This window comes from Melospiza melodia, chromosome 14, assembly GCF_035770615.1.
Source record: "Melospiza melodia melodia isolate bMelMel2 chromosome 14, bMelMel2.pri, whole genome shotgun sequence".
Classification (NCBI taxonomy): domain Eukaryota; kingdom Metazoa; phylum Chordata; class Aves; order Passeriformes; family Passerellidae; genus Melospiza; species Melospiza melodia.
This window is the reverse complement of record NC_086207.1, coordinates 18,355,916-18,426,207: the sequence shown is the minus strand read 5'-3', so window position 1 is coordinate 18,426,207 and position 70,292 is coordinate 18,355,916. Positions and strand designations below refer to the sequence as shown.

General features: G+C 49.4%; 1 protein-coding gene across 1 annotated transcript; it reads right to left on the bottom strand.

The window, feature by feature from the left end:
- Positions 1–25,171: 25,171 nt before the first annotated feature.
- On the bottom strand, positions 25,172–30,374 carry BOD1 (biorientation of chromosomes in cell division 1). The gene is made up of 4 exons (XM_063169037.1): positions 30,183–30,374; positions 29,034–29,158; positions 27,118–27,318; positions 25,172–25,985 (listed from the first exon to the last, which is right to left on the bottom strand). Exons 1-3 carry the CDS (start codon positions 30,372–30,374, stop codon positions 27,120–27,122), a joined length of 516 nt encoding a protein of 171 aa, XP_063025107.1. The 3' UTR covers positions 25,172–25,985; positions 27,118–27,119.
- Between the last annotated feature and the right edge of the window lie 39,918 nt (positions 30,375–70,292).

Sequence of the window (70,292 nt, the reverse complement as noted above, 5' to 3'; positions counted from 1 at the left end):
TTTTTTATTTTTTTAAAGGCATTGCAAATGCCCTGTTGTGTAGCAAACGTGGCATCCAACGTGGCTTGCCCAGCTGTCACAGAGAGGTTCTGCCACGCTAAGCCAGCTCAGCAATGGGAGGCAACCTCCCAAAAATGCTGTGCTGATGGTGGTGTGCAGGGTTTGGGGAGGCAGCCTCCCAAAAATGCTGTGCTGATGGTGCTGTGCAGGGTTTGGGGATGCATTTGCAAGGTGTCTGTTCTCACAGGCCTCAGAGTGACTTTGCACTGCACTGTTACAGAGCTGCATCTTTAAAGCTGGGCTTGCAAGGCTAAACTGAAAACATCCATCATAAAACAGAGCCTTGCTCTGTAGAGCATCTTCCTGCAGGGTTAAAAGCACTTGTAATGAAGAAATTCAGTTGTGATTTCAGTCTGACTGTGTAGCAGGGTCTAAAGGTAACTTCTCAGGCAGCAGCTCCCCTCTGACCCCAGCAAGGGCTGTGCTGATGGCTGTCCCTGCAGGAAAGGCTGACCCCAGTGCCAGGGAACAGAAAAACCCAATGTTCCTGCAAACCAGCCAGGCTGGGCAGCCTGCACCTCCCTGCGTGTGGTTTGTGGCCAGACTGGCACTGTTTGTCTGTGGGCGCTCCCTGGGATGGAGCTGAGGGTTTCTCTGTTTTTGGATGCCATGGCAGTGTGGGTCCCTGCTGCAGGAGCTGATAAACTCTGTCTCTCCCATCTGGGCAGCACATGGGCAGGCACAGGGGCTGGGCTCTCTCCCCGAACCCCTTGGGATCTCTTCCAGAAGGTTGGCAGCTGGAAAGGGAAATGCCAGAGTGCACCTCTGGATTTTGGGGCTGCCTGGAGGTGCTCCAGAGGCTCCAAAGGCAAGGACAAGCCTGGCACTTGCCCAGTAACACACACATTTCCCAGTGCTCTTGTGTTAATGAGAATTATAACCATGGCCCTGAGCCTACAAAACTTTCCAGCCTCGTTTGTCTTTGCAGCCCAGCAGAGGTGTAATGGAGGCTGCTAATGACACTAATTATTCCCCACCAATTTCAAGGACACAAAGCCCGTGCCAGCCCGGGATTAGATGGCTCCTGACTCTCAGACCTTTAACAGGCCACTGGTTTCTCTTTCTCCCAGTGTTAATCAGCAGAGCTTTGCTGACACAGTGCCTTGGCAGCGTGCCCTGGAGAGCTGCAGGCAGGGGAGGATGAGACAGACCACACGCCTCCATTTCCTGATTTGCTGTATATCAAGATATAGACAGACCTTCATTTTTTGATGTGAAAGCAGAATGAAAAACTAGGTTAAATCAGTCTGGAGGGATATTAAGCCAGTTCTCAGGAAGCCTATGCAATTATTATGCCTCATCCCAGCCTTCTTGATTGGGAACATGCCTTTAAGAACATGATCAGCCCCAGGAGATCTCCCCCTTAGCCTGGGAATTCCACCCTGTCTGCTGACGAGGAGGGAGGCTGGGCCACAGAAGCTCTCCATTCAGAAGGAGAAAGCTTGGCTTCCCTTTTTTTCTTTTTTTTTTTTTTTTCCCTTTTCTTTTTTTTTTTTTCTTTTTTTCCCTGGCAAATTATAAATGTGCACGTTGGATTCTTTTGTCAAGCAAATCTAATGGGACTGGCCTGAGCTGAATGGCTGGTCTGTGTGATGCTGGGACTGGCTTTCTTTTCAGGTGCTCACTGCCTGTTTCCAGGAGATGAGGATTAGCATCTGCCTGTGGCTGGGAGCAGCTGCAGGAGCTGTGGCCCTTGGCTGGAGGGTTTTTGGGAGCTGGAATGGATCGTGTCAGACTGGCTGGGCTTTGGGGCTGAACAGGTGCCTCCTCAGCCCTGGGTTATCACAGTCCAGGGCCAGCAGGGAGGATTTTTTTTTTTCTCTCTTTTAAAAGGTGGGAAAGTCATCCAAGGTTTGGTTTTCATGCAGATTCCCTTCTGTTCCCTGCAGGCAATCAGGCTGCCAGCTCAGCTGGGATGAGCTGGTTGTGGGGATGAGGAGGGGAATAAAAAAGTTAATCAAACCTCAGGCAGGACCACAGTTCTCAAGGCCAACATGCCTGGGATTTCCTTTGCTTTCTTGTGAAATTCCTGAGCTACTTGGTCCCAGGCTAGCTGGGTTTTTTCCATGGCATTTAGAAAACAGGTTCCCAGGCAGAGCATTTTATTGATTTGATATTCTGATAAAACCCACCTAGATCTGACTTTCCAAGGGGAGAAAAAATGACTCCAGCCAGTACAGCTGAGTCATGAAGGTTGAAACCTTCAACCTGTCCCCTGCAGGAGTGGGCTCCCCTCCTGTCTCCCAGTCCCTGCCACAGCCCCCAGCCCCTAAAGGCACGTGGTGCACACACAGAGCCTGTTCTTTGGGAAATCTGCCTTTGGGAGTGCCCATCCATTACGGGGCAGTGCAGCTGTTCACGTGCAGACAGCTCTGAACTCTCCCAGGGCTGTGGCACACATCTGGGGTGTCTGTCCCTCACCCTTTGTCCATCCCTGGGGCAGGAGGGAAGAGCTGCCACCTCCTCCATCCTTGGGGGCCACCAGGGAGAGGTTGGTAGCTCTGGTGGCCCTGGTGGCCCTGCACACACCTCTCCCTCACATCCCAGCTGCTGCTGTGGGCACCTGGCCCTTGTGCCAGCCCTTGGCATGACCCAGGGCTCTGCCCCTCCTGAGGAAACTCCTGTGCATTTTATGAGGTTTGGCTTTGAAAGAGCAGCTTCCTCCAGCTCTGACTGCGTCCATTTCTGCACCAGCTCTTGTAAAAGGTTTGAGATGGAATTAACTTGTTCTTCCCACTGCAAGCTTCCAGCTGGGGGCTGTTTCCCTGTGTGTGCCCAGAGAAAATCTCTCTGTGTTCATGGAGATCCCTGAGTGCCTCTGCCCCCTCCAGCATTGCTAATCCACCTTCCTTTTATCCCTGCCTTAAGCCCCAAACCTTCCTAAGCCTGTTCTGATGGGTCTGGGTGCCTAAGTCACCAGAAAGTGCAAACATTCCAAGAGAATGTGAGGATCTGTGTTCCCCAGGAATAACCTTGTGTCCCTCTGGTCATTCCTCCACCCCACAACTGCAGGAGAAAGGGAGAAGCCTTTGAGCTCTTCTGGTGAAAAACGTTCCCAGGAGCAGGGGACAGCAGTGACAAACCCCCCACAGCATCCAGGTCCCCAGACTTCCCAGTGCTGAGGGGACCTGGCTGTGAGAGGGTGCCAAGGGCAGGGCTCCTGCAGCCCACTGAGAGCTGTCAGCATCCCAGAGTGGGAACAGAATGGGCACCAAAGAGCCAGGAACTATAGTTTCAAATGTAAAGCAATCCAGGCATTTCCAGCCAGAGGCTTTCCCCCAGCTGTTGGTTTCCAATAGAGAATTATGATCAGTAATTGATACTCTCAGATGTCTCAGTGCAATCCCCAGAGAAGAATGGTCAGGGCAATATTTTTTTTTTCTCCTCTCACTGGAAAATTGAGCCCCAGCTGGGGCTAATAAGTGCTTTCATTAAAATACTGATCTTAATCCAAAGCTGAGAATAATGTCTCCTCTGTGCTGCAGCTCTGACAGGGGCTCTGCTTTTGAACAAGAAATGAAAGAGGATAAACAGACGCTTCTCACCCCAACACCACAAAAGCACTGATGGAGGATCCCAGTGAGGGCAATTTCTGTTTGACTGCACTAGTGGAATGTGTTCTGAGTGATGGAGATGGGTGTATGGCAGTGATCCCCCTGCATCCACCCTGCTGCTCTGCCCAGGATGCTCCCAGAGGCAGAAAATGGGGAGCAGGGGTGTTTGTTGGGCTCCAGGCACAGCCAGAGCCTCTCCATGGTCTCAACACAAGGATTTGTTTTGTCCTCCCACTTCTTCATTTCCTTCTGGACACCACAGAGAGATTATTGGTAAAATTTTCTCATCCAGAGCTTGTCAGAGAGAGGGAATTTGCAAACTACATCTTGAAAGGGTGAAGGGATTTCCCCCCACTCTCACACAGAGAAAGAGAAGGGATCTCCCCTTTTATTTCTAGGAACAGGGCCTGTGCATTTCATTAAGAAAATGCCAAGAGCTTTGTTTCATGTTTTATTTTGACACCGACCTCTTTCCAAGGCTGGACATGAGTTTTGTCCTGATCAAGAGCAGGATCAGAAGACATCAAGTATAACAAAATGCCACTGCTCTCCCTCACTTCCCTCCCCTCTTTGTCCTGTTCTATTTCTGTCACCCCTTTAATTTAAAGGTGATCCTGCCCCTGCTCACATCTTTCCTACTTGTTCTGCACAGAGGACTCAGACAGGGACATTCCAGGAGAAGCCTCAGATGCCATGGGAAGAGAAAATCTTGATTTTCTCTGCAAGTAAGGTAGACTGGGACTCCCAGCAGAGCCTCCTGCTTGTGTATCAGGTGTCAAACCTGTGAAGCTCCCCTGAGATGAACCCTCTTTTTTCACCCTCTCCCTCTCAGTGTCCAGCTTTCTGCCTCCAGGTATTCCTGGAGAGGGTAAAAAGGGCCCAAAAATGGAGAATTTGTCAGATATCTCTGAGAACATGTGATTAGAGGAGTCACACAGCTCTGGGGGAAACTTTAAATGAATGGCTGCTCTGGGATTTATTCTCTTTCCTGCTGGATCTAGGATGTCCTTTTGAACAGCAGCACCTTGCCCTCACTGTCCAATAAAAGTGAGCAGCCAAGTTTTGAGAGTTCCCCTGACAGCAAACTGCACATTAGTTCTTAAGAACTGCTCTTCTCTACATTGACACCACTCCTAATTAGTTCTTGATACTTTACTAAAATCCTCTTGCTTTGTGAAGCTTGATTTGTTTGTAAATGAAGTATAGGACATCTTGTGTGCAGGTTTTGGCTGTCCTTGGATTTATTGATATGGTTTATAAATATATTTTTATATTTTTGTCTTAGCACTGAACCGTAACAAATTCATTAAATTGTGACCTACAGTGCTTATTCTCAGGTGGGATAAAAGCAATGCTTGTTTGAATGAGACAGAGAAAAACTGCAGTTAAAACTAAAGCATGAGGGATGTTCCATGTGGATTTAGGAAACAAAGTGGAAAATACAGAGATTTCACAGCAAATCTAAAATGCTGCACGTAGTCAAAACTACAATTTTGACATCACAGCTGGGAATTAGTTGTACTCAGAGGCAGACAGAGCACACAGAGCCCTGGAGAGCTGCTGCTCCTGCTGCCAGGACTGCCCCATGCTCCCACCCCTGCACCCAGGTCTGGCATCACAATTGCCCTCTACCTCACAGATATTTATCCTCTAAACCAGGGCTGCCCATTTATCTTTGCCTGCAGCAGCACCTTGCATTTATTCTGCAGGGACTCCAGGGCAGGAACTGCCTGATTTGGATTTTTGGGGAGCACCTGACGCTTCCAAACCAGCCCAATCCTGCCTTTCCTGGTTCCCCCTGGGAGGGCAGAGAATTCCCGCTGTTCCCAGAGAATTCCCTGTTCCAGGATCCTGCAGGGAGGGTCCCCAGGCCAGCTCTGCTCCAGCTGCAATCTGCTCAGCTTCCCAAGCCGCCCGAGGAGGACAAGCCACCCTTTTAGATTGCACGTAACCCTTTCTGAGCCAGGCAGCCCAAAATAGCAGAGAGAGGGCTTGGCAGCCTCCCCCGCGGGTTAAGAAGGAGCTGTTTGTTCTCCTAATTACTCGTCTAGCAGAGGGGTCTGTCTGACAGTGCTTTCCTGCAAAGCATCGTGTTTGCCCTGCAGCCAAATAAAACCTCGGTGTAAACTCCTGCCCAGGGAGAAGGAAAGGCAGCTCACAGGGAGTTGCTGTGAATTAAAAGGCTGTAACCATTTCAAGGCTGTAACCATTTCATTTCAAGGCTGTAACCATTTCAAGGCTGTAACCATTTCAAAGCATCTCTTGTGCACCAAGTGAGGGTGATCCCTAATATCTCACATGCCTAAAAGGCTCTTTAATATCCAAGAATCCAGGTGTGGGCTGGTTCCCTTCCCTCCACTGAGACTTTCTAGCTGTGTGTGTCAGACCCTCTCCCACCCCGTGACATTCCTGACACTTTTCCCAAGCCATGGCAGCACTGAAAACCTGGATTCCTTTCCCAGACAGGAGGTGCCTCAGGGCAGGAGGGATCAGGCCCTCTCCTCTTGGCTTTTCCCACAAACGCAGAGCTGGGATGGCTGAGAGCAGCTTGGGCAGCGTGGCTGCTGCTGCTGGGCTGCTAATTGTGGCTTTGGGGTTTTGTGTTACCCACTGGCTAATCCCGTGCAATCTTCTCAGGTTTCCAAGGTTCGCTTCAAGCCAGACTGTCCCTTCTCCCACTGCCTGCAGGATCTGGTGATGGCATTTGGCTGTTTCTCTGGGAAGGGGCATTTCACCACGGTCCTGACCCCTGCCAGACCGCAGGGCATCTGCACAAGGGAGGGTTGGGCAAGCGCCTCTTGATTCCAGAGGTTTTCTTTTGTTATTTCGGCCACTTGAATCACTTTAACATCATTTCCAGTAACAAATGCACCTAATGAATGGGTAGGAGGATTATTGCCCTCTGTGGTACGTGGTCTGAATTGCTCTGCTGTGTCCCACAGCTGTGTGCTCGAGGTCAAGGGAAATCAACAGTGGGGCAGGTTTGTGTTTTTGGAGCACACAGACCTGAGTTCTTGGAGAGCCACTGCTGTGAGATCCAGAGTAGCTGTGGCAGCCTGAACTTCCCTGAGTAGAGAACCTGTTGGAAATTTAGGAAGGAAAACAGCATCCTGACCTCCCTGAAGTTACAGTTTGGAAAATTTTGTCTCTGTGACTTGAAAACACAAAAGCAGCAGGTGCACTGCTTGGGCAAAACAGAGTTAGGGGCTAAGTAAATCCCTGAATACTGAGAGGTGATTTTTGCAAAAAACCTCTTTTTTTGTTCCCCTGGTATTTCCTATGGCAGAACTTTTCCTCCCTTCCCTGGTGCAGCTCTCTGGAGTGAGGCCAGCAGAGCACATGCACAGGAGGTGCCTGAAGCTGCCCAGAATTTGAGGACCTGGAAGGGGAAGGTGCCTGGTGACCTGAGAGTGGTCTCAAGTTTATATAATTCTGCTTTCCTTGGCTTTCCCTGAAATGCTTGGCGGAAAAATAACACCTGGGCCAAATCCCATTATTGCCCATCAAGGTAATCAAAGTGGTCACTTCACTGGCTGCTGCAGCACGAGCTATTTCCTCTCCGAATTAGCCAGGTCAGCCTTCAGTTTCTCTCCTCTTTGAAGAGCCAGTGGGTTGGGGGCTGAATGTCCAGATAAAACACCTTCAAACTGAGCTGGGCTCAGTTCTGGAGACATTTGGCTGTGTGAGACTCCACTGTGTGCCAGAGGCAAAGCAACCCCAGCAATTCATCCAGCAAGGGGGTGTGAGGGAGGACAATGCAAAGGAAAGAAAATGATGGGCTTCAAACAGATAGACAGCAACGTTTTGAGGAGCTCTGAGGAATGCTTCAAATAAACATTTAAAAATTTGGATTAACATTTTGGGCATTGTGGCACAAAGCTGAAAAATTCTCTTTATTTGTCAGTTCGTTTCTACAGTCTTTTGATCAGCTTTTCTGTTTAGATTTGTGAGGTTTTGTGAATGGTAAGTTTTAAACTGTTTATTTCTGTATCCAAAAACCTTTGGTCCCCTTCAGAATGGTTTTCCCCCTTTTGTCAGGAAAGGATATAATTTATCCTGCCAATCACATGTGATCAGGTTGCCACACAGGTCTGGTTACAGGATTATGTTTCCAGACACCTATCATAAGATTTTTTTTCTTTTCTGTGTATTAATTTTGTGCCTCATTTTCCTTTTCTGTGTATTGATTCTCCCTGCTGCAGCTGGACAGAGGTGGATGCTGTTGGTAGAGGGGTTTAGTTCTCATGAAGTGCTTTAGGATTCACTGAGGGATCATCTCTTTGAGATGGAAATAACCCCTGGCGCATCTTGTGTTTCATAAGAGGAGAACATGATTTTTCTTAGCTTATAGGTTTCTAGAAAGGTGCCTCTCATTATAATGGAACCCATTTACACTCCCAGGCTAAAAGAAAGACTGAAGCTGTTCTTAAATATTTTGTTAAAAGGTTTCCATTGCAATCTCTGGTCTGAGAGCAAACTCTGCTTGCAGGGAATCCCCATTTTTTAGTGAGTTTTGTGCCTTGAAACCTACACTTGGTCAGAGTTTCAGGAGCTGTATCTGGAGGGCATCTCAGCCTCTCAGAGCTAAGGTGTGCTCAGGTCAGTGCTGCAGCTTCAGGTCCTTATGGCACTGAAACCCTTCAAGGACACACTTCCTTCACCCCGTGAGATTGCTATGAATGGGATCAGCCTCTTCTCATGGAATTTGGCCTTTGGTCAAGGTTAATGTAATAGAGGAAGTTGGAAGATTTTTGGGGGGATTTTCTGCCCTGCTGGGCACAGGTGGTGGCTGGGTCAGGATGAAGAGGAGGGTGGGTGGCTCACAAGCAAGTTGCTGCTTTTGTTTGTAGGAGAGTTAAAGAGATCCACCACCCCTTTTAGGATGAAAACCCCCCAGATCCTTGCCTTTCCACGGGACTGGTCCTTAAAAGACCCTCTCCTGCTTTTTGTGGTTCCCAGCTGGCTGGCAGCGTTTGCTCCATTTGTCACGTTGGGCTGGCAGTGCTGAGTGCTGCGACTGCAGAGCTGGCAGGGAAATGTCCAGACAGCCCCTGAGCAGCAGCTTAATGCCAGTGCAGGTACGGAATGTATTTATAGCTGAATGCACAGTCTGTGTGTGTGCACATGTGTGCCTGGGAAAGTTTCAGAGGCAGAGCAGAATGCATCTCAATTACACCCCCGTCTGGAGCTGCAGCCCCGCTCAGGAATTGAAAAGCTGCAAAGAATCCACTGAGGTTAAAACCACCATTTGGTTTCCCTCGCCAGAGGGACACTCATCAATATCTCTCTCTGTTAACAGCGCAGGGTTAAAGCCTTGGCAGGGCTCTCAGCCACCAGATGCAGGCAGAGGTTTTTTGTGAAAGGAGATTTCATTGCTGCTGGGTTCAAGCTCCAATTTTGCCTGACGCTGCAAAAGCAGGAAAGGAGTGCACAGGCTGCTGGCTTCTCCCCTTTGTGCGTGTCCTGGGGACGAACTGGCCTCCTTTTTATCCCAGTCAGGAGAGATTTCCCTACAATTCAGCCCTCACTTGGCATCCTGTGGAATCCTGGATGCCCTGAGGTGAGGGGCTGGTGCACCTCTGGACAGTGCCCAGCTCTCCATGGTCACTGCTGGAGGAGCTGGCAGAGCAGCTCCGGGTGCAGCTCCATCATCTTCCTCATGCCTGCCCAGCTGAGCTGATCTCAGAGGAGGGTCCTTACTCAACCTTGGGCTTTTTCCTGTGTCAGGCTTAGAGCAACCTTAGCACTGCTGCATCCCTTTTCTTTTCCCTCTTTAATAAGAAATCACATTTTCCTCTCTGCCTGATAAAGGACACTCCCTCCCAGAGCAGATTTCTTCAGCACAGACCCACTGTGCTGCTCAACTCTGCCTCTTAAAAACTTAACTTAAGAACACTTCCCCCACTTCCCTGAGGTTACACAGCAGCTCCTTGGCTTCACCAAGTGACTGAGGCAGCCCTGATGGAGTGCTGGTTGTATTCCCATCTCCTCAGTGAGGAATTTGCTCTGTCTGACACCCCCAGTCCCCTCCAGCTGCCCGAGGGGCTGCACAGCACAGCTGGGGACACCTGGCCCTGCTCCTCGGGGGCTCTGCAGCCCAGGCAGGGACATCTGCTCCGAGCTGAGAGCTGGCACAGGAGGGGTATGGCCTTGGAAGGGAGGTACAGCTTGTCTGTAAACCAGCACTGGCTGGAGAAGCCCAGCAATCCATTTAGTCTAGGAACAGCAGAGCCAGTTCCTCTGGAAGAGCCCCCCCTCAGTCCAGCTGGTTACTTGGATAATACTTTCCTATAGGAGGGAAAAAAAGATGTTTTATTCCTCCCTCTTGGTCATCCTTGCTCCTCAGCACTGTACAATTATCTGTGGCTCACAGGTCAGTGTGGGGAGGGAGCACAAACCCTTTCAGTTCTGTGGAAATGAAGGAATTTCCATACAGGAGGAAGCTCTCCTTGGGATAATTTCTGTTCTTCTCAGCAGGACCTGCTGCAGAAATCTCTCCAAGCTGCTACCTTGTGCCAGCCATGCCTAAACTCAAGTGGACCCTGCTGAAGGCTCTGCTCTTCCACAGTGAGGTTCAGCCAGTTGGTCCTGATGGCAGAGCAAGGGTTGGGAAAGAGTGTGAGGATGAAAAGTTTATATGAGGCCTTTAATGAGGAAAAGCACAGCTCTGTGTGTGTGTGTGTGTGTGTGAGTGTGAGTGGCCCTGGTGACAGGATTGTGCCTGTGCCAGGGTGCTGGAGCCAAGGCAGGGATCCCTCATCAGCCTGGGAAGGACCAGCCCAGGTGCTCCATGGAGCTGGAGCCTCCATCTCTGTCAGGAGCCCAGGCCAAATCTCCCAGCAGCTATGATGTCCCAAACTCTTCAGGTTGGAAGAGAACTCATCTCATTCCCAATCTTCTTTTATTTTCCCATCCATTGCTGCAGTGGCCTCTCACCCCTTGTGTCCAAATCACCACTTCTGAGGTTTCTCTTTAAATCTGCAATTTCCAAGATAAGAAAAGGGTGCTGGAGCATCCTTTAGGCAGCCATCCTTTTGTGCCCTGGCCCAGGGCAGCCACTGATCCCAGAGGGAGCTGCTGGCCTGTGCTGCACAGAGCAAAGGGGGTGCCAGGGGCAGTGCCAGAGCTGGCAGGGACTGGAGAGCATCTGGAGAAGATCCTGAATGGGGAGCACAGAGCCAGAGAGGTGCCCTGGGCAGGGACCCTCAGGAGAGGGAGCTCAAAGCCCTGAATGGTGACAAGTTTCACTTATCCCAGGTCTCCAGGAGGAATTTTGGGGATTTCACAAGGCTGGGCACAGGCAGGAGCAGGGTGTGGGTGTCCTGCTAGGGTGCCCTGAGGACACGGTGCTGGCCAGGGCACCTCAGGGCTTTGTTTGGACTCTGTCAATTCACAGCACACCTGCCTGGCCTGAAATGCTGACTCTGCAGGCTGGGGAATGTCCAGGAGAGGCTGAGACCCACTGCAGCTCTGCCACCTCATTCAAACCCCCTGGATTGCAGCGTGAGGGGTTCTCCTGTATTGTAGCTCTGGGAACCCTGAGAAAGGAGGAATGATGAGGAGGACTCCATTGATATCAGAAGGCTAATTAATTACTTCATTATACTATATTATTCTATAAATCTAAAACTGAACCTGCCAAGCACTCAACCTTGCACACAACTGCTCAGAACTTGTGACTGTCACCCTACAACCCTGACACACACACACACCTGGCCCTGAGAGGCCAAGGAAACAAAACACCATCACTGTGGGTAAACAAAGCACCATCACTGCGGGTAAACAAAGCACCATCACTGCGGGTAAACAATCTCCACAATGCATTCTACTTTTGCACAAACACAGGCACAGCAAATTATCAGAATTGTGGTTTCTTTCTCTGAGGTTCAGAGAATGCGAATCCCAGAAATATTCTTGGGAGGAATTGTGCCTTGCTTTTCTCTGTGAAGGGAAATGTGGGGCTGCACTCCCGTGAGGGCAGGAGCAGCTCTGTGCTGCTCCGGGGGGTGACCTGGGGCACGGGGACGTGCCTGCTGTTCCTGGGATGGGGCCAGCAGGAGCAGCACGGGGCTTGGCTGCCCTGTGGGGACCATGCAGTGCCTGCCTGCGCTCACTTTGGCTCTGCACAGAGCTGACGTCTCCTGGTTTGTGTCACATTATGCATTATGTGATAATTATAAAAATGTGAAAATAGAACTCGCAGTACCAGGCAGGCAGCACGCAGCTCTGAGTGGTGCCATGTGTGTTTTCCTGCTTCCCCTCTGAGGATAAATGGCTCTTTTAGAAAAGAGCCTCGTGTTTGGTTTAAGTTTCTCATTATCCATAGGGGTTCTTCCTTGTAGGGCTCTCGGAGCAGGATTAGCTGGCAATGGGTGGCACAGTTCCCTTGGTACATAGTGATCCAGCCCTGCTTCCCAAAGGGCTCAGGGCTGCTGCAGTTGCCTCTTAACCCCTGCCAAGTGCCCAGGGGGGTTGATGTGAGCCTGTGGAAACGCTGGGTCCATCCTGGGATGGATGTGAGGGGATGAACTGTGGTTTGCCATTTGCTGCTCCCAATTACCCACACAAAGCCAGGTCCCCTCTGAGGCAGCTCCTTGGGGAAGCTGTTCATTTTCTCTTACTGGGTGGCACTGGTTTGTGTTTCAGCACGGGTTTCCCGTTTTGCTGGCAGCTTCCAAGGCCAGTGTGGAGCAGGAGGAGCAGCTTGGGATGTGCTGAGTGGGGGATGAACCTTGCTGTGGTCCCAGAGACAATGGGATGTGCTGCTCTGTGTCGCCAGGGCAGAGAGGGAGCAGCAGGTGCTGCAGTGCCCTGGGGGCTCCTCTCCTGCCACTTAGAAATCACTGAATGGTCCAGGTGGGAAGAGACCTTAAAATGCATCTCATTCCCAATCTTCTTTTATTTTTCCATCCATTTCTCTCTCAGACTGACCAAGAAGCCCCCTTGTTATATTCTTATTCAAGAACATCAGAAATGAGAGGAGGAGGAGGGCAGATATTCCCAGTGCTGCTACTGCTTGTGCCTTTGGGATCTCTCTGATTTTTGCTTCCCTCTGCGGACTCCTCCTTTCACCCAGAGCCTGCAGCACCCATCATGTCCTGAACCTCATCCCAAAGGCAAACAGCTGCATGGAGAACCTTTGGGTGTGACACCTGGAGTGCCACAATTCAGTTTCTTCTAAAAACTGGGAAAAAATTTGCCCTTTATTCAGAATCTCACTTTGTATTGGGAGGTTTCTGTTCCACACTGGCCCCCTGTGCCTTTGCAGTATTGAGAGGAGGATTCCAGGTACAGATCAGTTCAATAAATATACTCCCTGATCTTTTTTTTAGATTTCCTAAAATACAGGCAATATGTCATTGTCAGGAGACAGCGATTCTCTTCAGATCTGTGGGCTGAGTGATTACCTGAAAGAGTTTTTTTAAATATAAAAAATTATTTGAGGGAAGGAGAAGCAGCATTATAAAGGATTTTAAAGCAGGTATGACCTTCCTACCCACTGATGTAGGAAGCTGATATGTCAGATGTGTGAAAACAAATGAGAACTTACCAAGGGGAGGGGATAATGACTCAAGAGAAGTTTTTGCTTGTTACGCAACCAGAAATCCCAGGACCTCAGAAATATTTGAAAGTATCACATTTTGCCCTATTATTTAAAAAAAGAAATAAGCAAATCCTCCTTTTTAGCATCCAGTCCAGAGGTAATCCAGTTCTGCCTTGCAATTTGAAACTGCAGCTTGTGTATCATATGGGCTGAAATGTTGTGTTGCACAATTTTCAAGCAGGTTGAGGGGAGAGAAATAAAATGCTGAGATTTTATTTATTTTTTTAAGAAATATCATTCCTGGTAGTGTTCACAGCCTTTGCACTTTCTGATTCGTTGCCACCCTCAGTATGTGTGAGGTCCAGGAGAAAAGACACACGTGGGGCTTTGTGATGGTAAAAGGTGGAATTTCCTCCCCCTACAGGAGCAGAGAGTGCTGAGAGGAGTGAAGGGAGGAAAAAGGGTTATTGATAAACTTATTGATAACACTGATAGAGTGTTATTGATAAACTGTTACTGATAATATTATAAAAGTGCTATTGATACAATGTTATTGATAAAACTGATAAAATGCACATAAAATTCGATTTATGAATTGTTATTGGTAACACTGATAAAATGTTATTGATAAATGTCATTGATAACACTGATAAAGTCCTGTTGATAAACTGTTATCAATAGCACTGATTAAGTGTTATTGATAACATTGATAAAGTGTTATTGATAACATTGATAAAGTGTTATTGATAAATGTTATTGATAACACTGATAAAGAGTTATTGATAAAGTGTTATTATAACAATGATAAAGTGCTATTGATAAATTGTTATTGGTAATACTAATAGACTGTTATTGATAAACTGTTACTGATAACACTGATAAAGTGCTGTCGATAAACTGTTATCAACAACAGTGATAAAGTGCTGTTGATAACCTGCCCTTGCACTCCACCCCTTCAAGGGGCTGCAGCACACACAGAGGGGATGTGACACCATTTTCCAGGATGATGACTTTGGTTTTAAAGAAGCCGGCGCTGTGAGGAGCGCAGGGGTGGCTTTGAGATGAGGAGCCGTGGGCAGGGCAGTGATGGTTCAGGGTGGGGCCAGACCTGCCCGAGCAGGCTCTGACTCTCATCCCCGCCTGCTTTGAGTGAAACCCTTCAGCCAAAGTGCCACAGTGAGCTCTCACTCGCAGGGACAGTGACGGTGGTCACTCAAGCTGTCATCGGGTGTGCCAGCAGGGCAGGAGAAGGTTCTCAAGGCGCTGCTGCCTCCAAGCACAGGGTAGCACAAGGTGCTTGCTCTGTTCTGCTGCTGTAAGTTATGTTTAGCCTCTTGGAAATATTCCCAGCCCACCAGGAGTCATTTCTGACTAACAGGCACCCCTTAATCTGTCTCTAATCCCCCCTATAATTTTACACCTATTTAGCCTCATCCAAATAAAAGCCCTCAGTTGCTTAAGTAACGATTGACGAGGCTTTGCATCTCTGCTGGGAAATAAATATTATAATCTCCTTTTCTAAACAAGCAAACGGGCTCTTGATGAGGCAACAACTTCTCAAGAGAGGGAGGAGCAGGTCTGACAACAGATGCTCTGCCAGGGCCCTGAACCACCCATAAAACCCCCAGTGAGCACAGACACCAGCCCTTCCCCAGAGGGTATCATCCTTAGGGGTGATCTCTGCCCCCTTGGGGATGCTCAACTCCCAGAAAACGCAGCAAAGAGGACACAGCACCCCAAAAAGAGCCACCCTGTGAGGAGCTCTGCCCTCCTTTGGCAGTGCCCGGGCATGGGGGTGATGAGATGAGGCAGGGGTGGACGTGCCCCCGAGCATGCAGGGAGCAGAGCAAGCGAATCCCAGGGGGTGCTGCCAGTGCCTGCCCTATTCAGAGGGGCTGCCTCTTTAATCAGTGACTTCAGTGATTTATGGAGGGCTGGTTGAGCGTTCCTTGAAGTCAACGGGAGCCTTTTGATGTCAGGAGGCTTCAGCTGGAGGCACAGCCCGGCCATTCTTGCAGCAGCTGGGCGGTGCTGAGCAGAGAGCAGCGATGATAGAGCAGCACCGAGAGCGGCAGGGCTGAAAGGGAAAAGCCTCCCTGGGACAAAAGGCTGGCTCCAAGGTACAGCGTTTCTCAGAGCCCTGAAAAATGCACAAACTGTTGCTTTCTCTGGGGGCTCTTTCAGGGCCGCTGTGTTTTGTTTTTTAACGGGCAGTCTGTGCTGGGGCTGTTCTTAGCCCTGAGTGCTGCAGCCCCCCTTGGTGGGGGTGTCACAGCAGTGGCTTCATTTGCATTTATTTAGATGTGTGCCTTGGAAGCAGCTCTGATTGACGAGCTCATTGTCTGCCCTTCCCAAATGACTCCCTGGCTCTCCTTATCTCCATTGTGCCATTCAGTTGTAAGCAAATGTGATGGGTTTGGGGCTGGATTTCATCTTCAGAACATCCCTCTAACCTTATTCTCACAAAGTTGGGCTGGGTTTAGTCTTCAGGACATCCTTCTAACCTTAATTTTCATAAAATTGGACTGGATTTAGTCTTCAGAACATCCTTCTAACCTTGGTTCTCACAGAGTTCTCAGTTTGGGGAGGTGGGTAGATTGTTGCTGCTTTTCCTAAACTGGGGTGATGATGTAGGGAGCCCACAAGTGTTACCCCAGATGGGATCCCAGCTGGAGCTGGGATGGAAACAGAGGAGATCCTGGCTCATCCCCAGAGGTGACTCTGTGCTTTCTCTCTGTTCACTTCTGGCCTGATGGAGCAGTTTCTGGGTGCCCTGTGGACAAAGGATGAGCCAGGTGAAACAACTGCTGGCTGGGTGCACTCATACCCACACTGCCAAAAGGCAAAAAAAAAATCACTTTTCCATCAGCATCATGTGAACGTTTGGAATCTCTGCATCCACAGCCCAGTAGCAGCCACTTGGAGATGAGGCAGTGGAGACAGAGCAGGCAGCTGTGAAATTTGTGTCATTTAGGGGCAAAGGCTCATACAGGGTGACATTTGGCACAAGCCAGGCCTATTTCAGCATCTGCAAGAACTCTGAGAGGGTTTTTCCACCTCTGAGTTGTTAAAGCCTAAAAAAACCCCCAAGTATTTTAATATGCTGCTCTTTAAATAATAGTAGCAATAATCCTATAATCAGATGCTTCATTTCCAAGACCCTTTGGTCTTTAAAAACCACCCCTTGCTTGAAAAGAGTTGATTGCAAGAAGATAATCTTGAAAGGCATTTTCTTGCCTCTCCTGGTGCTGGGGAAGCTCTGAACTTCACCTTTTGTAGCTATTTAGAAAATGGCTAAATTTTCCACAAGGATACCAGACAGGGGAGGAGGGATCAGCTCCTGTGAGTTTTGGTGTCAGGAATTATCTCCCTCTTTCACGTGCAGTTCTTTGTAGGGTGGATGCTCAGGTCAAGATTTCCATGAAGGCTGAAGTAAATCCCACAAAAGTGGTGAAATTCTGCAAAATGCTTCCTGCCTGCATTTCTGTGGGTGACAGAGCTGCTCAGCACCTTGCAAGTGTGGGGCCCCTGTGGGGTGTTGGCTGGAAAAGCTGGAAAATGGAAAATACATCTTCCTTCTCTAGCTATTTGTAGAAATCAGTGCAGGATTAGTACCTAGAGAGGCAGAGAGGAGAAAGGGAGTGGGTGAGCAGCACCTTACATCAGAGTCATGTGGCACAGGGGATGGGACAGCTGAAAATTCCTGCTGCTTCCTGTGCCTGGATCGGATTCCTGTGGTGGAAAGAGGGCAGGGTGCCCTGGGGAAATATCTGCAGAGCCCCAGGCCCCTCTGACATCAGGTCAGACATTCTGGGTCACGTAACTGGAGGCTGCAGCGTGAAATTTAATATTTCAATGGATCAAGTGCTCCTGGCACAAGGAGCTCCTGCCTGGATGGGCTTGGTGAGCTCAGCACGGGGAGAGCAGAGGGTTCAGCCACAGCCTGGAGCGGGAATGATGGAGTGAGGGATGGATAAACCCACTGCCAGTGCTGGTGGCAGATGGAACTTGGCTGGGGTGGGAGTGGGACAGGACAATTATGTTGTGGTTTGCTCTGCTCTAAAAGGAACAAGAAAAAAAAACTCTTGGAAAAAAAAAAATTAAAAGACAGCCTCGATATGCCCAAAAGGAGGAAGCACCACTTTCATCCACTGGCAAAGCCTAAATTTAAACCTATATAATGCCTAGGTCCACAGAGTGGAAATGTTAAGTATTGCACATATTTAAATATGACTGACAGGCATTAGAGTGGAGAGACTGATCCTGCACCAAGAATCTCAGGTGGTCTGGCCCCCTTTCCAGAAAAACAAAGCCCAGTGAGTCGCCTCCAAACCCCATTTTCAAAGCTGAAATCACTTTAAATCAATTTCTGCTGCAGGTGTCCAAATAAGCTCCCATTTCTACGTCTCTTTTTGGTAAAAATAGCTTCTCCTCTGACATCTGGGAGAGGTGAAGGTGTTACCAAGCACTGAGCTGTCAGAATCCCTGTCATCATTTTATTTCTGTTGGTTGAAAGTCCCATTAGTTGGATTTTTGTTCTTCTTTTGTGCTCATTTCCATCTTGTGCTGGGAAGGAGAGCGTGGCTGATGGGGAGGACTCCCAGACCCTGCAGAAGAGGCAGGGAATGTTCCACAAATGCATCCCCTGCCTGCAGTGCAGGCTGAGCCCTTGAACACCTTCAGAGCTCTAAGAAATGTGGAAAAGTAAGATTGAACAGCAAATCCCAAAGCAATTTTTTCCTGCAGATTTGCTGGTTCACCTAATAAAAGGCTCAGAATTCCCAGAATTTTTAATAAAAGGCTCAGAATTCCCAGAACTTTTAATAAAAGGCTCAGAATTCCCAGAATTTTTAATAAAAGGCTCAGAACTCCCAGAAATTTTAAGAGCTGCTGGAAGTTTACTGTCACTTAGGCTTGCCCTCTGATTTTTTTCTGTGAGTAAAATCCAGATCTTCAGGTTGATACAGAGTGAGCAGAGTTAATTGGTGCCTTTCTGCAGAGTGGGAAGTGCTGGATGTGAGCAGAATTGTAGAATCACAGTGGAATATCCTGAGTTAGAAGGGACCCATAAGAACAGGACACCCCAAGAATCCACCCTGTACCAGCAGTGCTGTTGCTGAATTTGCAGATTAAATCTCATTTTCTGTCTCTTCCTCCTCACACTTGTCAAACCCTTTCCTGAAGATCCTTGTTTAGAGTATCTGTGCCCAATCAGACTCTCTGCCCTCTGCTGAAACTCTCTAAAGACTCTCCAGTTTTTTAAAATTTCTGATTGAAGCCATAAAGATTTCGACCAATTCTTTGCTGTGCATCAGCTGCTTTTCAGTGAGGTCAATTTAATTCCTATTATGAGCCAGTATCTCATAAACTCGTTTCTTTTGGAGCCTTTTCCCATTCCCCAAGAACATTATTTCCATGCCTTTATTTCCCTTGGATGGGCTCTCACATTGCAACTGCCCTCAGTTGGTGCCTGCAGAATTCTGAGCTGCTGGTTTGGCTGGAATATTCTGCATGGATCACTCCCAGTAACTCCCAGTGCCTCTGTGTCCTGCAGGCTGGTGCCTGAGCTCTGCCTCCAGCTCAGTTTCTTCACTCTCCCTTTGATTTCACTCTCTGCAGAGAAGTCAAAAAGCTCTCACAGAGGTAAGGGATGTCATACATATTACATCTACCAAAATTACAAATTATTCATCACAGCTCGATTCAAAGGCAGCTCTGTCATCTCTCCTACTGCTTCTCAGAGATCCTGAAGCCTCCAGAGTAAAACTCTGCTGCTGGGAGAGATTTTGCTTTTAGGCAATGGCAGAAGGAGCTGAGCTTGAGAAGGACAGATGGAATCTCTTGATCTGATCTGGCAGGAGCAGTGGTCAGGACAGCAAATCATCCCACAAACGCTTCTCATGGTGAGATGACTGAAAATCAAAGTAGAAAGCAGATTTGTCCTTAGACCTGGAATAATCCTGCTCAGGAAATCCCCCAGGACCACATTTCTTTAATATGAGCTTGGAAGATTTCCCTGCCTTTGGGATAGAGGGCACTTCTCTCAGGTGTCTGTTCAGTGGGGATGGACAAAGTGCAAAGGAACCTAATATTTAATCTAAACCACACCCAAATGGCTGCTTCCCTGAATTTCTCCTGCATGCAGCATTGTCCAAACAATCAATTGCCTCTTTATACTTTTCCATGCAGGCTTCCAGGGCTGTGTGGTGGTGCAGACCTGCCAGCCCCTGTCCCTAAGGGTCCCCTGCCATCGAGACGGTGCCTGCACACGTGGCAGAACTTCCTTCACCTTCTTCCTTGGTTTTCCTGCCCAAATTCCCACTGTAACTCACTTCAGGCAGCTCCCTCTTTGGGAAGGATGTGCACACCCATGAAACCCTGAGAGCAAACCCTGCCTTGGTGCAAAAACTGTGACAAATGGCTTAATTGGACAGGGACCATGGTGAAGTTTACCCACCAAACTTCACTTTTTTCCTTTGTGTGAAGGAGACTGCTTTCTTACAGCACAGAAAACTTCTTTTGAGATCCAGTGAGTCTCATAACCACATAAACATTTTACATCCTGCCCAGAGAGCCCTGCAGCCTGTGGCTGAGCTGCGTTTTGGGGTCACCAACCCCATTTCAGCCCCACAACGAGAGCGACACCAAACAACAAAACCGCATCGCTTGGGGATGGAATTTGGGCTTGATCTAAAAACCACGATTTCCTGTCTCAAAAAACCCCCCAAAACTCAGCAGTCTCACATCTCAAATCCTGCCTGGGGTCTCGTTTTCTGACACAACTCCCTCCTCCCGTCTCGCTGTCCCTGCAGAGCCGGGCGCTGCTGCAGCCCCGCACGTCGGCAGTGGCGGCTGGGGCTGGGGGACAAGGGGGGCTCGGATGGGCCGTGCTGTTGTCACAGCAACCCCTGCCCTGCCCTGCAGCCCCTGGGGCTCCCCGGCAGCCTCGGGGGCTGGGACGGCTCCTGTCAGCCGGCAGGGATGGAGCCGCATCCCGGTACCCGCCCGGCTGCCCTCCCGGCACCGAGGATGGGTGAAAAAGGGGATTTGTCCCCAAAAGAACCCACCGGGGGTGGCTGCTGGGCACCCCCAGCCCTCGAATATCTGTGACATCCTTGGAGGGAGCGGGCGGGATGTTCTGGGAGCAGGGTGGGATGTTCTGGGAGCAGTGTCAGCCTGGGGGAAATGTCAGGTGTCGCCTGCGGGGCCGGCAGCTGCCAAATCCCACTTTTCCAAAGCGTTTTGGGAAAGATGGGTTTTTACACGAGATCCTGGCTGTGTCCAGGTTAGTTTTTGCACAAGATTCTGGCTGTGTTCAGGTTGGTTTTTACACGAGATCCTGGCTGTGTCCAGGTTAGTTTTTGCACAAGATTCTGGCTGTGTTCAGGTTGGTTTTTGCACGAGATTCTGTCAGTGTCCAGGTGTTTTTGCACGAGATCCTGGCTGTGTCCAGGTTGGTTTTTGCACAAGATTCTGGCTGTGTTCACGTGGGTTTTTTACGTGAGATCCTGGCTGTGTTCAGGTGTGTTTTTACACGAGATTCTGGCTGTCTCCAGGTGTGTTTTTGCACAAGATCTTGGCTGTTTTCAGGTGGGTTTTTACAGGAGATTCTGGCTGTGTCCAGGTTGGTTTTTGCACAAGATTCTGGCTGTGTTCAGATTTTTTTTACACGAGATCCTGGCTGTCTCCAGGTGTGTTTTTGCACAAGATCTTGGCTGTGTCCAGGTGTGTTTTTACACGAGATTCTGGCTGTGTCCAGGTGGGTTTTTTACGTGAGATCCTGGCTGTGTCCAGGTGGGTTTTTGCACGAGATTCTGTGTGGAGGGGTTTGACAGCTGGCTTACAAGCAAAGCTGAGTTAACAGAAGAAATAACAATTGGTGATTTTTGAGTGTATTTATAGTAAGGAAGAATACAAGGCCACCAGCATAGAAACAGATTAGAAAAGATACATGAAAACATTTGTAAGCTAGACTACGTGCATAAGTAAATGTGTATATGTGCCTGATTAAATTCCTGTAAAACTTTCGCCAATTATATTGACACTAATTGCTTTGCACCAATGAATATAGTAAGCTATTGTAATGTAATTAATTACTTAAGATAACACTTTGTTAAAAGTATATAAGCTGGAGAACACGCAGAATAAAAAACTTTTTTCTTCTTAGACCCTAAGCACATATATATGTCACATCTGACCTAACAGTGACAATTCTGGCTGTGTCCAGGTGGGTTTTTACACGAGATCCTGGCTGTGTCCAGGTGGGTTTTTACATGAAATTCTGTCTGTGTTTAAGTGGGTTTTTGCATAAGATCCTGGCTGTGTTCAGGTGGGTTTTTACATTAAATTCTGTCTGTGTTTAGGTGGGTTTTTACATGAGATCCTGGCTGTGTCCAGGTGGGCTTTTACATGAAATTCTGTCTGTGTTTAGGTGGGTTTTTGCACAAGATCCTGGCTGTGTTCAGGCTCTCCTGTAGGAAGCAGAGGTTCTGGCAGGGTCAGAGATAATCAGCCATCCCTTTTTGCAGGTGAAGCAGTTTTTTATTTCCCCTGGGAGTTGACTGGGGCTGGGTTGGGAGGCAAGGCAGTGGCTCAGGTGTTTCTAGGGTGAGATGAGATGAGATTAACTGCTCCCCTGAGCCCAGGGTGGGCACAGAGTGTGCCAGAGCCTAGCAGAGAGGAGCACAGAGTTCTCCAGAGCAAGGTAAGGTTCAACTGGATTTTATTTGGGGTTTCTTGATAAGATTTGTGTTACTGATGTGCTTTTTGCAAGGTGTTGTGTGCATAGCACGGTTGGAGAAGCCAGGGGTGAAGGTGTGGAGCTCAGGCTGGTGCTGGTGATACCTGAGGCTTTTCTTGGTCCGAGCAGTCCTGGTTTTACTGGGATGGCAGAAGTTGGGCAGAACTGCCTGGAGGAAGGACTAAATGCTGGCAGAGAGGGGTGTGTTTGATGTCCTGGTGTCTCACAGGGAAGGCTCTGGGGGAAGAGTTCCCATCAAGTTTTCTTTTTTTGCTGCGCTTGTGCTGCCCCCTTGTAGAAAATGTAAATTTTGTGAGTGTTCTCTGAACTGTGGTGGTTTCATCTCCCTTTTGCAGGGCTGAAATGTGAAACTTATGGCAATGTTTTTTTTTTATTTCTGTCAGAAATCCCTTCCAAAATGTGTATATTTAATGTATAAGGTTGCTTGGAATTCTCAAAGGCCCCAATGCAGCAAACTGCAGCCATCTCTTCTCATGTGAATTCTTTGTAGGGCCAACACCTGAAGTGCTTTGGGGATTTTTTCTCTTTTTTTCTTGAGTGAGAAGGGATTTGAAAGACACAGCACAAAAGGCAGCGAATTCTGTGAGTCAGGGAGATGGAATTGGTGACACACGAGGTCCTTCAGCCTGTTCAGGTGGGCTGGACTTGTTGCGTTTTGGTTTGTCCCAGTGCTGCAGGGGATTGCAGGAGGCAGCTCCCAGCCCGATGGCTGAGGCAGCACATTTCTCTGAGCAGGGCTAGGATGGTGTCTAGACTGGGCTGGCCACTGCCCAGTCATGTTCCTGGGGCTGAGCCCACAGCTCTGCTCTGTTGTGGGCTCAGCACCTGAATCACAAAAATGCAGGAACTGCACCAATGGTTCTGATACAATCTCATGGCACAACGAGCTGGGGCCTCAGCCTTGTTCACACCTGTGAAATACAGATTTGGGTAGGCCAGGATTTACAGCTTCACATCCTAAAGCTGGGATTTTGTCCCTGGTCACTGGGGCTGTTCTCTTCTCTCCCCTAATCCTGGTATTTGTTCCTTTGCTAAACCTCTTGAGAAATGTGTTTGCTGTGTGATTTGCACTGACCAGGCACAGCCAGAGCTCGTGGAAACACTTTGGGAACAAAGCTGTGTCCACACCTTGCTGGGCTGATTCACTCAGGAGGCAGCGAGAGAATCCTGGCTCTGCTCGGGATTTGCAGGGAGGAGCTGAGCAATGAAGCGAGAGTCGATCTCCCTCTTACGGCCGAATTCCGAACAGCTGCGTTGGGAAGGGAGGGAGGGAGCAGCAATTCCTGCCTGGGGATGAGAGACCCCAGTGCCAAACCCAGCTCTCTTCAGGGAAACTGCTAGTTTTTTTTCACTGCAGTATAAACCACAAAATATCTGTGAAAGAGTTAAACCGCCCCAGTTCTCTGTGAGTTTGAACCCAGAGCTGGGCAAATATATAATTATGGGATTTTAGAAGGGCTTGGGCTGGAAGGGACCTTAAAGGTGACACAGGTGATGGCAGTTTGGTTCTGCTCCTTCTGGTGAAGTCTGCTTGAGTCTGTGACCCACTCAAAAACTGTCTATGAGGAATCCAGAATGCCCTCAGGTGGAACTGTGACCTTGATAAGGTGATCAGCAGCTGTGGGTTCTGCCTGGCTCTGGGGCTAACCTGCCCCAGGTTTCACTGAAAAGCATTTCTGGAGTTATGGCAGAACAGTTACACAGCAAGTGCCTCAGGAATCATTCCTTTATTTTATGTAAGATTTGCATAAGAAGTTAAAAAATAATCAGAAAATGCTTATTAGTTTAAAGAAAGAATCAGTTTGGCTTTGAAAATATGTTATAAACACATTATTCACCATTTAAATCCTGTTCGGTACTTGGAATTAAGTTTATCTTGGGCTGAAATATGTTTGTAAAAATGGATTGCTTTGTGTGATTTGCATTACATGGAATAATGGGGGAAAGGCAATGGAGTTCTGCTGTTGAGGTTTTCTAACACGACAGCATTTGGGACATAGGTCAGAGCTGCTGTATGGCTGCAGGGTTTGATGGAAGAAGGGCAGAGTGGGAAAATAAGGAATGTTCTGCAGTGATGCTTGTGCAAGTATCTCGGTTTAATGAGAGCTTCTGATTCCTTGAATCAGAATTCCTTGAACCCTTCATCCCCAAACTCCCCAGGCTGTGTTTAACACACCCAGCACAGCAAAACCTGACTCATTCCCCAGCTTCAGTCCAACATCCTCCTGCAGGGACAATTGCACTTCTGCACTGGGTACAGCTTTGTTCTTCTGCTCTGCCGTGGAGATTTCCCTTTCATCACTGAGGTTTTAAGGCTGGATCCTGATTCTGGCTGTGTGACTGGCAGCATTTCATCAAAGGCACTGCACAAGTCCTTCATCAGAAGGACTTGGTGGCTTTTGTCACTGTCCCATTGTGTCAGGGCTGCTTCCAAGGCTCTGATGCAAAGCAAGGATTTCAGAACCCCAACATTAAAGCCTGTGATCCCAAACTGGCTGCCCCAACTCTTCAGGTGCTTCTGTTGTCATCTGAAGGTTCCCAGAGCCACAGGAGCTGTGCACAGGCTGTGCCCCACCAAAGGCACAGCAGTGGCAGAGCTCAGGGTTAACACAGACAGAACAATGGAAAAGCCTTTTAAAAACTACCCTGAGTCTATTCTCCTTCACTTATCTCATAAAGCAGCTGCCAGGTAGGAAATGTTCAGGTTCCCTCCTCACTGCAGTAAATCCAGCTTGACTTGCTACAAAAAACCCCTGAGCTCCTGTCCTGCTCCCTGACTGCTGCTACTGTCGTCCAGAATGTGCCTAAGCACAGTCAGAATCCTCTTCATTGCTCTTTCTAAACTCTGGAACCATTTTTCCCCCTGACTAAATGTTTCAGTTCCAAAGAAGTGCTTGAGAACCCTACCAGGAGGTAAAAGGTTCTTTTCTGTCAAGAGCTGCCCTTAAAGCCCTAAGGGAAATAATTTATTACACATTTAGAGCAGTCCTTAACCCCCAAACCAACATCCATGAGAGAACCCATTACTCACACAATCCTCACAATATTTTACATTTTTTGGGACACCTTCTGTGGAAAGGATACTAAAATCATCTTATTTCATGGCAAGAAACAAGCCCAAGTTGTTAAACCTGGATTAACCCCTAAAATGTGTAAGGTCACACTTTCCTCAGGGTTCCAGCCATCAGGACTCCTGGATTTCTTTAAATAGTTTCTCCTTAAAAAACTGCTGAAGAAGCCAAGCCTCAGAGATGCTTTTTGAGGTGTTTTATTGTAAAAAGGTGTGGACATTTGCTGGCAGAACAGGTTATCACATTCTCCATTTGACTGTCATCCAGAGGACACTGCATGCATTCAAGCTGAAAGCATAGGACAGTTTCCACCAGGCACCTGAGAAAGAAAAGTCTTCCAAGCAGAAAAAGACAAATTTCCACCTGATCCCCATCTCTGGTGTGCCCTTTGCTCCCCAGAGTTCCCTGGGAAACAGGAGTGACATCAGCTACAGGCACAGCCAACTGTAAACGTGCTCCTGTGCCCAACAGAACTGATCCGGATAATGGATCCTGAAGCTTCAGCTCCAGTTTTGAACAGGAAATTCCTTTCCCACAGCAGGCAGTGCAGTGAGCTCCACCTGTGCTGGCACCTGCTGCTCTCTGTAACTCAGCAGAGGCACACAAGGCTTCTATCAAAGCAAATCTGACAGCTCTACTTGGTCCCCAAAAAAACACCCCACCCCCAAACCCTCCTTCCTTTCTTTGTGCTCCTTGCAGCACCTCTTCCCCACTCCCTCCAGACTGCAGACAACTCCCTCTTCCCTTCCCACCCCCTTGCCCAAAGGCATGACTAATGAACACATGCTGCAGCTCACAGCAAAAATCTCTCCACACTCGGGCTGCCCCTCCACAGGCAGAACTCCAGGTGCACCTGAATTTCCCCATTTCAGTGCCCATTTCCCACAGGCCTAATAAAGGTTAATCATCTTTGGCAGACAGCAACCCTGCACCAAAGGGAACAAGGAATCCATTGCCAGACTAACAGGGCATGTTGCAACTGCAGCAGGATCTCCCTGCAAGGAAAAAAAAAAAAGAGATTTTAGAGGATGTAAAAGCACCTTCACAAGGCAGTGCATTAGGAGAGATTAGAATATATTATTAACTGTGGGTTATAATGGACTTTTAAACTACTTGAACCAGACAAATGCAAAAATTCAAGGCATTAAAGCTGCAAGTCACAAGCAAATAACTCGGGGTGATAGTACAGACACTTAAACCCCCATGCTGGTTGCTCTGCTAATTCCAAGCATTAGAACAGCCACTGTAGGTTCTTATTCCTCCTAAATAAATCAGCTGTAGAGTTTATGGAGCATTTTTGCTCTCAGAAAGCCCTGGCAGATGGAACAACTGATAATTAACTTCTTTTCATGCAGCATGGTTTTAAGTCCCCTAGCAAAGCTGCAGATTGAAATTTCCCACCAAGGCAGTGGTTCCTCAATATCCAAATCAACCTTAGCAAGGATGGGCACACCTTGTGCTAAGACAGAGGAGCAGTTATGGCCCCCTGAGGCCCCTGGAGTTATTTTAATCACAAAAGCCAGAATGAGCCTGTTTGCCACAAAGGCACTCTCAGTCCTTGCAGCTGGAAGAGTCAGGTTGTTCTATTTAAATCAGTTTTTGAGTGAACAGTTTTTCACTCCCAGAGATGCTGCGCTTACTCCAGCAGGACTATTTTGGTCAGTGACAATTCAACACTCCAGTGTTGTTCTGAAGCAGAGATGCCCAAAACTTTCAATGCTAAGCCACAATAACTTGTCACCACTCTATTCCCACTGTGTTTCAGTACATGATATATATTTTTTATCCATTTTTTATCCATTTGATACAGTTTTGAAGGCAGTCCAGCCACTTCCATGTTAATGCCGCTGGATACGATTTTCCTTTTTTTTTTAATAAAAAGCCTTTTGAGCTCATATAAACCCAGCTCTGGCAGAGTGCACAGTGTTCCTTGACAGCTGATTTACATCACCCCTATGTCTTAGCCCCAGCTATTTTTAGAGGCATTGGAGTGGCAGAGGCTGTGTGACAATGACAACAGGCTGCTGATCAAAGTGTCCCCCCTGCCAGGCCCTCCTCTATCTTGCACTGCACAAATACAGAGATGAGGCACAAGGAATGTCAGCACTGAGTGCACAGATACCAGACCTTTAGGAGGCATCCTGAGATGGAGCAGGAGGATCTTTATTCTCAGGCTCTGGAGGAGGAGCTGGCACATTTTCCTCTTTCTTTTGTGCAGCCAAGAATTCATGAATCGCCCTCTCTATCTGAGGCCTGAAGATGTGGTTTAGTTTTGGATCCACCACCTGAGAAATAATTCTGTCCACTCCAGCTTCCAGCATTCCTGACCTTGAACAAAGACAAAGAAGTCATTCAGCTCCTCTGAAAAACTTCTCCCCAATCTCCTCCAGAAACTCTCCAGAGCCCTCCTGTCAACTGCAATTAGCATTAACATGGTGAGAACTGCAGCCTACTCAGGAGATCCTTAACAGGGACTTGTTTCACTCACCTATTTCTCTCCCTGCTCCCTACAGAATTAACAACTCACATCTGCTCTCCCAGGTACTTAAATGACACCTTGGCCAAGAGCCACTTTTAACAGAGCTCCCGTGGAAACCAGGTCAACATGAAAGCAAACAAACACATTTTGGCCCTAGGAGAGAAATAACCTATTCTGAGGAGGAGGGCAGGTGACAGCAAAAGCTTTTTTTTGGCTGAGTGGAGGGAGAAGAGCCCTGGCCCCTCAGAACAGGACTGTCACTTGCTCCTTGTCACAGTCTAGACAGAGGGGAATGAATTCTAAAAGGGTTTGAATTGTAAAAACAAGGCAGTGAGAGCACAGCAGAGGCTCTGGGCTGAGCAGAGGAGCTGAAGTGCCTGGTGACTGCAGGGGCTGGGCCAGGGCCCTGCATGGTGGGGCACAGATGTCTGGGAGGGTTAGGTCATGTCTGCAAGGGAGCAGGGACACGAAATGGAGATGGCCATGGCACTGGGAGAGGAGCCCCAGGATGATGAGGCTGTGAAGGAGGCAGGGACAGGGCACCTCGTGCCACCTGCAGGTACCAGAGCCTGGGTGGGCAGGACAGACAGCTGGACACCCCCAGGGCTCAGCCCTGCCCCTCCAGGAGGGACAGGGACTGTTCAGACTGCCCAGCACTGGGGCTGTTCTTCACAACATTTTGTGCAATACCTCATCCTCCTCTCCCTGATTAAATCTCAGCAGCTTGGGAATCAGTGTGAACTGTCAGAGTCACAGAATGGTTTGGGTTGGAAGGGACCTTAAATCTCATCCCATTCCACCCCATGACATGGCAGGGACACCTTCCACTGTCCCAGGTGCTCCCAGCCCTGTCCAGCCTGGCCTTGGGCACTGCCAGGGATCCAGGGGCAGCCACAGCTGTGCCAGGGCCTGCCCACCCTCCCAGGGAAGGATTTATTCCCAATATCTGCTGCAAGCCTGCTCTCTCAGTTGAAGCCGTTCCACCTTGTCCTATCCCTCCAAACCCTTGTAAAATTCTCTCCCCATTCTCTCTGTTGGCTCCTTCAGGCCTGTGAGGCCACACTGAGGTCACCCCAAAGCTTCTCCTCTCCAGCTGAACAATCCCAGCTCCCCCAGCCTTTCCTCCCAGCAGAGCTGCCCCAGCCCTCTGCCCATCGTGGTGCTCCCCAGGGCAGAGTCTGAGAGAGCTGGGCAGGAGCTGGTGCAGAGATTGCTGGGACAGGGGCTGCAGGCTGCACACAAACCTTTGGCATCCTCAGGGCTCTTTCTTTACAGAATCTTTAAGGGCTCTTCTCTTTCCTGCAAGTTAAGATCAAGGTCACCCAGCTCAGCACAGCAGCAGTAATTTGGATAGCAAATATAAATATTTCCCCACTCAAACCCACCCATTTCAGGCAGAGCAAAAATGTGCATTTTGGGGAGAGCTCAGCCTGCACCAACTCTCACAATGAAACTCAGGGAGGACAACAGAAAGTGCTGTGAAAACCTGAATTCTGCCAGCTCTGCCTTGGCTGAGGAGGTTTATGGTTTATAAATCCCATTTGTCGTGCAGCTGCTCACTCACTGGATCACACTCTGCCTCAGCCCGTTCCGTAGCTGGTTCTTGTTCATGGCTGGGTTCCATTCCTGCTTGTCCAGGTGGGTCGAGACAAAGTTGTCAACTTTCTGCCTCAGGTTCTGATAGGCTGGCTAAAAAAAATAAAATAAACCAAATTCAGCAGCTCAAATAGCTCCCAAGAACCCCCTGCCAGAGCCCTGCACAGTGCAGCTATTGTCACACACAGACTGCCCTGCTGTCTGTGTGTCCCTCCTTTCACTCCCTGAACAAAGATAATCCTGTTTTCCCTGAGAAAACAACTGGAAATTGCACAGAACTCTCAGTGTTGGAATAATTCAAGCATCTGGGTAGATTTGGGCTGAAATTGTAGTGCAATGCAAACTGTGCAGACAGAGGTTGTTTAAGCAGTTTTTGTTGTCTGGAAAGCCTCCACCCCAGAATTCCTAGGAAAGTGGCTGAGCAATGCTGCCACTAAAGAAAAACTTGAATTATTTGCTTCTGTAGCACTAGCAGAGAAGAATAAAAGTGTAAAATTGTAATTTAAACATTATTATACTTATTTGAGTTTTATCTGAGGAAATGCAATTCCATTGAATAGGAACTTAACTAATAAATCCATATAAATGCTCAGGACCATGCACATCCTGGATGCAAGGGAAGGACAAGAGGGAAACAGGGATATTTCAGAGTTTGATGTGTCTGCTCTGGGTGAGGATGGCAGATCCCAGCACAGGGCTCCTGCTGGAAGCATAAAAGCTTTGGGAAAGCAAAATTCAACAAAAAACGTTGAATTTTGACAGCCACTGAGAACAATCCAACTTTACACTGACAGCCCTATTCAATACTGGCAACAAATAATGAGGAGTTTGCTATGGCTGAGAAAAAAATTAATGTCAAACAGTCTGGGGCGATCTACTCAGGAATCAAAGGTTAAAGGTTCGGTTTGGGATTATGGGGACGTTTGAGAATATGGGAATTTCAGAAATACAGGTTGGGATCAGCACTGCTCCTGTGGGAAGGCGTTTTCCCAGGAAAGCCTGAGCTGAGATGAAAGGCTGAGGCTGTTCTGTGCCCGTTCTGTGCCCGGGGTGTGGATGCGGCCGCGGGGCTCCCCCGGGAGCGGCAGGGCCTGGGCTCGCTGCCCGGCCCCGGTACCTTGGTGTCCACGTCGGCCAGGCAGTCGCGGCGGAAGCCGTCGAAGAGGCCGCGGCTCTTGAGCTGCTCCACGATGATGGCGATGAGCTGCGGGTCCCCGGGCGGCAGCGAGCCGGGGTCGGTGGGGCCGGGCCCCGCGGCCCCCGCGCCGCCGCCCGCGCCCGCCGCGGCCCCGCCGCCGCTCTCCGACATGGCCCGCGGGCTCCGCGCCGGCCCGCGCTGATGGTGTCACTGCGCCGCGCTGCATCACGGGGAGGCGAGTTCTCCTCAGCAGTGATGCCATACGCTGAGTACTCGTTTAGAACTACAAATCCCAGCGCAAAGCGCGGCGCGGCTCCGCGGAGTGGCGGAAATGCGGGCGCGTTGCTGTCGCAGTGTATACTGGGAGTTGTAGTTCACGGGGCGGTGACGGCGCTCTCCGCATCCACCGGCGGCTGTGAGGGGATGGCGGTGCTGGGATCACCCGGCCGGGGCGGTCACAGGGCTCCCCGTGTGCCCCCGGAGCGGGCTCGGCCGGGCAGAGGGCCCGGGTGTTCCTCAGCATGGCCCGGGTGTGCAGCTGGATGCTCAGGGATCCCCCTGCCATGATAACAGCGAGGCTGCGGCTTGTGCGCTCTCCTGTGCTGCAGTGAGCGCGGAGATGATGTAAATTGCGAATCAAATACATCAATTTGTGTGGGATCGTGCTGTTTTTCTATCGGGATCCTGAGACGGGGCTGCGCCCAGCAGGGGCTGTGTGTGCTGAGACCATCGCTGACCCGGGAGCTGCCGGGCACAAACCCCACACGCTGGGCTCGCTCCCTGCCCAGCGATGATGAGCCCATTTCATCCCAGCTCCCGACCCCCCAAAATCCCACCCTGGGCATCCCTGGAGCTCTGTCCAAGCCCTCCTGGAGCTCTGGCAGCCTCAGGCTGTGCCCATCCCTGGGGAGCCTGGGCAGTGCCAGCACCCTTGGGGGAAGAACCTTTCCCAAGGGTTCTTCTTTCCCAAAATCCAGCCTGACCCTGCCCCAGCCCTTCCCTGGGAGCTCTCAGGGGTCCCAGTGGCGGTCGCTGCTCGGGGACAGGGACAGGGGCAGAGCCGTGGCCGCGGTGCCGGATCGGAGCGGGGGAAGCAGCGCGGCCACCCCGGCAGGTGGCACCCGGTCCCCATCCCGTCCCCATCCCGATCGCTTCTCTCGCCTTCTCCCCTGGCAGGGACGAAATTAATGGATTTTAGCCTCGAAGGTAGAGGGGTGGCTCATCTCTTGGGACCCTCGCAGCAGCCAGGATAGCGACGGAGGAGTCGGATATTTATTTATTTATTTATTTATTTATTTATTTATTTATTTATTTATTTATGTGTTTGTTTGTTTATTCTGAGTGATTTTCCTGCTGCCATGGGCTGGCTCCTTCCCGCGGAAAGGCTGAGAGGCAGCGACCTCAAAAGCAAAACCCTTCAGCAGCACAGAATGCAGCCCAGGGTTTTAGCGGGGACTGCTCCGAGCAAAGATCCCCTCCCAGTTAACAAACGACTGGAACGGCCTGTCATGCAGGAGGGGAAAATCCTCAGTGCAGCCTCCGGTACCCGGGATGCTCCCGGTCCTCGGGATGCTCCGGGGTGGTGTGGAACAGCCCCAGGATGCTCCCGACTGGTCTGGAACATCCCTGGGATGCTCCTGGCCGCTATGGGACATCCCTGGGATGCTCCCGGCTGCTCTGGAGCTGCCTTGCCCCCGGTGCTGATGCTGCTGCACTGCCCCAAGCCCCTCTGCGAGGTCTGTGCCTTTTCCTGTGGGTGGATGCAGTGACCTCTCTCCCACTATGGCACAATTGACGCTCCAAGGCAGAACACAGGGGGCAAAGCAGGTAGTTATGAGATAATGAGGGTTCATGGGTTCTCTTACAAGCTGTGGTAGAAGTCAAGCAGTGTTTAATAGTTTTGAGATCTGGAGTAGGGGGGAGAGAAAAAACCAGAGTGTTTAATCTGTTTTATCTGTGTGTTTTTGCCCAGCATCACAGCACACAGTGAGAGCATTAAACTGTGGTGTCTCAGATAAAGCAGCCTGCCCCCAGGGAGCAGAGCTGTGAACCTCTCCTTGAATACATCCTGAGTACAGAATTTATGAGATCTGTGAACTCTCCCTATATCTGTGGCCTCGAGGAAAGCTCCAGGCAGTTTCCACAGCTCAGGTCAGTGGAAGACTCAGGGAGGGAGAATTTTTGCCTGTTTGCTGTTGTGTTGGAGATGCAGCTCTCATGGTAGGATAAATGCTTAGGCTGAGGGGAAGGAAACTTGGAAAGCTTAGGGAGAAAGATTATTTCAGGTGAAATAAATAGGAAAAAAATTGGTGTAGAAAGTTGCTTCAATCATGATGACAATCAATGATTTTTAATCTTATTTTCCTGTGTTACAGCCCCCTTGAACTTATTCCTGTGGCTGATCAGGGAGGTGTGGGTATTTAATTGTAATTTCAATTTGTGAAAAACCTGAATTCCAGTCACACTTTCTGTCACAGACGATCAGTGCCAGAGGCCAGTCCTTTCTTTGTCAGTGTTTGTCATCACTGCATTGCACATTTCCTCCATTCTCAGCCCCCCTTCTTCACCCTCCTCCTGTCACCACAATCACAAGAGCTGTAAAGCAGCACCTCTTTCCATGGAAATTCTGATATCACAGGGGAAAAGCCATCTCTGCTACAGCTGCCTGCAAAGAGTTCATAGTTCTTGCAACTGGCTGACAAAACCAAGTTGTTCCCAAAAAGTGCTGTGAATGAAACCTGCTTTCATGGGTGCTCATTTCTGCTCCTTAAAGCTCTCACTGAAAACTCACGTTGTGATGCTGCATGAGCCAGAAGGTCCTGGAAGGGCTGTGGAGCTGGCAGGGTGAGGATTCCCACGTGGAATACACAGCAGTGGGGTCCTGCCTGTGCTCGCTCTCATTGGAGCCCTTGTTCCCTCAGCTTCTCATTTTCATTGGGTTTGTGTAAATCAATTCCTGCTGCAGGGCGTGTTCTGTGTGAATCCTCTGTGGAGGTGGAGTTTGTTCCTTCCTCAGCAGTGGGGACCAGATTTCCCCCTCTGTGTTTGGCCTGGCACCAGGCCTGGCACGATCCTGCCCATCTCTGATGCCCAGGAGCAGGGCAGCTGCTGGAGAGGCAGGAAAAGCCAAAATTCCAGAAAATCTCATGAACCCTGCACTGTTTCTCGTTGGGATCCAGTCAAGGGTGGATTCATCATCATCATGATGAAGATTTCTTCCTGGAAAGGATGGTCAGGCATTGGCACAGGGCAGAAGCTCAGGTGGAATATTCTCAGAGAATATCCTGAGTTGGAAGGGTCCCATAGGGATGAGCCAGGGGAACTCCTGGCCCTGCACAGACACCCCAGCAATCCCACCCTGAGAGCAATAGCCAAGCTCTCCTGCAGCTCTGGCAGCCTCAGGGCTGTGCCCATCTCCTGGGGAGCCTGTTTGCAGCTGGGCTCAGCATCACAACCCTGGTCCAGTGCCCTGTGCTGGTAAGGAGAGAGCAGGAGCTGCTGAAACAGAGGAAATGTGTATTGGGTTGGTCCTTTTGGTGCCAGCAGCCCCAAGGTTGTGTTTAATCTTTGCCCCAGCCTTTGGAAGAGTTAAAGCCATGTTCCCTGGGGCTCTGCGTGCAGCAGGGTCAGCTCCAGAGTTTTGAGATCCTGGAGATTTACACAAAGAACAGCTTGGCTGTGCAGGTGGCAAATTATTGAAAGAGTTGGGAAGCTGCAGGAATGTTCCCCAGCCCATAATTCTCTCCCAAAGAATGTGCAGCACGCAGCCAGCCTGCCAACCTTTTGGAGGCTCCAGAGCCCTGGAAGAAAATGTCTATTCCCTGCATGTTTGCCATTTGTGCTGGGCAACATATTGCCCATGGAGCATATGCTGTATACACCACACGCTTTCTGAATCACTCTATTTCTGAAACACTGCACTGAAATTTATACTTTGGTTTGTTTTATATGTAAATATATATATATGTGAGTGTGTGCATGCATATGCATTATACTGGAGTGGCTGGTGTTATAGCAGAGATGTAAGTAAACAGAATTTGTGTTCAACATGCCCACCTCCACAGGATGGTGTTTTATTCTCTGTTTTTTTTTGGTGGGTTCTGTTTTGTAGCTGAAACAATTTGGAGCTCAAAGTATCTGCAAATACCAAAGGAAAATGTATTTGTAAAGCTGCTGCAGAGCCTTTCAGAGGAGATGCATGCTGTGTCCTCAAACAGAAATGTCACTTGTTCATTCTTATATCATTGTTTCCATTATTATGAAAGGCTGAAATCATGTGGTGAAAATAATATAAACATTATTGCCATATATGCAGAAGGGATAACTTTCCAAACTAGATCATCAAATGAAGCCTTGGAGTGTATCCGTGTAATATAATCCCTTGGAAGAGTTGTTGGCATTTGAAATTTTCACATGTTTTATAAATGTTTATGAGAAATGCCAGTTGAGCTGATGGAGTCAGTAACTGCCCCACTGAGCAGGGAAATACAGGCTTTTTGCTGGGGAAAAGAACAGCTTGTGATTGCTCTGGAATGCCGTGTCAGAGATGGGAGCAAACCCAAAAAAACCTGGGCTATCTGTGCAAACTGCTGGATGAAATGCTGTTTCTCCAAGGCCACTATTTACTTTTCTTGCCTGAGCCTGAGAAATTTTCCATAGCACAGATCTCACTATTGAGGGCAGCACTGCTGTACAAAGCACTGTGAGGAGCAGTGTGTGGGGCACAAAGTGCTGCTTATTCCTGCTCTTTCCACCTGAATATCCATGTCAGGATAACACCCCCTGCTCCTTAGTGGTCCTCTGCTTGTTTGCACTGCTTGTCCCTGCAGCATTCCTCCCCTGGCTGTGAATCTGTGCAGATTTGATCTTTTCTGCCTCAAACTGGGGAGAGCAGCCCCACATTTGGAGTTTGTGAGCGTGAGGACAGCGTGACGCGCTGGGAGCATTCAGGGATCTGATGGTGCCTGACAGCTGATGGGAAATGCACTGGTGTCAGGGAGGAAAGCAGCTGTTCCCTCACCTTCTGCACAGAGGCAAGGACTGCTCTGGCACATCCAGCAGCAATTACCCTGACATCAGAGGATGAAAAGATGAAAACAAGGAGGCTGGAAATTAATTTCTTTCGCCCCTCCGTTTCATGCATCCATCAGCAGCGCATCTGGGCGTCGTGGAGCTAATTTAAAAGTGTAATTTCTATCCCAAAAGATTGTACTCAGTGTGCTTCCTGCTCTCAAGTGAAGTTCAAGGGGATGCAGCATGGGGTAGAGGTTATTTCTGCTTCTGTGTGGTGGATGTGGAGCTGGGGTTTCCCTCTTTGTGCATTTGTGGATCTACATGGTGTCAACAACGTGTTTTATGCCCCACATAAGTTACTCGTCCCTTATTTACAGCTTGCACTTTTCTCCCCTTCTCTAAGGACCTGCAACTCTTGACCTTTCAGCCTGGTAAATTATTTACACGTGAAACAGTGAATCAAAATGATGGCTCTCAGGAAGATGCTGCTTATTCTCAGGGAAAAAAAAGCACATTTCTTGCAGAAATCTCCTTCCTGAGCCTTGTTAGTCCTTCCCTCCTCATCCCTTCTCACTCTGAGAAGGAGACACTCTCCTTTTTCACACAGGGAAATGTTTCTCTGCCTCTGATTTTAAAACATCCCCTTGATATTTTGGGGGTGGGGTGAGAGGACATTAGTTTGATGTCTTTTCATGGCAAACCATGCAAGAATGTGAAGGAAAGGTGTGTGAAACAGCCCAAGGTGCCGCAGAAATCCCAAACTGGGGCAGATACCAGCAGAGCTGGAAATGTTTAAGGCTCTAGAGGCATAAAAGTTATTCCACATGGAATGGTTTGGGTTGGAAGGGACCTTAAAGCTCATCCAGTGTCCCCCATGCCATGGCAGGGACACTTCCCACTGTCCCAGGGTGCTCAGAGCTCCATCCAGCCTGGCCTTGAACATCAAGGACTTCTCAAAAAGGTTATTTTTAACATGCTGTAAAGTGTATTTTTAACAGACTGTAAATCATAACACTTCTCCTTGGTAAAGCTCGTGCAGATCCTTTGCTGAGAGGTGCTGTTGTAAGTGAGACAATTGTGCACATGGGGGAATTTTAGTTTTTTCTTAGAGCTGTATTAAAATGAAATGGAGAAAATCCATGTTATTGTTCCTGGAGCAAATATCTTGTTCCTACTCACACGGTTTTATCTGCAGGACAGGGAAAACATCCACAGAGAAATGGGAAACCAAGAAACAAAGTGGATTGAAAACAAAGTTTTTTCAATACTATGATTTCTTACCAGGGATTTTTGCCCATTAAAGGATTGTGGGAAAGGAAACAATAAGACAATGTTTGAAAAGCAAAGAATTGTTTTGAAATTATCCATATCAGCTCTTGGTTTTTTGTTTTCTTTTTTTTTTTTTTTTTTTTTTTTTTTGCGGTTGTTTTTTTTAATCTATTTTTATTTTTTAACAGTTTTCCCCTTCACATGAAAAGGCTGGTTCATGACAAGCACCACCTTTTCTGAAAGCACTGTGGTTCTGAGTCAGAAAAAGGAAAAGAAAGCATTCTGACATTATAAAATGGAGAATTTTCTCAGATTAAAGTGGTTTATTTTCTCAGGAGCATAAGGAATTCTATAATTCATGCATATTTCATGAGGAAAGTGGCCAGTTTGTGGATATTTCATGAGAAATAAAATTTCCACATCATTAAATGGCCAGAGAGTAAAGTGAAAATGAACATGTGTAATTCTTATGAGAGCTTTTCAACCAGTTTGTTGTAGTTTTAGAAATTATAACATGATTTGATAATCCTGCTCTTGCTGCCACTCATGGAAAGGTGAGGTGCACCTGCCTGTAGAGACATCCAGGCCGCCAAAATTTGGATAATGGGGAAAACATCCTTGTGCAAAGGGATTTTTCCACAGTGTGGCTCTGGGAGGAATTTTAGGCTGGTAATTGTCTCTTATAAAGCTCACATTTGAGGGGAAATAACCCAAAAACTGGGCTTGACCATGAAATCTTTGGAGTGAAAAATATCTTATTTCTTCTTCCCGTGTGTGAGTGCATAAAGCTGCCTTTGCCTGAGCTTTGTGCTGTGCTCAGTGCTCATCATTTGCCTAATGCAAAGTAGCCAAACACTGCAGCTGCTATTTGAGCTCCTTTTATCCATCTTTCCTCTCTCACACACATCCCCACACCCAGACAAAAGTTGGTTTCCTTTAGGCAATCGGGAGCCCTGGGAGAGTGGCAATTTCTTTGATTGCTTATTGTAGCTGCAGCACTGGAGATAAAAGTTTAATGCATCCTTATTGTCCGGGTGCTTTTCAGGGCTCAGCTGCAGGAGCAGTGCAGCCCCCGAGCGTGGGCACGGCAGATTGGGTGTCACTGCTGCTCACGGGCTCTGCTGGTGCCCACGCTGGCACCGGGGGCTGGGACAGCCGCTGCCAGATGGGGAGCAGCCAGCTCAGGGCCAGGGCAGTGCCAGGTGAAGCAGGAGGGTCTCGGGTTTCTGTGGTTGAGATGACCCCTGGGGTGGTAGAAAGTCTCTTTTTCCGTGATTGAAGAAGAAGTTGAGATTCATTGGTTCTGCTTTTCAAGGTTGTTTATTTTCTCTTATCTGTTCCATTCTTTCTCTGACCTGCTGAGATCTGTCCAGCAGGTTGGTTTGAGGCACACTGACCACCCTTAGGGTGGTGTTAGCTTTTTATACTAAAAACTTTGTGTGCTTTATTTACAATAATTTTCCAATACCCATCACCTATGTTAGACACTCTGTCTCTACTCTAAGCCAATCCAAAAGTGCCACCATCACAGCAGAAGATGGAGGACAAGAAGGACAGGACACACCCAGATTCCTCCATATTGCCTCTTGAACCCCCATTATAAAACCCCAAAATTCTACTTTTTCACCCTGTGACAAATTAATGATCATTTTACTCAACTCTTGTGCCTTGTGACCCTCCACACAAAGTTGGGAATTGTTTCCATGGGATAAATTGAAGGCACAGGTGGTTTTGACTCCATGCCAAGGTCTCTGAGCCCCCTGCCAGGGTCTCAAATCACCCAGGGCAGCCAGAGCAATGTGCTGGGTTCCGACAGGAGGGCAGCAATGAGATGTTGCTGTGACAGAGTGGTTTGGGAAAACAGACGGATCTGGAATTTTCCTAGGGAAACCTGCTGTGCTGAGCTGCTTGGATAAACATGTCTGGTGTGGGTGAGAGCTGCTGAGAGCAGGGCACAGCCTTCTCTTCACCATTTTCCTACAGGGGAGAGGTGGAGTTGTTCCAACCAAGACACAAATTGCACAGCCACTCCCATCAGATAGAAACAAAAGAAGACAGAGGCCAAGTTTTGGTCTGTCCTAATTTTAGACCAACACTTGGACATTTCTGTGGCCTTTTGTCCCAGCTCTGGTTTCCCCTTGCAGCTCCTTGGGAGATGCTCATTGTGCTGTTTTGCTGGCATTTCCTCTGCCCTCTCCAGGCCACCATTCAGCTCCTGTTGCAAGAGGGAGGTCAGGAGAATAATGCCCTTTTGCTGACACATGGGTAACCCAACCCTGCACCCTGTGGGTCTGCTCTGCTGAATTCCAGCTCATCTGATTGCACTGGGGGCTATTGAAGCATCCCTGCCATCAGAGCTGGGTAATTGATATGCTTGAAGGGACTTTAATGAGGAAGAAAGCTAATTAGTTAATGTAAGGAGTGAAAAATAAGTCCGACAACCTTGTAGTCCATTGTGTTCCATTGCAGGTTCCCCCAGTGCTCAGCACAGTTTCAAGCTGGGCATGGCTGAACGGAAGCTTGGCAGATCCAGCAGAACTGGGTTTAAGTTCAGGGTTTGGGTCTGGATGGGGTGTGGAGGGACCTCTGCTGCATCATTGCTAAAACCCTTTCATTTCAAACATACATTGTGTGGCTGTCTACAATTAAGGAAATTTTTTTCTCCGGGTTAGACACCTGAAATGTTAGAAAAATGGTTCCTTCTCTCTTGGCATCTGGTCCCTTCTCTCTTGGTCCCTTCTTCTCTGAGGTCTGCCACAGCTGGAGCCTTGACAGGAGCGATTCACAAACTGTGAGTGTCTGTGAAAGGGGAACTTCAACCACTGAAATCAGGAATGAACTCTGAACGAGGAGCCAGGGCTGTGAGGAGCAGCTGAGGGAGCTGGGAAAAGGGCTCAGGGGGGAACTTCTCACTCTCCACAACTCCCTGAATCCATCCTGGCATAACACAATCCTCACCTTTTTAGCCTTGGGAAAAAAAGTCCGAACTTGATCAGGGAGATGGGCCCAGAACCTCTCATGGCCTTTATTTTGTTCTCTGGTTTAATGATCTCCCCATACTTAGACACTCACTGAGGTGATTTTTCTGCCCAGGGAGAAGAGGGCAGAAGGCTTGAAAGGTTCCAAAGCTGTGGAAGTTTCCTCCCTGATTTCAATGCATGCTGACCCCATCCTTGAGAGGGGAAAAGACAACAAGAAAGGGAAAGCAGAAGGAAAAATAAATGGGATAGGAATACAGCAAAGGGATGTATAAAGAAATCCAGCTGTGTTTGTTCTGAATGAGTTTTGTTTCCCAGTGTGGCCTCTAGATTTGTGTTCTTTGTGCACAAATCCAAGTCCTGTAAACACCACCTGCTCCTGGTGCTTGAGATAATGAGATGGGCTGGAACCAGACCAGACCTTGGGCACAACTGGGGTAGAGGCTGATCAAAGTGGGGCAGCAGGAGGAGCTTATCAATTATTTGGGAGAAAAGAGTCAATAAAAATCTTCCTCAGTATAAACAGAGCCCTGCTGGATGTGGTGGGACTCTGGGGAGTGAGCTGTTCACACGAGATGAAACTCTTCTCCGTGTCGATGAGCAGCAATGTTTGGAGACCTCTTTGAGATTCTGATCTGGGAGCTGCTGCTGTGTCCTTGCCTGCCTGGAGAGCCTGGGATGGTGCACAGCCCTGCTCTGTAGGGTCAGGGCATTTCCAGGGCCTGGTTCCTTTTCCTTGTCACCAGTCTCCTGCTCACCTGAGGCTGTCCATCCCAGAGCAGGAAGGCAAGGAAAAGGGAGTCTCCAGATTTAGGAAAAATGTATTCACAAAACCCAACTCCTATCTCTGCTGGTGGTGTTGTCCCCCTTGACAGTTGTTAGGAGCTCTGAATTGTGCTCCTAAGCATGTCTGGGGTGTTGTGGTCAGTCCTGGGCTCCCCAGGGAGATGTGGAGCTGCTGGAGGGAGTGCAGTGAGGGGCCACCAAGATGGACTGGAGCACAGGTGCCTCACACCTACGCTCTCCCTGTGTTGCTAAGGCTGGTGCAGCTCCATGTTTGTTAGCAACCATCAGAAATTTTCCCAAAAAAGGTCCTTTAACAGAAGAACTCTGAAAGTGAAGGCTACTTATCTCTGCTGTCTGGTAGAAAAGGTGCAAAGCTGCCATTAGCAAGTGGCCAGCTCCAAGGCTTGGGTTTCTCAGACCTTTCCCATTTGCTTTTGCACTCTGGACCTTGGTATTTTAATGGTATCTATGTCATGAAAATTGCACCATCCTGCTGTGTGAATATTCATCACATCAGTGTTCTGCCAGCCACACTTGCCAGAGCCAAGGTGAGTTCAGTAAATAGTCTGTGTCAGAAGAACCACTATCAGAGGCAGTACAAATGTGATACTGAGTGTCTGGGACTTAATGAGGTGCTCTGGGTTTTTCCCTCTGTATTTTGTTGCAAAATTGAGGCAGTTCCTTACTGTCTGTGCTTCCAGCCTGATTTCCACGCTGTGCAGCCTGACCCCCTGCCCATCCACTGCCTCCTTTTCCTCCCAGAAAAAGCTTTTGGCCAATTTTCAGCTAAATTCATCAAATCGCAGAGAGAACAAATTCTTACAGCTTTTATGCAAACTGGTGACTGGATAGCAGAGCAAACCCAGCATTAATCCCCCAGTGAGAGTGAAATAGGCCAAATTTAGAAATCAGCCACTGTTTGTAGCTCCCAGCCAGCCAATAAACAAGTTTGGAGTGGTGACCCAGCTCTTGCTTCTGCTGCCTCTTGCTCTGCCAAGCACGAGGGAGATGCGGGAGGGAGGGAGATGCTGGCTCTGGGACAGGGAGAGGACATTGCTCTGGGAATTAAAGTTCAGGGCTGGAGGGCACAGAGCTGCAGGGAACCAGGCCTCATTCCTTGTGGTGCGTGTGGAATAACTTGTTTTGATAAGTGGTTCAGAGGCCTTAGAAAAATCAATAATAGTAACAGTGCTCCTTAGCAACCCTGCAAAAACAAAGCAGTGTGTGCAGCCTGTTTTCATCAGCAACAGGATCTGCTGCAGTGCAGCTCCAGGTTCCAGGCTGAGCCTTTCCTGGGTCCCCAGCAGGCAGAGAGCAGGGGAAGGACACTGGCCCTGAGTGGTGGAGCCCAATCCTGCATTCCTTGCACTGAGGAGCTCATGGAAGAATTGGGTGTGTGGAGAATTCTGCCTTCAGGTTTTGTGCGAGTTGAGAGCTGAGCAGCAGTGGCAGTCATGTGTGTGAACATGAGACAGTTCTAAAGCTCCTCTGTTTCCCTGCCTGCCTTGTACTTTGTCTGTGGAGTACAAAGGATGCAGGAACTTAATCCCACATGAAAGTGTTTCTTATATAATAATTACTGTGAGGGTGCCCAGGAAATGCTCTAGTTAGAATCCAGCACAGGTTGCTTCTCTGAGCACAGGGCTCTCAAAATCCTTCCCCCTCAGCCTAAAACCTTCTCAGTGGCCTTTGCTAAGAGGCAAATTTATCAATTTAGGAGAGTTTAGAGAGGCTGAGGAGCAGGGTTTGCTGATGGACCATGCATGGTGCAGGGGGAGAAGGGTCAGAACCCCTGTGCAGGGTTGGGTTTGTGCTGGGGTGGGAGCAGCAGCCCTTTGTGCATCCAGCAGGGCTGAGATGCTCTGACATCTCCACTGTAAACAGCCCTCACCATTTCTGTGTCCTGGCATTTGTGTCTGTCCCACGTAGGGGTGAGGTTAATGCCAGTTTGTGTCTGCTCAGGTGACAAGCAGCACAGAAGTGTCATTGTCCTCCTTTCCATCCTCCTGAGCTCAGGTCACTGCTGGCTGACTGCAGAGACACCCCCTGCCCTTCCCCAGGGAACAGGCTGATTGCTTTTAGCTCCTCTCTGGAAAATGAGCACAGCAAAAGCCCCTCCTGCATGGAGGACAGGCCCCAGCACACAGAGAGAGCTGCAGGAGGTGCTGGGCTCGATCCATCCCTCAGAGGTTCCCATGGAATTTGGGAGCATGAGGAGAAAGGCAGAGCTCCAGGATGGGAGCACTGAGGCTGCAAACCAGGAGCTCTCCCTGTGCTGCCATGGCAAAGGTGACAAACACGTGTGGGTGATGACTTGGTGTTAGGGACTGTCATGGTTAAAATGTTGTAAATCTGATTAACTGGGTTTGATGGGAGGCAAACCATTTATATTTCTATTACTCACCCGTGGCTGGGCCTTGTGGACCCTCAGTGCACATTTCTAAGTCTGTCCCAGCCCTGGTTCAGTGCCTGGGGAACTCTGCAGCACCACAGGGTCACCCAAACCTGTGCTTCCACCTCCCCTCTGCTCCAGCCTGGCCACACCACCTTAATGCTGGAGCAGGGGAAGTTTCCCAGGTCTGACACTGACTGCACATGCTGCCTTCAGAGGGAGGGTGTTCATATTTACTATTTACTCACTTTTGTAAAGACCTCTGGGATCCCTGAACAGATTTGGGTGAAGCACATGAGGCTTCTTTTTTGGCTGGGCTTTATCCAGATCCAAAGGCTGTTAGCTGAGTGGAACAGAATTGAACAACACACAGAACAGACCTAGAAATAGAGTTCAAATGTGCTGAGTGGGTTCCCCAGTGGGTCACTGAGGGTCCCTGGAGCTGTAAACCCTGCAAACCCCAGCAGGACCTGGCAGTCCATATAAAGCTGTGGTGTCACAGCATGCCTATGTGCCACTGTCACCCTGCAGTGGGCAGCTCTGGAAGCTCCTCCAGCAGGCAGATTCCCAAGGGGAGGCATCCCCAGGACTCTCTCCAAAACAGGCAGCGGGAACAGAAAGTTCAGCGCCAGCTCTGCAGTGTCCTTGAGTGCCCTCCCTCTGGCCCAGCCTGAGCTCCTGCAGTTAACCCATCCCAGCAAACATTCCCTTCTCCATCCCCACCTCCTCAGGCTCTGCTCCAGCCCCATTTCCTCGGTGCCTTTTGAGATCCCCCTTTCCTGAGAGGGCTCTGGATCCGAGGCACGAACCGCGGCTCTCTCTCATTTCGCTCCCTCGGTTGCTTTGTCATGCAAAGCATTTGGGACAGTGTGCTTGTAAGATGTGATTAAAAATAGTGTTTGAACTCTCTTGGCATACAGGACTATTAATCCCTGCTGAAGCTCGGGGAGGAGGGAGGGAGGGTGGATTTGAAGGTGAGGATATATTCCAGTTCAAAAGTACATAAAGATAATTTGCATTTTAAAGTATTTTTTGCCTTTCTGGAGTAACAAGGTGCTGTTTTTTCCATTACTTCCTGCAGTATTTATATTTGCCATTGTTAAAATGAAGAGAATTTGGCTCTTGGGGTGAAGATTTCTAGGTCTGTCTCCTTAGTGATCCCTGCATCAGGCTGAGACAGAAACTTGGGAGTCTGAGAGCTGATTGTATCAATAGTTAGTGCCGTTGCAGATATTGGGGAATGCTGCTTAATGCAGAGTTTCAAATGAGCAAACAGGAACCTCTGTATTCATTCAGGAGCTCCGTGTGTCTGCTTTGGGAATGCTAAGTGTGTGTAAAAGTGGAAAGCTGCCACTTGAAGCAATATCTGGCTGCACATCCCCACACAGCCCCCGGCACACCTACTGCAACCCTAAACTGCAGGCACCAATCTTGCTGGAATTAGGCTGGTTCCTGCTCTCTGCTGCTGACAGCAATAAGGGATGGAGCAGAGGGCAGCCTACAGTTGGATTTTTATTTTTTCTTCCCCAGGGAATCGGGTTCTTAGGGCTGGCAAGCTGCACACAAAGTCCTTCTGTGCCAGGGTGTGATGGGCCAGGCAGGCAGGCAGAGCTCTTTGCTGCCATGCTGCGCCCAGGGTACAAAGGAAAAGATGTGAGGGGAACTTTTTAAAAGGGGTTATCCCAGAGATGCATTTGGCCCAGTGCTGGAATCCAAAATACAGGGAATTCTCAGAACTTTGAGCCTGTAAGCCAAAGCTTGGAGTTAAACACAAGATTTGATCTGAAACCTTGGAAAAAGCTTCCAAACTGAGGTGCTAGAAGCAAGAATGTAGATTTATAGTTTAAAGCAGTTAAATTAAGAAGAAGAAAGTTTAAAGTTTTAGAGTTTAAGATATAGAAAAACTAAAAGTAGTTACCAAGGTAAACAAGGAGTTTAGAACACAGTGCTGTAGGTTTGTGTGTCACAACATAATTAACTAAGAAAGCTTACCCTGTAACATGAATCCATAAGATGAAATATTTAAAGATTAGATCAAAAACATAAATATCCTTGTTGGCAGTGTTTTATTAGTCAATAAATCCTTAAAAGGTCTTGTAACTAGGGGTCCTGTGACCTTCTGAGCTATGCAGCAAAGATGTGAGCCCAGCTCACCCTTCCTGCCTATGTAGAAGATAAGAAAAATAATCTAAAAACTCAGAAGTCCCATCTCTAACTCATTCAAAATTCCTTCAGAAATCCCCATAGCCCAGGGAGGAGCCTCTAAAGCGACAAGAAACAACACAGAGGGGGGAAATGAGAACAATTAAAAAGATGAACCTGCTTGACCCTAATTTTGCAAATCTCTAGCTGTCAAAGAACGTACCTCGACTAATTATGTTTGGATGTGAAATTATAGAATCATTATAGCTGTGATTACACAGGTCCCCCAGCTCTTGCCTGCCCTGGTGTCTGGGTGTGTGTGCTTTCTAGTGTGATTTTTCATTTTAGATTTGCTTTCTTGTTTTAGCTGTCCAGTTTTCCAGAAATAGGCCCCCAAAAAAGAAATAGCTGCATCCCACGTCTGAAATGTGCAATTCTCAGCTCTCCTCCCTCCTCCCTCCTTTCTCCCTGTCTCCTTTTGGCCTTTGGAGACCAGAGTCACTGCTGTAGTTGGGCAATTATGCTCAAAGCTGAGGACTGCACTGAACTTGGCCAAAAGCTGCTGAAGCAAGGGCAGCACTTTGGCTGTGAACCTGAGGTGTGGAAGTGCAGTCACTGCAGTCAGGTGCTCTCAGGGTAAGAGCAGGGCAGCTGAATTGCAAATATTAATCTAATATGAATGTTGGGGGGCTGAGAAACCGAGCTGAGGGAGCAAATTAAGTGTAGCCTCTCTGATGCAAAATGTGTCTTTGGTTCCAGGATAAGGTCTGAGGTATTTTTCAAGATTTCTGGTTGTTTCTGAAAAAAAGTTTCCAGTTTTTCCAGTTTGTCCAGCTCAAGATATACCCCCTCTTGTGTTATTTTTGTTCTGTAACCCAGCTCCTGGCAATGTCCACCCTCCTCTTCACCAGGTTGCTGAGATGCCCTGCACAATACCAGAATAATTCAGGAATCCAAACCTTTATCGGGGACCTTGCTCTGAGAAATCAATATGAGCTGCCATCCTCACAGAGCTCTGCAAAAAGCCCTTGCCTGCAGCTCTGATCACCAGGAACAGCTCTGCAGGAGCAAATTAATGGGCACAGCCTTGCTCTTGTCATTCTGAGCCTCCTCATCCCCACCCAGAGAGGACAGTGGAGCGAGGCAAAGCCTCAGGACACGGGATCTGCAAGCCCTGTCCTTGCAGCTCCCCAGTAACAAACCAACTTTCTGCATCTGCAACAGAACAGTTGGGGGGAAAAAAAAAGCAAACAAAACAAGGCTCTGCTGCAAAATGCCACTCCCAAAATAGATTTGGGAGAGATTATTACATGAAGCAGCGAAGGGAGGGAAGGATGATTCAGAAAATAGCTTGAAACAGTCTTTTAAGCAGCTTGGGATTGTGTGGTAAATAATGCAGGAAGGAAGGGAAACTGCAGACTCTAAATGGATGCGCTGTAAGGTCTCATCAGCACCTGAAATGCCTTTGGAAACCTTCCAGCAGCAAGGAAACACATCACAGGCATAACCAGGTATTCTACAGCCCCCTTGGCCTCCCTGAATCCCCAGAGAAATGGGAATTTCCGAGGATTTAGGGGCAGTGGGGCTGAGCTTGGGCTTGAGGGACACCCTGAGCTCCAGCGCTCAGCAAGTGCCAGGGCTCTGTGTGCAGTTCCTGCTGCAGGGAGCACCGAGGGGACAGGGCAGGCTTTGGGAGGAGCTCAGTCCCACGACAGAGCAGGAGCCTCCACAGCTCCCCTGCCCTCCCTGGCATTCCCAGAAATTCCCTTTGTGGGTTGGCTGCTGCTCTCACCCTGCTCCACGACAGCAACTGGTGCCCAAAATTTCTCCTCTGCCACCAGGAATTGCCAGGAGCTTTCCAGAATTTTGCCTTCCTGGCCTCCCAGCTCATATCCGTGCCCCAGAATGATGTGATCTGGCAGCACTAAATGAGTTATGTGAGCTGATGGAGAGCAGGTATCCTGTACTGTAACCCCCTCCTGCAAATTGCTGCTTCTGCCTCCTCTGTTAGATGTTTTAGACTGTTTTTCTCTTAAAAAATAATAATTATGGTGATTAATTAAAAAAAAAACGAGCCACAAACAAACCCTGATCTTTAATCAGGGAGGAGATGAGGACCTAGAGGGTGTTGTGTGATAAGGACACAGCAGGGCTGTGTGCCCCTGACCCCTTATCACCCAGCGCAGCCACTGTAACACAAAATCACCCTTCACTTGCATGACAAAACTGCTAAAACGCAGCTCAAACTTTCCTCCCAAGGCCACTTTGTCCTTGGTTTGCCCCCTTCTAGAACGTGGCTTGTAGGCAGTGCCTGCCTGGGCCTGGGGACCTGCTGTGCTGCTTCCCAGAAGGAATTTGTGCTCGTTACAGAAAATGGGCAGCAGATTATTGCATGGATGTATATCCTGCATCCTGACAAGTGTTTATGGAAGCAGGCTGCGTGCTCCATCATCGTGCCAAGCACACACTTGCAAATGTATCCTCACTGAGACGTTAATGTGTGTCAGTGCGTGTGCAGCAGCAGCAGCGTTCGCATGCTTAATCGGGCACGTGGCCTTTGTTAATTAGACAGTCAGTTAATGCTTTATGTCTGTGGGGCTGCATGGGCAATCATTTGCCCAGAACCTCATTAATTTTACTGGCTGCCCCTCCTGTTGGAGTTCACAAATCAAGCTGAGCATGCACACAAATCCCTTTGAGTAGGTTTCTCTAATAAAGCAAATCAGAGGGAACTCTCAAAGAATACTGAAAACAGCAGAGCTGCAAGGGCCAACCCGGTGATTTTGCAAGTGGCTTTGTGCTCTCCAATGGGAGCTGCAAAGATCAGCTGAGAATTCCCCTTTGCAGCCAGGGGCAAGCAGGACTCTCCTGACTTTTAGTTATTTGCTGTGTATACCCACCAAATACACCCAAATACAAATGTGTGGTTGTTGTCCCTGTGAATTTTGGTATGTTCTTGGTGTAGATGTCTCCCCTAAGGTCTCTGCCTGCAGGATGCAGCATCTGCCAATTGCCAACTGAAGGAACAGCCCGAGTTCACAGATTTACCCTGTACAAGGGCAGGTTGCTTCCACAGGCTCATTCCCAGCCCAGGAGAAAGGAAAGCAGCCAAGGGCCTCAGTTGAGAGTGAAATTAGAGAAATAACATTATCACTCAGTGTCCTAGACTGAGGTCAAGGGCAGCAATGAGGCCCCTGGGACTGGTGGTGACTGAGGACATTTACAAGGATCTATTTTCCTTCTTAGTGATCTGTGCAGCAGAGGGCTGAGAGATTCTTGTGTTCTCCCAGCTCCAAGGCAATGAGCATCACTGAAACGCAGCCTAGCACTGACCCCAGGGTGGGATCCTCAGTTCCACAGGGTGGGATCCTCAGCCCCACAGCCTGCAGTGCAGAGGATTTCACTCAGGATCTTCTGGCCATCGTTCTGTGTTATTGCTACACCAAAGAGCCTCTTGTATGGACAGGAAGGTGACGATGCCTCAGGAGGAGCAGCCTCTCTTGCCCTCCTCACTTCTCTGAGCTGCTCTGCTGCATCACCCAGGGCTCTTGGCAGAGGCACAGCAGAGTTGTGACTGTGCTTTTGCCATCTGCACTGCAGTGCCCATTATGGATGCAGTGCTGAGCAGCTCATTTCACAACTGACTGGAGACAAGGGGAGCAGCCTGGCTGTGAGGCTGAGGTTCTTCCTCTCAGCACTCAGACCTGGCTTTGGGGGCTTGGCAAGGGACAAGCTCCACAAGGGCAAAAGCAATGCTCACCTAAATGTGCTCTGGGGCTTTTGTTCTGTAAAGGGCTGACCTGCAGCACAGATAGAAACAATTAGAAATGGGTTTGAGCCGCAGCATGTGGAAGCGTTGGTGCATGTTTCAGCCACATTCCTAAACTGAAATGTTTTTCTGGACTAACCCTCTGCTAGAGGAGTTTTATTTCAGTACTGCAAATACTCAAGAATATATGTGGAAATGTGGTAATGACATGGCTCTGTTCCACCTGTATCTCCAAACTGGACCATGTTATTACTGTGCTAAGGGATAACTGATGGAGCAAGGGAGAAGTGCAATTCAGGTCTTAAAACAGAGAGAGGCTATTTTGCTTTTTTTTTTTTATTTTCCCAGCTCTGCTTGCATAAATCTAGACTTAGTTCAGATGTTACAGGAGCTCCAATTGCTTTGGAAAAAAAAATCAGTTGTAGTTGTTGTGAAATAAATGTCTCTCTGGCCTGGCTGGGAGGGCTGGGGTGAGACAGACAGGCTGATGTGCCTTTAGCTGCCCTGAAACAGCTCCACAAGTAATGTTTAATCAAAGCAAGCTGACATTTGTCTATTGAATTGTTATCAGAATTGCTTAGTCATTCATGTGCCATTGTGTTTCAGGAAGGAGAGCAGGGGATTTATTCAGCTTGACATGAGCTGCTCCCAGCCATTAGCATTTCCCCCAGCAGCCAGCCCAGATCTTCATTTCCACGAGTCACCTTGGGGCCAGGGGACTGCTGACCCCTCTGCACATGGCTCCTGATTCCAGCCTTTCTGGGAGAGGTTTTCTTATTTATTCCCCCTCAGCAGGCCAGGCCTCCATTTCTGGGAGCAGCTCAGGGGTCTGCCTGCTCTTGGTTCTGTGCCTTCATAAGGAATCTGAGAGATCTCCTGTAAATATGTCCAGGTCCAGCTTTGCTGTAAGTGAGGCTGGAGGATCAGGAGATTGCTGTGGGATTGCTGGCATTGGGGGCAGTTTGGATCAGAACCTTTGCCCCCTCTTCTGCTGGGTCCCAAGACACAGCCACACTGAATTTTCAGCTGTGTGTGGGAGGAAGAGCAGAGGTGTTGTTTGGAGTGAGGAGAGAAGGGATGTTTGGTTTGTGTGTGCGAGGGAGAGACAGACAGACAGACAGGGTGAACGTGTTGCTGAAAGCAGCAGTGAAATCCAGGCAAGGTGTAGCCATAGAAACACCCTGTGCTTGGTAGTAATGGCTCACAGCAGCACAGCCCATTCCTTCAGCCTGTGGGAACCAGAATATTTTGGCAATTTTTAGCTCTGTCCTTGCGTGCATCTGCCCAGGGCGTGCACAAGCACCATTTACACATGACTGTGGCAAACACACAGGTGGCCATGGGCACAGAAATCCCTGCCTAGTGGTGCCACGGGCACAGAAATCCCTGCCTAGTGGTGCCATGGGCACAGAAATCCCTGCCAGTGGCATGGTGCTGCTGGAAGAAAGACACCTTGGAAGGCTGGAGTGGAGCCCTGGGCTTTTTCTGAAAGGCAGCAGAGCAATGGCCAAGGGATGTGCAGGTGGAGCAGGTAGGGAGGGGAGGTCACAGCTCAGCATTAGCCAAAAGCGCCTTTTCCCCTCTGGAAGCTGAACAGGAGCATGGAAAGAGCCTCCTGAGCAGGCAGAGGATCCTTGCCTGGGTGGGCACAGGGTGGGCCATGGGTGCTCTCTGTGGCTGTGGGTTTAGGCTCGGTTTCAGCTGATCTCAGTCCCTGCTGTTGGGTCATGTGTTCCCTCCGGTGCCAAAATCAGCTCTCGAGCGATCTGCCAGATTAGGAATCTGATCCTTCTGAAAACTAACCCAGCAGAAAGGGAAAAGACAAGCAGACAGTTTCCAGCTGGATCAGTTCCCTGCCTTGGCTGATGCTCATGCCAACAGAAGGACAAAAGGTAGGGACAGGAGCAGGGAGAAAGTGAAAATACCCATTTCCTTGGCAGTTTGAGCTAAAATCAGCTTGCTTACAAAACCACTGCTCCCTGAATCTCTCCTGTCTGCGCCAAAAAAAGCCAGGAGCTGGGGTGAGGAGCACAGGGAGCTGGTGAAACACTGCTGTTCTTGCTGGGTGCTCAGGGAATATTGGGAGGGAATGCTGGGCAGTAATACTGCAATCCCTCAACTCCAATTTTAGGCACAGATTGCACGAAGCTTATTAGTTAAGAGGTCAATGTCCATGAATCTCCACAGCCCAGCATTCCCAGCAGGTCTGGAAAGGAGTCAGGGAACTGGAGAATGTCTGTAAATGGGGCTGAAACAATGTTTGGCTGAATCTGGACAAGAGGGAAAGAGAAATTAAAGCACCTCTCAGCCAGCACACCACATGCTTTGGGTTGCATCTTCTGTATTGAAATGGAAAGCTGAAAATCTGGGGTCTTCCTGAGCATATCTTTGTGGGCAAAAATTTCTACTGGAGTTTGATCTTTTTAATTCAGTTCCTGTTTAGACATTGCCATGTCTGCTCTGCTGTGTAGTGAACGTGCCAAATTGATGGGTGTCAGTGCAAATGAAACTGATGTCACATGTGGGTGTCACACTGACAGGGGTGTCACACAACCAGGAGTGTCCCACAGCCCCAGGTGTGTCACGAGCCGCTGTGCAGGTGCAGCTGAGCTCAGGGGCAGCAGGAGCTGATGGAATCACTGCTCAGAGCATCCCTGCCTCCAGCCTTACCCCGAAACCAGGGCTCCAGGTCAGGCTGAGGCTCTCGTGCCTCTGCTGGGTTTCGGCTCCTTTCCCTCACCCTTTGTTTTTGTTCCTCCCCTCCCTGCCCATTGCAGCCCAAACCCAAAACAATAACTAGAGGAAACCTCTGGCTGCATAGTTCTCATTCCTGAGCCGGGCTGCATATGGCTTTGCTTTGGGTGGGGACCAGCTTGCGCTCCAACTTGGTTTTACTCCTTTTGTTTCCAACCTGAGCAGAGCACGACTGTCCCACTCCCTGACCTCGCTGCATCCACCCTCCCACAGCAGCTGTGATGGTGAAACCCTCCCAGCCCTGAAATCTGGGAGGCTTTGAGATGGGAGCGTGGGCTGCCTTCAGCCTCAGAGGTGCCAAGCAAAGGCAGGGGTGGGCAGGAGCCACCAAACCCTCTGTGCCTCTGCTCTGAGATGCTTTTCCAGCCCGGAGCAATACCTGGGCACTTACCCCTGTTGTGAGCAGATATTGCTGTGTGTGAGCATTAAAACCATGCCATGTCAAAGCCTTTTGCATTTGTGCTCAGGATGCCCCATGGGTGATCCTGCTTGGGTTAATGGTTTGTGTGAGAAAATAATGGACGTGACCCGGCAGCTCCAGCCTGGGCAAAGCTTCTGTAGGGGAGCTGGGATAATCAGAGATGGGATCTCCTGATTTCAGCCTCTTGGATTTAATGGTAGGTTTTATTTTGCACGGCCTTGCTTTAGAGTAATTTGTGTCTTTGTGCTGCTGTGAAATCAGATTTTCTTTTTTGTGGCGCCGCCAGCTTGGGAGGCGTTTTCTGAGGGAAAGTGCAGAGACAGGACCTCAATTTCTTCTGAGTGACCATACAGCAAATGTGCTGCTTTGAAATGTCACTGCTTCCCCTACCAGGAAAAAAATGAAACAAAACCAGAGTGGATGAAGAAAACAAAAACCAACCAAAAGACCCCAGCACATGAACTTCAAACTCTGGTATTCTCTTACAAGAAAAGGACAGTGCTCTCAGAAGTTGATGTAAGGGATAATAAAGCTGTGCTTGAAACAGTCAGGCAAGAAGCTCTGATGATTTAGGAGGTGACAGGAAATCCTTTTTCCTGCTGCTGGGAAAAAATATGGAGTGTGAAGCAGATGACTTTGCTTGTGCACCTCTTTGTAACTGGGATGTTGCAGGAACCCCTCTTTGTGCCAGTGGGATTTATTTGGGATGAATCCCCCTCATTGTGTGCTCCCTGGTCACAGCAATGGGCAGAGAGCAGAGGAGACCACCCCACAAGAGGTTTGGTGTGGAAAATGGGAGGTTCTGACCCACCAACCCCTTCTCTTGGTCCCACTGTGACCCAGCTCCAGCCTTCATCCCCTCGTGGAGATGAAGGAGAAGGTTGCTGCAGCCCCCTCCTAAACTGTGAGGGTTTATGGCATTTTGAGGTAAACTGTCACCTAATTTAGGTTTATCTTTGGGTGCTGGTTGTGAGCTGCTCGTCAGACACAGCTCCAGGGCTGGGGTAGATGGAGGCAGCTTTGCTCTGCTCATTCCCCATCTGCCTGCATAGGCCTGGCTGTGTTCTGGCTGTGCAGTGTGGCAAATATCAGAACTGCAGCCATCCTGGAGCTGTAGCTACAGCTGAGATTCCCTCTGTATTTTTCAGTGCTTTCACACCAGAGTGGGAACTGCAGTAGATTTTCTCTTGCTTTGTTTGTCATATCTATTTCAGCTCTAAGCTGAGACCACAAATTACTGCTTTATGCACGGTGTCTCTGCAGCAGTGGGGCAATATGCAGACCTCATGCAGTCTGGGACTTCTGGGATCCCAGGAAAAGCTTTCCCTGCACGCTTCAGCTGGACAGCAGTCTTGGGACAGGGGAGGGTTCAAATGGGTGAGAATTGGTGTGGCTGGAGAGGAGCCCAAGCTCGGGGCAGCTCGAGGATGCTTGACTTTCCAAAGCCCCTGGAAGGGGGAGGTATCACATGGCCCCCTGTCTGGGCTGCTCCTCACAGACCTGCTGCCTGCTGTGGGTGGGCTTGCTCCAAGTCATGCCCTGCCTGAAGGCACAGGCAGCCACAGAAAGGGTTTGTTATCTCCTGAACCCGAGGCTGCAGTCTGGGCAGGATCCTGTCACGTGAGGCCTTGTGGCAGCTCTTGGGCTGGGAGATGCTCTGGATGCTCTTTTGAACTGAAATAAGTAACAATCCTATTTTTCTCCCCCTCCAAACAAGCCCATTAATCAATTAAAATCAGTGTGAGCATTCTCAAAATTGGTGAACACATCCTTCATGTTTATGTCTCTTAGGGAAAAATGCATATGGGAAAGGCAGCTCTTTTTTCCTCTCCCTGAAAGGCCCTGCTTGTGTGCACAAAGGAGAGGCTTTCTGTGTACACAGCAAAGAGCAGCAAACGCTGCCAAAATTTCTGCATCTCAGAATTGAGATGTTGCCTCGCTTTTCCACTGAATTACCCAGAGCTCGTAGGTCTGGGAGGCTTGGGCTGGATGCTTGGTGGGAACAGATGTTCTTCCAAAACTTCCAGCATGTTTTGTTTTGGATCAAAGCAGGAATAGCATGAGAGCAATCTTTTGTAGTAGCTGGCACCTCCTGGCCCTGGCCCCAGCCACAGTGCAGACAAGAGGCTGATGCTGCAGTGAAGCACAGGGAAGAGCCAGCTGGAATTTTCTGGACCCTGAAAAAAAGGCTTTAAACCATGTTCCAGAGTTTGTACTGGTTCTGCTAGTAATTCTCCACCCTGGCTTTGGTCACTGGGGTGTGTTTTTTTTAAGGAGAAACTGGTTATTCATGATGGATCTGGCTCACAGTGGCTGTGCTGCCTTGGACTGAGACCTTGGGGTGTATTTTGGGATTGAGCTCAACGTGGTGAGTGCATCCCTTTGTTCCAAATTATGTTTTGGAGAAATATCACTGCTGGTTGTGCTGCTTGAGCCTGGTTGCCCAGAGTCCTTTTCTGCACCCACACATGCAGCTCTTCTCCTCTATCTCATTCCCAGCTGGTGCCAGGAGCACAAAGCTTTGGGGTGTTTCAGGTCAGTGGGTAACCAACGGCTCTGCTGGGGAGACACTGCTGGAAAAACTCCCCTTTAGGAGGTCAGAGGTTATTGAAAATGCTGCACAAGTGAACAAATGCAAACCACAAACCACAGCCCTTCTCTGGGGAAAGCTGCTGAGGGACACACCTGAGTGCTGGTATGGGAGGCAGCTCCATCCCCTGAGTTTGTTTCTGCTCTTTTCCTGTTCTTATTCTGGGTGTTTCCACACATTGACTGGGATGCTCCCTGCACAGAGCATCAGCTGAGGAAGGAACATCATGAGCACAGGAGCCAGCACGTGGCACCACCCCTGCCTTTGATGTGTTCCTTTGATGTGCCAAGGTGCTCTGTCACCTGCCCTTTTGCTGCTTGGCCAGGGAAGAGCTTTTTCCTTTCCCCTTTTAGCTCCATTTTCTAAGCACAGTGAATCCATCACATTCATTTGTGTTGGTCCACCACATCTGCCAGTTACACAGGGAATTCTGTATCTTCAACTCTCCTGGTTTATGAGCTGAGAAAGGCTGCCCCTCTGCTGGGCACAGCACAATCTTCTGGAAATATAATGATGGTAATCACCATAACCAATAAAATACAGCCAACCATGATTTGGGTGTAAGGAACCTTTAAAGCAGCAGCCGGGGGTATCTCCACATTTTAATCTCCAAGCAACATTCCTGGTTACAGCAAGATGAAGCCCAGGATGGGCTGACAGCTCCTTGGAAACTTGGAAATGCTCTCATTCCTTGTTCACTTTGGTTTCTGCACTGCTGCAGATTAGCTTTAGAGCTTAGCTAGAAATTGCTTTATTGGTGTGAGCTGTAATGACTGTTGTGTAAACATCCCCACATTGGGGCCTTTTCTCATGAGATTTTGATGATTCCAGCAAACCTGCTTTACCTTTATGCAGCACAGTGTTTGTCCTGCCCTCTGGGTTTTCCTCAGAGCCAGTGGGATATCCTCATCAGGCCAGGATATGTTTCACACCAGCCAAATGATTTTACCAGCCTACCAAAAAGACATCACTGCTGGTCTTTTTCCCCCTGTATTTTTTTTTTTCTTTTTTATTGCAAATATATCCATGTGGCTGAGCTAGTTTCCTGCTGGCAGGTGCAGGGATCTCCATTCAATTCTCTGAGCCCCAAAAGCCTCTTCCCTGTGCTGGTGGCCGAGCTGGCCGTGCCTCCAGCTGCTCCCAGGGGCCCTTGGCACAGGGACACGGGACAATCCTTCCACTCCTGCCATGCCCATTCCAGCCCTGCTCCATCTGCTCGGGGACCACGAGCTGCTGCTCCTCACCAGAGGGGAGGTGGAGGCTGCTCATCCCAGCAGCTTTTCCCCTCTCCCCTTTGTTCGTGCAGGGAGCTCCGTGCAGCCCAGCTCCCATTAGCGGGAGCTGGCACAAATTAAAAACAAATTTAGCCCCGGTGTCTGTGTTCACAGAGAATTTCACCCCGGCTGATTATTTTTATGGCTTGTTGACAAAACGGGAACGTGTGTGCGGGGAGCCTCTTGCAGGTCCCTGGAAAATGCCAAATGAGTCACTTTGGGAAGGCTGAAACGCATCCCTCCGCATGGAGCACGCACACGTGGGGCGGGAATGGAGGCACGCACCACGTTTGTCTCCGTAAATGATTTTCTTTTTGGGTTTTTTTTTGCCTTTTTCCCTCTTCTGGCGTGTGTGCTCTGGCTGCTTTGTGGTGATAGCTGCATCTGCTGCTGCGGGCTTGGCAGCGTGGCCCCCTGGCCCCCTCCCCGAGTTGCCAGGCAGCGGCTGATGGCTGCGGCGCCCATGGGGAGCCCATTACTCAACTCCTCGTGCGCGCTCGCCACCGCGCGCGTTCTGCCCACGATATTTACGGCCGCAGCTGCTAAAACGGTGTTTGCAAATTTATGCTGATTTGATTAGCTAGTTTAGTCATCATAGCTTCTAAGAGCAGGATCTGGCCATAAAATTGCTTTCTGCTCCGTGTGACTCGCTAATGGGGTGTCACATGAGAGCACGAGCCCGGGCGCCGAGCAAGGGCTGCAGGAGACCATATGGTGCCTCAGAGTCCCCTCCACCACCTCCAGAAAACGTTTTACCCTCTGCAACAGCACCCTGGGCACGGGATTATCAGCTCTGTTGAGCCACGTTCATCCACCTTAATGATGTACCAGTGGGTTTGCAGGGGCGGGGATAAAACCAGCCCTCAGTTGGTCACTGAGTGCACATTTTCTTACCCTGTGTCATCTTTTGTCTCCTGGGCTGCTCAGAGGCTTCTCTGCCACTCACAGAGGTGCTTGGAGCACGTGAATTTTTGTATCCTGGCTGCCCCTTGATTGAGAAATGCCATCCCCAGTTCTGCTCTGAACCTCCACTTGAGGCCTGTGCGTGATGGATTTGGGCACGGCTCACCATCTGCCATTATCTGTGGGTGATGGAGCTTTCTCTGCGTCAGCCACGACAGAAATAAACTCACTCCACCTTAAAATTCAGCTCGCTGCCATTTAAAAGAAAGAAAGAAAGAAAAAAAAGGCTAAAACCTTGTTTTCCTCCAGAGAGATTTCTAAATTACTACCAATACTATAGATATGTTTGAACCATCTGTGTAATTCTGAAGTCTCTCTGGGTGAAGAGGAAGCATTCCTTTCATACAATAAGTGCTACCTAAGGTGTGCTCTTAATATTTTCAGGGTTATTTTTGCACTGGTAGCATTCATTCCGCCTTTCCTTAAAGTGGTTTTTGACCTGGGAGGCGAGGCTGTGGTGGATCTGGAGACACATCCTCCAGCTGAACTCCCTCCTTTTCCCAGTGCCTCCCATTTACTGCTTCCCAGCCACTGCTACCATTTCAAAGGATCCTTTCAGAGGCAGTTTCCTCACTTTCTTCACCATGACTCTTTTTTAGGGCTTTTCAGACAAGTGCACTCACACACTGCTGTGCCTCAGGTTTTTTCCTTGGTTTCTTTGAGCTTGTCTTCCTCTTCCCCTGATCCCCCAGGCCTTTCAATTACTTTTTAATGTTCTTCTGGCCTTCTTCCTGAAAAGTTCTGTGAGCATTACCTTGCCTGTGGCCCTATCCAGGCAGGCTTTGAGCAGGCTATAAAGCACTTGCTCATCTGGGATGTTGAAACTGGAGTCTCTCTGTCAAACATCCATAGCACTGGACCTTCTGCTCCTCCCAGGCGCACTGTAAATGGAAGGGGACTAAGTTCAGCATCAGGTTATGTGGATCTTGGCTCCCCTGCCATCATTCCAAAGGGGGAAATAGGTCCTGTGTGATGGGTAAAGAGGGGAGGTGGTGGCTGGGTGGAGCTGGTCCCAGGTCTCCATTAGGGGAGCAGTGGGGAATGGTGGAGGTCGAGGAGAACAATTTAAATTTCAGGAGAGGTTGGCAGACCTAGCAGAGCTAGCATTTGTAGAGGACACGAGTTCATTAGCAGTTAATATTTGTGTTTAGGACTGTTCTGAAGAGAATCAGCTTGTCCAAACCACTTACTCCAAGCTGCAAAGTTCCTCTCCTGGGACCTGTGCAGCAGTACCTTAATCATTTATAGAAAAGCCCCGTTGGATTCCTTAATTTTGTTCTATTTCAACCAAACGTTTTGTTGTTTTTGTGCCATGAGGATTTAACACCTTCATCAGGGCTTTGCGTTTCCTGCCTTGAACCTCAAGCTGAGGGTAGAGGGCAGATTTTGGAGAAACGTGCCCAGATTTGTACCAGGTTTTGATGGCGCTTATCCCTCCTGCACAGATTGTTTGCCCATATGAAGCAATTCCCCACCTTGCCCACATTAACATTTCCTGATGAGCCAGTGTGTTAATTTTGTGCTCCATGGCTCTCTGCTCACGGGCTTCTGCTGGCAGAGCGGCTGCCTCCCCTTCTGTTAGACCCCGCCGTGCTACCCTGCCCTCAGCTCTCATCAGCCTCTGCTGGCTTTGGGAATCCATCCCCCCTTCCCCTCTGAGGCAGCAGCACATTCTCCCCCCCAGATTTTATCCAAGAGGAGCCTTTTGTATGCCCATCTCTTTAATTAAACAGAACGCCCTGACTCGATCGAGACATAAAAGGCATGGCACAGAAGCTCCCTGGCAAACCATCAAGCAGCGTCCCCCATCTGAGCTGATAAACTCAAGGAGAAGCTGCCCTTTCAAGCCTCTGGAAGACTAAATACCAAGCCAAGATGTGATACTGCAAGGCCACGATAAGAAAGGGACTAAATCAAGAGTGCTGATTGCGAGGGAGGAATAAAGGGAGAGAGGGAGCCCCGTGTGTGCACCTTTTATATAAAAATCCTCGCAGGGAATCAGGTGGGAGCAACAGCTCTTCCCCATCCTGGCACGAGCTCTGCTTCCCATCCCAGATCTGCTGTATTAGCAGGGATGGAAGGAGCCAGCAGGGGGAAATGCCAGGGAAGAGATGCACTCAATTAAAAATAGAGAGAAAGTCCCCAAAGCTCTGACACGGTTTTGTCAGACAGGACTTGCAACAGATGATTCCTGTGAGGATTTCTCGCTCTTGGGAAACGCTTTGCGGTTTGTCATCGCCGGGGAACGGGCAGCAGGAAAGGCACAGAGAGAACAGAACAGGCCCAGGGGGAGAGGGTGTTAAAAGAGCCACAGCTGAAAAATCAACATGGAAATTACATTAGAAATGTTTGCTCTGGCTGTTGGCAACCCGGACATTGCGACAGTCGGAGGCAGGAAGTGAAACTGTCTCTCCACAGCCAATTCCAGCAGCTCAAATCCTGTGCTCCAGCCCTTCTTCCCCTCAAAATCAGGGGGACAGTGCAAGAATCTCCTCCCTCCCCTCAGACAAGGATGCTCTGGGTCTCCTGAGCTCTGCAACCAGGAGGACTATGTTCTTCTTACAGAGAAAATGTGAAGTGCTGCAGTTGTTTTCCCTTGATTCCCGGAGCTGGTGCTTTAAGAAACATCCCTCCCACCCACCTGCCCCTTCCCTGCACCTAAAATGTCACGAGTGTTCCAGTAAACCCACAGGGATTGACAAAATCGCTGCACAGCAGCGGCTCTGTGATACCATGGTGATGGTTGCTACTGAAAATCCTTCACTGGGTGGGAGCAGAGCCGTGCCCGAGCAAACAGCCCGGCTGCCGCCTGCTAAATTTAGATTTTCCACCTCTGGCTCTTCCCCCTGCCCTGGTTTAGGAGAGCTCTCAGTAACAGCAGCTTCTGCTCGCTGCTGAATGCTTCAGCAAAGGGGCCAAATGTGTTGTCAAAAAGCCGAGGAGCCACAATCAATATTTCAGTGGCTCTGCTCTCACTGGGCCCAGGTGAAGCCAGGAGCTTTTCCTGCTGCCTGCTCTGGGGTCCCTCTTCCCCCAGAGCTTGCCTCTCAATTTCTGTGGGGCAAGCCAGAATTTCCCTCTAAAAACCACCTCAGGATAATCAATGCACACTGACACAGGCCTGCTCCATCACCCAGTTACACCACAGGGCTGTGTTTGATCCCCATAAGAGAACAGGTCTGTACCTCCAACATCCCTCCCTCTCCTTGTAGTGATTTTACTTTGCCTATTGTGCCTCTGTGAAAATGCTGAACTTCAGCAAAATCCACTTTTGTATTATTTTATACAACAACGCAGTGACTTGATGATTCCATTTTTGGATCACTTCATTCAAGCTGCTTTTCCTCAGCTTCTCTATGCAGATGCTGTCTCCTCTGTCTGGGTAATGACAAGCTTTTAGTGAAAAGTATGTCTGAAAGATGCCATTATGCTCCATATTCTTTGCAGTGCATCAGGACATCTTGTTACAGCAGCCTTGTTTCTTATTAACACTCGACTTAAGCCATCCAGACTGGCGTGCTGGGGGAAATGAGGGGGCTGTTATTTATTCTGACCTATTTGTCTATTAGTTGCAATGACTATCTGGGAATGCATGGGAAGAAGAAAGCTTCAGATCTTCCTCTGCAGACATGTTGGAGCAGCTCGCTCTTATCAGATCAGCAGAGCTCAGACAGAGAGATAGGGCTGCTTTGCTCTCGGCTTTTTGCATATCCTAATGAATCTCATTTGCTCAGCCCCCAAGGCAGGTCATCAAACGAGTCTGTCCTGCTGCCCAAACCTCAGAGGGATCCGGGGGTGAGGATGGTAAATCCAGGGATGGCAGCAGGGAGCTGGGCTGGCACCAAAGGCCAGGCTGGGCACTGGGGCTCTGGTCAGTGGGGCGAGTCAGCCAGGGCTGTGTGTGCACACAGCTCTGGGTACCTGCCCAGGAACAGGGCTGGGCTTTGTCTGCCTCCTGCAACAGCTGTTTCATTCCTGAAAGCTCTGCTTTAAAGTTTTTAAAAGGAAAAACCCCTTCTTCCTTTACATTTGCTGGTGCTTTGCAGGATGTAAAGCATGGACAAGATGGCAGATCAGACTTTGGAGGCAGACAGGCGGCTTGGCAGGATTTGTGCCACACTTCCAGAGCTTGAACAAGCATTATGTTAATGTCCTGAACTTCCAGGAGATGTTATCAGGGTCCTCACTTCATGTACAGCAGGGCAGGATCCTGCTGGGCACCACTGTGGGTCACACCTTTGGACTTTCCTCTCCCCTCCTGGTGCTGAGCACACTTCACCCTCAGGGAGTTGCTGTCTCTTGGCTCATCTCGGTTTTTCCAGCCCCCTGACATGTTCCAAAAGCACAAAGGTGATTAAACTCTCCAGCTCCATGGTTGCCCATTTTCTGAGAGTCCACCTCCAGGCACACATGGGCCCTGGGGAAGCCTGCAGTTCATTTTTCAGGGGTCATGGCTTATATCAAACAGCTCTTGAGTTGTTTTCTATTTTTAAGCATGTTGAAACTGCCTGTGAACCACAGAGCTCGTGGGGCATTTGGGCTCTCTGTGCCAGCTCTGTGCCAAGTCCAAGCCCAGTCAATCAATGTCATTTTCATAGAAAAGGAAGAAAAAAGTCCCATCTTGGAGTCTGTCAGCTCCCTTAACCACTTTTCAACTACCTGCACACCAAATGCATTCTGCCATTCTGATTCTTGGTGATAATTTTAGGCTCATTTTTTGTGCTGCTTTCAAAGTTCACAGGAAATCTATTGATATCAGAGATGTGCCATCCCTTTATTGGGTGCTCTGGGAAATGTCTGAGGACAGCAAGCACCTGAATTCCCCTGTAACTCCCCAGAGATTTATGTGCCAGGGTAATGAGAATGAACACTGAGCAGCAAAGGGACACCAGAGATGTATAGCTCTGCCTATAGGTTTGGAAGAGGATGACCTTTGCATTCCTGGCTTGTGCTTTGAATAGGTGCATGAGGAGAAAATAACTGAGGAGCTGCACAGCCAGAACACAGCAACATGAAAATGAACAGTGTGGGCTGAAAGTGAAGCAGACATTTATTTATCAGCTTAGATGGGAGGTGGCTGAGGATGGTTTGGTGCAGCTTCTGGGACTGACTTCCATGTGAACGGTGAATGAGCAGGGGGTGTTTTGGGCTGGGCCTTCAGTCCTGGCCACCTTGAGGACCCTCAGGGTGTGCTGTGAAATTCCAGGAGCAATGCAGGCTTGCAGCACGCTAGGGGTGAGCTGGGGTGAGGCACTTTGGGGGATCTGACAGCAGATTGAGTTATTTGTCTGAACACAGCTCCTTTCACTCTCCTGATTGTTTTGAGCTCTCAGGTTTGAATGTGGAAGTGCTATCTCAGCTGCATCACTTGCCTTTGTAATGAACTTTCCAGGTGAATGCACGTCCAGGAGAGAGCAGAACTCCTTGTGCATTACAGAGCATTTGTTTTAGTGCAGCACAAGCACTACCCACAGCCTGGAAACCAGAGTCAGCAGAGTGTGAATGATGCCAGGGAGAAGCATTAAAGCCAATTCTGCTACAAGGGGAAGCTGTTGAACCCGAGATACTTTTTTTCCATGATATTTAAACATGGGGCATGGTATTTAGGGGAGAACACGGGGCCTTGCTGCCACTTACCACAGCTTTTAAATTGGTTTACAGCTTTCAAACTGGATTCCTGCATTGATGGTATTGTCAGTACACCAATCAATTGGGATTTGTGTCAGGGACACACTGTATGGGGTCTGTCCTGTGCCCTTACACAGACCCCCTCTTTGAACTTCATTTAAAAATGCCTCAGGAGTCCCTTAAACACCAGTTCTGGTTTTCTCACAGCAGCTCTATGCCTGGATAGTAGATGTCACAAAATATCAGTAGATAGGGGTATAATTTTAGCTCCCTGAGTTGCTTTCCAAGTGGGAAATAGTCTCTGCAAAGCCTGTGTGTAATGAGACATCTGGGGTTTACTCATCTGGGGTCTTGCATGGGCCCTTTTGAGCCGTGGTTCCTTTTTGGGGTGACAAAGCAGAAGTCATCAGTGTCCACTCAATGGAAAGTCCCAGCCCCTCTCGCAGAGGTAGGGAAGGAGATAAACACAGATAACAGTCAGGGAGAGAGGCACAGCCGTGTGAGTGCTGCAGCCTCCACCCACAGGTACCAACCCCTCAGCAATCAGCCATGCTGCCTTTGTGCTCCCAGCAGATGATGTGGCCATGCATGATTTATGCAGAGCAGAGCTGCCTTTGCCTGCCTGGAAGGTGGCCTTGGTGCCTCTTTCTGTGCTCAACAGCACAAGGCAGGAGCTGCATGAGGGGCTTTTGCACCTCTAGAAATGATCCTGTGGCCACCCTGAGCTCGCTCTGAGGGTTTCTCCACACTGGGGAGAGTGAGAAATGATGCTCACTTCCAAAAATTTAAAAGGTTTATTAAAACCTTATCAAAAATACAACAGAAGACTGAATTAGAGAAAATATTACAGTGTTGGGAGCAGAGGATTTTCCCCACCATGTGCTCATCCACACAATGGAGGTTTCACCTCTTAACCCTTTGTCCCCTCCCAAAGTTCTGTCCATGACTCCTTCTGTGTCCAGTGGTGGAGTTTGCTTTTTTACACCTCGATTGGAGGTCAGCTGTTGCCACAGTCCCACCCTCCCAAATGTCCCCAACCCAGGTCACCCCTGATAACAACATAAGGGGGTAAAACATAACTGTAAATCTATAAAACTTCTCTTAACATATATATCAAATATGGTATTTGCCTTTTAATTGTGACACCCAGCCATTGCATTATTATCTATCACAGGAGGATGAGGAGGCAGCCAGTGGCTCTTCAGCCTCCGTCCTGCCACTTCCAGGTGCATTTATTCCTTTTTTCCTGCTGGAGGTGTTTGCCTCTGGGCTGTGGCTTGGCCGCTCCTCCCCAGCATCTCCAGAGTTTCAGGCCAAACCTTGGCTGTCACACGCTGCCCAAGCAAGGGGCCAGTCCTTCTCCTCGTTGAAAGCTCCTCCCATCCTTCCAGGCACACAGCACGTCTGAATTCTGTCACTGCAATGGTGTCACACCATGAACTGTACAGACAGAGCTCACCTGGGCACAGACCCCAGTTCTGCAGCTGAGGGAACACCCCCATTCCCTGGGTGAACACCTCAGAAGCTGTGGACAGCCCTGTCCTCTCCAGCAGCTCCATTTGTGACCAGTTTTGCAGCTCTGTGGGTCTTGAGTATCCTGGAGAAAACAGGGATCACCAGGAGGGGAAACATAAAGGGCTGGACCGGGTGATGTGATAGAGCTTTTGTCTCTCTGACATCATTTATGGATTGGTATTTAGAGGATAATTCAGGGAATAATGGCTTGGACTAGTGGTTAGGGAATTTTGTGCTTTATAAATGGTGAGAATGTTTAAAATACACCCGGGTAATCCTGGCAGGGGTGAACTGGAAGCATTCACACACACACAAGGTACACCTGGGGCAGGCACAGGCTAAATGCTCCCTGAGGAGGGGCCACACATTGTCACCTCACAGCAGGGAACAGGGAGAGAGCCCAAATCACTGGGGGTGAGCTGGTGTGGTGCTGAGGGCCCCCAGCACCCCAACACAGGGAGATTTGGGGGAGCTGAGCTTGGAACAAAGCAGGAGGGATGCTGGAGACCTGGAGAGCCACAGGTGCACTCCCAGCTCTGCCCTTCCTGCCTGCCCAGTGAAGGAAACATTTCCCACATCTCCTGTCCCTGTTTTCCTGTTTACTGGGATCCCAAAAAGGGTGCTTGACCTCCCTAGCAGCTGCCAGGCCGTCTCCTCCGCACTTCTCCTCAAGGAATTTCACAAATAGGTGGCTGAGGCAGGCTGGGATCCTGCCTGTGGAGCCGGCAGTGTTGGGCTTGGTGCCCCTACCTGCTGATTTCCTTTGTGTGTGTGTTTGGGGAGGTTGCTTTGGTTTGGATGGCGGTTTTTTGGTTTTGTTTTTCTTTTTTTTTTACACTGCTTAAAAATAAACTCCAATCTGCTGCAAAAGTTGGCATTTCACTCCCACTGGTTGGGTGCTGACACATTCCTGTAGATGGGTTTTGAATTGAGGGATCTGGGGAGTAGGAGGCAGGTTTGGATCAGGCAGAAGAGCCCAGGTTTGGGTGGTGGGTGCTGGAGGGGCCACCCCACCCTGCCCAGCACACAGAGGGTGTCCTTGTCCTTTGGGACAGCAGGGACCTGCCGTGCCAGGCCTCTGGGGGCGGGCTGCAGGTGTCACCTGCAGGGATCTGGGGCAGACTGTGACTGCTGTTCTGCAGGAGCAGGAGCTGAAATCAGCTCCAAACCTCTGTGAGTGCCAGGTCAGAGCACGTGTCACAGGCTGGAGCCAAGGGAAGGAAACCTTGAGCCTTCATGGGATGGCAGAGAGCAGCACAGGCTGTCCCACGGGCTGGGGAGGAGTCATGGATGCAGTCAAGGCACAAATGTGGCAGGAATGAGTGGTCTGGGCTTGCTCTGACCCCCTCAGTGTGACTGTCTCTGGAGATGAAGCAGTGACACGACCTTGTCCTGCTTCTCTGGTAGATACCTGCAGCCTGTGGAGGGCACAGGTGACCTGTGGGATGTGTTTGGGTCATGGTAGGACACCTGCAGTATCACACAAAGCTCCTGGGGGGAATTTTGGCCCCCAGGCATCCAAAACATCCTGCAGCAGGCACTGAGCCAGGTTCTCACACCCCCTCGGTGTCCTGGGCTGGAAAAGGGTGGCAGTGACATGCTGGCCACCCTCTGCACCCACACAGCACAGCCTGGTGGCACGGGGACAGCTTGGCTGAACTGCCAGCTCCTGTGCTCCCTGGGCTGGGATCTCTGCTCAGCACCAATGGGCACAGGCACTGGGCTGGCACCAGCACCCCAAAACCCAGGGCAGGAGGGCAGGAGGGGCTGGGGACAGCCAGCTGCTGGAAAGCCACATTGCCATGGCTCTCAGGAGGGCTCAGCCTGGCACAGAATGGGAATGCCGAGTGTGAGTGGGTCTGTGCAGCTCGGGGGGCAGCAGGGACAGAGGCTGACACCCCACACGAGGAGCAGGCTTAGCCCAACCCCAAGGGAATGTGCTGACAGGGGGACAGGGATGGCAACTGGAAATGACTGAATCCTATCATGCCAATCTGAGCACTGCTGAGGGCTCGTGGGGCAGCGTTTGTGAGCAAACACCTCACACCAGGAGCAGCCTGGGCTGGGCATTGTCCCACACAGCACAGGGAGGATTTTGCAGTAGTGAGAGGCGCTGTGTTAACAGCTACAAAACTCAAACTCTTCCATCTGCCTTTAAGGGGGCAGTGAAATGTGAGCAACAACAAAAGGCTCCTCTGTGCCATCCCACCCTGGTGCAGGCTGGAAAGGCAGGGAAAGGCAGTCTGTCCCCTGACACATTCCATACGTGGCCCTGGGAAGGAGTGCCAGCCACCAGGACAATAAATGCCAAATGTCACAGTGCTCCTGAGATGGAGACACTTGCCCAATGGAAACTGGCCTGGAGCCAAGCTCATTTAGCATAAGCCATCAAACAGTCATGAATTAATTGTAATCTTTGACAGGTGCAGCAGGAATACTTTTGGAGAGGCTGCTGTTTGCCCTGGGTGCATCTGGAGATCTGTGCCCACGGCGACAGCAGGGAAATGTTGTCACACACTGTGCAAAGCCACCAAACAAACAGAGGTTTCTAGGAAGTGACTTGCATGCTTGAATGCCTTCTAGCAAGGCATTTGTGGTGCTGCTAAATATATATTTGTATACAATTACCACTCCTAGAGCCCCCATCCTTTGCTGGGCTGCACCTCAGCCACCATCAGTGGCATCCTGTGGAGGGAACTGAGCAAAGTGACTTCAGGTGACACAGGGAGCCAAGGATGAGCCCAGCCCTGGAGCCCAGATGGGAGCTTTAACCACAGAACTCCTTCCTGCTGAGTGTGTCAGCTGCAAATGCAGCACTGAAACTCTCTGCTCTTTCAGGCAGATTTATGGATGGCACACACAGGAATTGTAAACCCCAGTGACAGCAAGATGCAGGAGGTTTAAGTTAATGTTATTGCTGTACATGTCCAAGCAAATGTCTGCACATTGTATTTCTGCTCTTTCAGCCATTTACAGAGTGGTTTTACACCCAGCTCCTCCTGCAGAGGTGTTCAGGGATGTTTTTGGAGAACTTGTGCCTGTGCACAGGCTGTTGATCAACTTTTGCAGGCAGATCTGAGCTGGGTTGGTTCAGTGCTTGTTGGGAAACCCCTGAGGATATCACAGTGGGCACTCAGAGGATTTCTCTGCAGTGAGCAGAGTTTGTGTGGCCACCTGGGAAACACAGACAGGGACTGATGGAAGGGATGGGTGATTCTGCTGATGGTGGCCCAGCTGCCCCAGCAGGGTTTGCAGTGCAGAGCTCACGGAACACAGCAGAGGGTGGAGAGTCACACCTGGGCACTGGAGCTGTCACTGCACACAGCACAGAGACCCTTCCCCACCCAGGCCCCGCTGCAGGCACAGCTCAGCCAAGGATCAGCACGGGCACAGGGAAGGGCTGCTGGGATCGTGCAGGAGCAACCAGGAACAGCATTCCCAGCAGCTCAGGGAGGGATCCTGCCCCTCTCCCCAGCCCTGGGGGGCACCTCTGGGGTGCTGTGCCCAGCTCTGGGTCCTCAGCACAGCAGGGACAGGAGCTCCTGGAGAAGGGGAAGGGCTGGAGCATCTCAGGGAAGGCTGAGGGAGCTGGGGCTGCTCAGCCTGGAGAGGAGCCCCAGTGAGAGGGGCCTCAGCCCTGGGTGTCCCTGAGTGTCCTTGGACATCTCTGGGTGTCCCTGCGTCTCCCTGTCTGTCCACGGGTGTCCCTGGGCATCCCTGAGTGTCCTTAGATGTCCCTGTGTGCCCCTGTGTCCCCCTGTCTGTCCCTGTGTGTCCCTGTCTGTCAGTCCCTGTCTGTCCCTGTGTCCCCCAGTCTATCCCAGTCTGTCCCTGTCTGTCTGTCCCAGTGTCTCCCTGTCTGTCCCTGTGTGCAGAGGTCAGAGCAGGGGGAGCCCCGGGCAGGGCTGATCCCAGCAATTCCCCCCACAGGAGGCAGAGCTGCTGCCCTGGGCAGGGCCCAGAGGGGCTCTGGGGGCTCCTGGCAGAGCAGGCTGGGCCCTGCTGTCCCTGAGCTCGGGGATGGAGCAGGGAGGTGGCACCAGGGACACTCTGCTGTCCCTGAGCTCGGGGATGGAGCAGGGAGGTGGCACCAGGGACACTCTGCTGTGCCTGAGCTCGGGGATGGAGCAGGAGGTGCCACCAGGGACACTCTGCTGTCCCTGAGCTCGGGGATGGAGCAGGGAGGTGGCACCAGGAACCCTCTGTGGTCCCTGAGCTCGGGGATGGAGCAGGAGGTGGCACCAGGGACACTCTGTGGTCCCTCCAGCCACCCTGGGATTCTCTGTGGCTCAGGGAAGCTGATGCTGCCCTCAAAGGGAATTGAAGTCCCCAAAGGCACCTCAGGGCTGCTTCCTCTGAGGCAGAGGAAAAGGAGAGCCCTGGCAGGATTTTCCTGGGAGCAGAGACACCAGAGGGTGTGGAAGGAGAAGGAGCAGCAGCAGCAGGGACTGCCAGCACATGGGACAGAATAAACAGCACCCAGGCACTGCCAGGGAAAAAGGAGCCTTGTCAACAGCTCTGCCACCGGATCCCCAGCCTGAACCAGGGGAAACTGAAGCCCTATTTCCACTGGGCTCAGACTGATGACTGGAAAAATGTTTCTCTGTTTACAGGAATCTGAAACCTTGTAATTCTCCTCTGCTCTCTCTCTGTGCCCAGCAGCCAATGGACAGTGGGCACATTGGGAAAGGAGGGTTGATTCCAACTCGAAACCTCTGTAATTTAATAACAAAAACAGCTTAGGAACAATAGGAACCACAGCAGCAAGATAAAATATTTTAAAAGTCCAGGGTTGGAAAAGTTTGGGCAAAGTGCCCAAATCAGAGATGAAATCAGAGAAGCTGGGGTGTCCTGGGAGCAGCAGCAAGAGGACAAACACCTGAGCCCAGCAGGGAAGCAGCACCTGCAGAGCAGAGCAGAGCTGGGTGAGCTCTGCTAGGAGCTGCTTGCTCTCCTGCAGCTCTTAAATTTCAGCACCAGAATCTCCTGATCCTGAAATTCTGCTGATCTGAAAAGCTGGGCTATGAGAAGCATGTGGCTGCTCCCAAAATGTCGGGTCCTGCTGGTACAAGGCTGTGTGCACAGCCCGTGGTGAACACAGGCAGTGAAAAGTTCAGGTATTTTTAGAAGAAAATTCATCTGAAATGCAGTCTGTATCCCAGAAAAATCCTGATACTGCAGAAAAAAATAGGCCTCTCCTTGCATTTACTAATTCATTTCCCAGGTCACTGTTGATTTGAGAAAGGGTTCTTGCCTCCTTTCTCAGTTCTTGGGTTTTATTTCCAGGGAGGTTGTTGCATCTCTACTAGAGGAAAATTCCTAAAATTGCCATATCAATCAGAGGAACAGCTTGTCCTTCTGCTTCAGTGTTCATGGGGTAGAATAGAAATGATCAGGAAAACAGGAGGAGGATGTTTGGAGAGGCTTTCTCCAAGTCCCTCTTGCAATTGCTGTGCTGTATTAATTCATTTAGCTTTGAGTTCAGGTAAAGCAAGAGCTGGATTCCAAATTTGGATGCAGGAATTTTCTCCAAACCAGCAAAATCCTGGTGACCCCTGCCCAAAGCTCCTGGGGTGTTCCAGGCACTTGTGTCAGCACCAGCAGACAGCCCCCAGTGCAGGAACAAAGCTCAGAAAGCTGCACCTTGCTGCACCTGCTTTTTCCTTATGTTTCCCCCCTTTTTGGAATCCTACTGTGAATTATTTTGTAGGTTAATGCTGAAAGATTCAGCTGCATTAACTCCTTGTTGCCTGTGTGAAAGTGGAAGCTGGGAGGGGCACCAGCGATTTTAGCACCCAAAGGTCAAGGTGGAGATGGGAAGGGCTGAAGGTTCAGGGAACTCAGCAGGAATTTACCTTCCTCAGACTTTCTCTTATTTCAAAGTCAGCAGTGTTAAATCCATAGTATTAATTGGGGACTGTGAGTGTTTGAACACTAGAGATGCATTATTTACCAGCAGAAAATTCTGGCAGGTCTGAAAATTCCCTGAGATCCTAAGTGAAGCAGGAACCTTTTGAATTATTCAGAGCCTGGATAGACAGCAATCATTGCTGCTGTTGTAACAAGTTTATTATTTTAAATTATTATTTTCTGCTACTCTCTTGTGCACACTCATGCCTTTTTAATGCCTTCTATCTTTCTTTTCCCCCCTTACATTCAGCAAAGACTTATAAACTTTCACAAGTGTGAGTTTTGCAAGATTCCCCCTCCCTCATCCTGACACTTTGCTCCTGGGGGTAATTGGTTTTATTGGTTTTCATGGAATATTTTATCCTCACCTGACTTGAGCAATTCCTGATGGTTGCCATGAGCAAAGTCCCAAGAAAGTGCCCCTGCCCTTCCAGAGGAAGGAGCTGCCCCCTTTCAACTCAGTTTTGTATTCTGAGGCTCAAGTTTTCTTCTGAGAGATTTTTCTTTCTTCTTCCCCTTTAAATCTTGTAAATAGGCTCCTCTGCTTCTTGGGTAATTACAGTTATTTTTGGAGCAGCGAATTCTCGTTAAGGCAGAAAGTATTTACAGCAAAAGGCTGTAAAGGCAGGTGGAGCATTCCTGCACGAGGGGGGAGTGGGGTGGGGTGGCTCTGCTGTCCCCCTGG

What these genes read in the sequence shown, in the direction of transcription:
- BOD1 (XM_063169037.1), bottom strand. Translation starts at nt 30,374, where the DNA reads ATGTCGGAGAGCGGCGGCGGGGCCGCGGCGGGCGCGGGCGGCGGCGCG. An exon ending in TGGCCGACGTGGACACCAAG is followed by an intron (nt 29,159 to 30,182) that starts GTACCGGGGCCG and finishes TATTTTTTTTAG; the next exon opens with CCAGCCTATCAGAACCTGAG. An exon ending in CTGAGGCAGAGTGTGATCCA is followed by an intron (nt 27,319 to 29,033) that starts GTGAGTGAGCAG and finishes TCTTTGTTCAAG; the next exon opens with GTCAGGAATGCTGGAAGCTG.